This window comes from Lutra lutra, chromosome 3 (genome assembly GCF_902655055.1).
Source record: "Lutra lutra chromosome 3, mLutLut1.2, whole genome shotgun sequence".
NCBI lineage: Eukaryota > Metazoa > Chordata > Mammalia > Carnivora > Mustelidae > Lutra > Lutra lutra.
In genome coordinates, this window is record NC_062280.1 from 146,789,109 (window position 1) to 146,861,197 (window position 72,089).

General features: G+C 41.6%; 1 protein-coding gene and 1 long non-coding RNA gene across 2 annotated transcripts; one reads left to right on the top strand and one right to left on the bottom strand.

Annotated features, from left to right (window-relative positions):
• Nucleotides 1-15,650: 15,650 nt before the first annotated feature.
• On the top strand, nucleotides 15,651-18,673 carry LOC125094635 (uncharacterized). The gene is made up of 3 exons (XR_007125634.1): nucleotides 15,651-15,719; nucleotides 18,146-18,230; nucleotides 18,566-18,673. It is a non-coding gene; the product is annotated as an uncharacterized LOC125094635 (long non-coding RNA).
• On the bottom strand, nucleotides 18,672-51,638 carry TNFSF11 (TNF superfamily member 11). The gene is made up of 5 exons (XM_047720013.1): nucleotides 51,160-51,638; nucleotides 43,535-43,702; nucleotides 24,399-24,441; nucleotides 24,220-24,318; nucleotides 18,672-20,230 (listed from the first exon to the last, which is right to left on the bottom strand). The coding sequence occupies exons 1-5, from the start codon at nucleotides 51,388-51,390 to the stop codon at nucleotides 19,809-19,811; spliced, it is 963 nt and encodes a 320-aa protein (XP_047575969.1). The 5' UTR covers nucleotides 51,391-51,638; the 3' UTR covers nucleotides 18,672-19,808.
• Between the last annotated feature and the right edge of the window lie 20,451 nt (nucleotides 51,639-72,089).

The window sequence follows — 72,089 nt, forward strand, 5'->3', positions numbered from 1 at the left end:
ATGACCAGAGGGAAGGGCAGAGGGAGAGGGAGACACAGGCTCTCCACTGAGCAGGGATCCTGATGAGGGACTCTATCCCAGGATCCTGGGATCATGACCTGAGCCAAAGGCAGACGCTTAACTGACTGAGCCACCCAGGAACCCCTCACAGAGACCAGTTTTGCCAAATGTGCTGTGATTTGATAAAAGTCTCCAGCTTCTCATACGTTTCCTTGCTGCCTATCCCATGACTGTTAAAGGATCAGTTTTAAGCACAATTGATTTTAACACAATTGTTTAAAAATCACATACTTATTAAAGTGATAGAATTTACAATTTTGTTACCCCTGCAGGATACTACTTCTGATACCAAATTATGTTTTGTTATGATTCAGACTAAGCTACTATTACAAAAGACCCCAATATGTAGCATTACAAAACAGATTGAGAACATCTTTATTGAACAATTTTCATATACATCTCTGGATGATTTAATTAAGAGAGATATACTTAGAAATGGAAATGTTATATGTGAACACTTTAATGAACTAATTGCCTTCTAGAAAGATTGCAGGAGTTTGTAATTCCAGCTGCAGGATATAAATCTGCCTCCCCACATAACCTCCAATACCTAATATTTTTATATTTTAAAAATCTTCCCCAACTTAACATGTTCTTGCTTTCAGAAGAGATTTTTACTGCAAAAAATGAAATCCTGAACTACACATATTTACTGACCATCTATGTATAATACTTTCTCTGAAAGACCAAGCCAAATAGGGTGATTTTTTGAAGGGCTCTTCTTCTTCAAAGGAAATGTTTTGGGAGGAGAGAAGAGTCAGGTTGGAGAATCTTAAATAAATTTATGTTGTGTATGTCTGTGTGCAAACTTTTTCTCTGATTTAAAAAATAAATACAATCTCACTATGAGAAATTTAGGTGGAAAAAAAACCAGAAAAATATAAAGAACATGAGAAATCACTCCAAATTACACCACAATAGGAAAATCACCTTTTAATGGTTTATTGTCCAACTGTTCTTCTTCCTGAGTATTTATACTTACATTCATATTCATATTATTTACACACTTCTTTTCTTTCTTTTTTTTTTAAGATTTTATTTATTTATTTGACAGAGAAAGACACAGTGAGAAAGGGAGTACAAGCAAGGGGAGTGGGAAAGGGAGAAGCAGACTTCCTGCTGAGCAGGAAGCCCGATGTGGGGCTGGATCCCCGGACCCTGAGATCATCACCTCAGCGGAAGGTAGACACTTAACAACGGAGCCACCCAGGCACCCCCACACACTTATTTTCTCAATGCTTATATCGTTTTAGATCCTTTCTTTTTTACTTAAAAACTTTTAAACATTTTTTCATGATATTAGAAATCCTTCAAAAATCTTTCAATGACCACATCATACGGCTATAGATGATCAGAAGTTGTGTTTTTAAGTACTTAGGAGAGTAGCAGCAATTGAACCTAATGACTGAAAAACCTAATCATTTGAAAAATCAAATAAGGTCAGCAGTATTATAACCCTCAAAATGACAGACTTAATTACTGTACCCAACTCTTCATTCCTCCCTATAGAGTAGTGGTTCTCAACCAGGGACCAATTTTGCCCCCTAGGAAACATTTGGCAAAGTCTGGAGACATTTTCAGCTGTCACAGTTACGGATGAGTTGCTAACATCTAGGTTGTAGAGGCCAGGGATGCTCGCTGCTCAACATCTAACAATTCATAGGCCAGCCCCTCCTAAGAAAGAACTATCTAGTCCAAAAGGTCAGTAGTGCAAAGGTTGAGAATCCCTGCTATGGAATCCTAATCTTAACTGTGTGGTATTTTTTTTACATCTTGACTTGAGATTTGGTCAGTGTGATTTGCTTTAGACAAAAGAGTGAGGCGGAAATTACAGTGCAACCTTGTCTTACGAGTTCTCATGTTTCCCTCTTGGGACTCTTCTATCACCACATAAAGTACGCGCTTGTCTGTCCCACTAGGATAAGCAAGAAGAATGAGAGACTCCTGGAGCAGGGCCACCACTGGGCACACGGACCTGCAGGGAGGAGCAGAGGCACCCAGCCCAGTCCACCCCCACTCTGCTCTCCACAGGGCCAACCCCAGCCAACCTGCGCTCATGGGAGCTATGATAATTAATGAGTGCTGTTTTAAGCTACTGAGTTTTGGGGCAGTTTTTTATTTAGCAATAGCTAAATAATACATTCGATGAGAAAACTGATTACTCCAGGTCACAAAATTAGCAAGCCAGCCCCATTTCACACTCAGATCTAGTTGACTCCAAAGCCTATTCCTAACCTTGAGACTATATTGTTTTTCTAATACCATCATTTGTGTAATCATTCTTCTGTTGGATAACTAAGTTATTTTCTGTGTTTTGCAGTTGTAAATAACGATTCTTTTTTTTTTCTTTTCTTTTCTTTTTGTAAATAATGATTCTTTGGTAACCATCTTTTTTACATGTATGTTTGTCTTCCCTTTTGATTATTCCAGGCTAGAATTTCTCTGTCAAAGGATATTGACTTTTTAAAGAACTTTATGTATTTTGATGGAGTAATTTTTTTTATAATATTTTTAAAAAGATTTTATTTATTTTTATTTTAGAAAGAGACAGAGAGAGCATGAGCTGGTTGGGGGTGTGGGTGGGGGGAACACAGGGAGAGGGAGATAATATCCAGCAGACTCCATGCTGAGCACAGAACCCAAGGCAGGGCTACATCCCAGGATGCTGAGATCATGACCTGAGCCAAAACCAAGAGTTGGTCACTCAACTGACTGAGCCACCCAGGCACCCCTTGAATGTGTAATTTTTAAAACATATTTGAATTATCCAAGTAATTTTATTAATTAAAATAGTCTTAGTAATCAAATCACAATATGCATCTGTATGAAATCATCATATTGTGCACCTAAAGCTTACATATGTTCTATGTTAATAATATCAACAAAGAAAAAAATAAAATGAACCTCCCCAGTTCTATTAATTAAGAATTTAAATAATATAGCTCAGAGCCAACTTTGTAATTTTAGATAAAATATACAATGCATAAGAAATTACTCTTAGGCAATATTTACAGAATTTAAACTGTGGAAGCTCACAGTTCTATTAAAGGTAACCACGTAGTTTCATGCAAGATGCAATGTGTCTGTGCTTCTAAACTATATTATGTGTCATTTGCTGCACCTACAGTCAAACACAAGTTTCTTCTTATAACTGGAAAAATGCAACCCACTTCTATGGAAATTTATTTTGAGGAGCCATTTTTAACAATGAATCAGGACTAAAAATGTTTTTTTATTAAAAAATGGACCTGTCTAAACGAGGCACTCCCTGAAGGGGAAGTTACCAACAGCTGGATGGCAGCACGGAGTTAGAGCTGACTAGAGGCTAATGTTTTTCAGCAATCCTGTGTCTAATAAACTGCACATCAAACACAGTGGCACCTGAATAATGTTACTTTGCCACTGCAACCCTCGGTAGAAAAAACAGACAGATGTAAATGGCTCCCTAAAGCCAGCGTGTGACCCCAGTGCCTAAGGCAGGATTTATTAGTGTTGATTTTCATTTAGCATAATGCCTTCAGCCCTAGAACATCAGAGCCAAACACTTCCTCCCAAAAGGGTAGTGGTCAGCAAAAAGCAATGCATGGAAAGACTATCCAGGTCTCCCTACAAAGGGAGGGACAAGGAGGCTGAACAGAAGCTGGGAGGCTGGCAACCTAATCAACGTTGTTTGTACACTGAGACTTGGCTTGAATGTTGCTTTAGAACAGGTCGGGGGCTGCACCAAGCCCACTCCCAGCAGCCAAGCCAGCCTTGCAGGGCTCCCGAGAGCAGCATGGTCTTATGGGGCCCTGCCCCCAGCCTGCCTGGGCTTGGTGATCAAGGCTCTGCCGGCACAGACTGTAAAGTCTTAGTAATTGTATCTTTTAATTATTTTGTTTTACAGCTGACGGTTGATGGATCATCGGAGCCAGCGCTGGAGCCCGGAGTGTCCGCTGACCCAGGGTCCCACCTGGCTCTGCCTCCCCTCTCCTGTCGCTTCTGGCTGCCTCATCCTCTCCCGCTCTCCACTGGACACTGCTGCAACCCCCACCCTGAGGACCAGGTAGTGGAAGGAGGGGTGGATTGGGAGGGGAAGGGAAGCCCACTTTTGGACCTTGGCCTCCACCCCGAGTGAGCACCTGGAAGGGGAAGAACAGGTTAACTTGCCCCATTGTCATTTTGTCCTTGGCCCCTGTGTGGGAGGTTCTTGTGGCTCTCGCACCCTTCTCACATACAAGTCACTAAATTTCCTATTTTGGTATTGTCCATGGTCAGAGGGGTCTGGTCTGAATGTTGTCTTCCTCTGGTTGCTGCCACCTCTCTCGTCTGTCCCAGCAGTGACGGGCCCGTCTGCTCACTCACTCTCTATCCCTCCAACCCCACAGCCCTGAAGGTTAAGTCCGTCATTCAGTTAAAGTGCTAGGATCTTCATTTTAGAATGCAAAAACTGCACCTAGACGTTAAATGGTGTGTTGAGGCTCACGCAGAAGCAAAGATGGAGCCTAGACCTAAACCAGATCTTGTGAGTAATCCAAATTCAAACCCAGCCTCTTCCCACTGCAACATCTGCTGAGGCCCTCGATGTTGATAAATGATGCTGAAGCTTGGCTTCCACCCGACCTCTCCTGTCTAAACATAATGATTGCATTTTGCTCTCATTAACTTCTGCCATTGGCGTTTAGCCAGGATATGCACAGAAAATGGGAGACCGTGTACATCTGGCCATTGTGTTGTACATAAGAGTTTTGAGGAGTGGCCTCTGGCGTATAACCGCCTGGGTTTGAATTCAGGCTCTGCCACTTGCTGGGTGCCCTTGGCCAAGCTGCTGAACCTCTCCGGCCTCAGTTTTCCCATCTATAAGGTGAGGGTAATGATAGTAGATATTTTGAAGAAACGTTAGACTTGATGGCACTCAACAAATCTCTCAAACATGTTAATTATCACGGTATCATAATATGTAATTATCATTATAATACAATCTTCTGCTATTTTGCAGCTTGGCGGGGGTGGATGAGTTCCCATATGTCCTTACCACGTTTAAACACTGGCATTTCAGATGCTGAAATTTCACTTTGACGCAGTAACCTTCTGCTTGCTCTCCCCACACTCTTCCCCCCCCGCCCACCCTGGATCTCTGCTTAACATCTAAAGCGATACCATGTAAGAAGTGTAACGCCTTGGGATGGCCATACCATCAGGAAGCCTAGGCCATTTTGAGAAAGTATTTGAAGATGCTCTAGCCAACAGCCAGCGTCCATTGCCAGACACGAGTGAAGATATTTCTAAATGATTCCAGCCAAGGGGATGCTTTGTGCAACTACTTTTTTGGGGGGTGGGTTGTTATGCAGCAGTGATAACCAGAACAGCGGTGTCGATTTTGAAGTTATCAAACACAGATTAAGCAGTGTAAAAAGTAGATGATGGGGAGAGGAGAGGGGAGAAGTTCAGCCAAAAAACTAGAACTTATGAAAAGGAATCACATAAAAATTCTTGAACTAAAAAGTAAATCACTGAAATGTGTGTATTAAAGGGGTGAGCTACAGGTAGGATGCTGTGGGGGCTAGGATTAGCGAGCTAGGCAACAGGTCAGGAGGAAACATCCAGACTGACGTGTGGGACCAGAAAGGATGGGAAAGTACCGAAGAGCATGGGAGTGCCTTTGGGACCAGTAAAAAGGTCTAATAAACCTACAACTGGCATCTGAGAAAGGGCGGAGAGAGAGAGAACACTTGAAGAAGAAGACTTGGGAGGATAAACAAAAAGAACACTAACAAGGGGCTGATCATTTGACTTCTGTATTCAGGTTCAGCGTGGTGTGAAAATAGGGGCGTTCTCCAGACCTTGAGCAGTGACATCCGGAGTTCAGAAACAACTGAGAGCTAACAAGCAGAGGGAGTTAATGATGTGAGGAAAGAATCTGGCATCTGAGAGATTCAGAGGAGAAGACTGAGATAACTGAACTTGACGAGACTACCGAGGACTGGGTCTAGTTCATCTTTTAAAAATATCAGTGACCCTTGGCGCCTGAGAAGAGATTCTCAATAAAACAATTACTGAGTAAGAAGCCTCTGTTCCACAGAGAAGAGAAGGCTGTTGCTTGTCTTTAGGCTGGCTTTGGAAGAGCTGCCTGGGACAGCTAGATACCCTCCAGATGCTGCCTTTTGGGTTGTCTCATTACCTTTAGACTTTTTTTTTAAAGATTTTATTTATTTATTATTTTAGAGAGAGAAAGAGCATGAACAGGAGAAGGAGCAGAGGGAGAGGGAGAGAGAGAATCCTAAGCAGACTCCCTGGTGAGTGGGGAGCCCTATGAGGGGCTCAATCTCATGACCCTGAGATCATGACCTGAGCTGAAACCAAGACTCAGACCCTTAACCAACTGAGTCTCCCAGGGGACCCTCAGTACCTTTAGCCTTAATTTTTACTCTCTGCCAAAGATAAGACTTGAGAGGAAGATACAGAGTACTAGGATCTAGGAGAGCATGTTGACTTGACATGAATGAAGATTCCTTCATTCTCTTTCCCTTCCTCCCGTCCTCCTTCCTTCTTTTTCTTATTAAATATTTTTGGGGCAGCTCCTTATCGCTGGTCACTGTGCTGAGTCCCATGCCCACAATGGTGAATAAGACCCAACAGTCGCTATAGTCGTGAGGGGAACACACAGGTACATAAATAACTACAGTTCAGGCTTTGAGTCCCTGAAAGTCCCACAGGGGCCCAGGAAAGGGGCTGACGGATTGATGGCCATGAGAATAAAGAAAACTTCAGAGCTGTCGCCGTAAGGAGCAGATCTGAGACACGGATGGGGGAATGTCTGGCCAGAGCAGGGCACACACGCAGAGGTGTGGATGCCCATGCGTACTCCGCATAGTAACAGCTGCTGCTTTGGTGTGACTGGCACACAGTGTGGAGATGCCACAGGGCAGAGATTTCAGGAGGAAAACTATCAAAAAGAGGGTAATGCCAGTAGCTATTTTGCACTTAATCCGTTGGTGCAGAGAAGTGATGTAAGGCTTTGGGATGAGTGAATGATGTGACTGTAACTGTGTTTTAGAAAATTGTCCTGCCCAACACCATGGAGGAGGATTGGGAAAAGCACAGAGGTGGAGATTGCTTGGGAAGAACAGGCAAGGGCTTGGCCACATGAACCTGCTGACCCAAAATTGACTGTTGTCGCATTGAAATTGTTTCTTAGCCTATTAATGACCAATTTTTGCAGTCATTGGGGCCAGTCGTGCAGTTGATGCAAAGTGGTTAAGTCTTGTAGGAACACAGTGTGGCTGCCAATCTCATAAGTAGCCAAACAATTTGGAAGAACAAGTCCTCAATAGGGCTGGTGTTACGAGAATGGAAAGCTTTTATACTGGATCCTCAGTTTATTGGCTTGAGCAGAAAATTTAAAGAGGATTTCAGATTTCAGAAACGTGTGTGCATGTGAGAAGCCCAGCCCCAAAGTGGTACTTGTAAGGCAAGTCAGCAGAATGGCAAAGGTTCAGGTGAAGGTCACACAGCTGTGCGTGGATAGTGCCCAGTGGAGTTTGCTCAGAGAAATCTTCCAGTTTGAGTTCTGCACACAAAAGTGGCGTAAAAATCCTTAACAATATGGTTTTCCATAAGCTAAGCCTATAGCTCTCTCTGCTTTCGTCTGACTTCTGTCTAGAAGGTGGTTTGTGGGAATTGGAAAACTTACTTTCTGTGCCCTTGGGAGCCCCGCAAGGGCGCTGGCAGAGCCTGGGCCAATTATGCTTATTATTTCTTCCCTTAGCATTGTTTATTGGAATTTGACGCCTGGACCTGCTGTGACCGTTTTTGCTAATGCCAAGAGGATGAAGTCAACACACAAAGGAGACCAGATCAGAGGGAACCATAAGAAGCAGATTTGGAGCCTGATTCACTGCTGGATATCTTATTATGCAAGGAAACAAACTTCCTGATCTCCTGGTTGTTCAAGCCACTTTGAGTTAAGGTTATCTGTTCTTTATAGCTAAAAGCATCTGAAGTTATAACCATCAAATACACATAGGCACACACACACACAAAATATCTCCTCCCTAACCAACCCTCGCTGTCTGAAATGCTTCTCCTGACCCATTCTTTTCACTGGGGAGTTTTCTCTCTACAATATCCACATATCTCTGGAAGATCCTCTTTAAATATTTTCATTTTTCTAAAAATTGGTTTAAATGTTGCTTACTATTTTATTGAGTCTTTACGAAATGCTAGACCCTTGGGGCTGTGAGGATTTGAGGTTAAGGGAAGGGGCCAGTAGGTAGGGATGGTCTTTAAAGACTTGCTTTCAAAAAATGAAGGAGAATTATCTAGGCCACTGTCTTCTTGGACTCCTCTCACTTTCACCACTAGGCTCACCACAGGCTAATTGACTCCACCAAGAGGAGTGAAGAAAGCAGAGAAGTACCTAGTGGATTGGGAGAGCAAGGTGGGTTTAGCCCTGAGACTCTAATTCATTGCTACTTGCCTGCAAGAAAGAGAAAGTGATCCACTGTCACTGTGATTAAGGTGTACTTCTTTTTGCCTTCCTCCTTTCTCTTTCACTTTAGAAAAGGGAAAGGTTGGAAGAGATAAACTCAATCTCTAGAATGTGAAACCGGAGTTCAATAGGAGAAAAAAAATTGAAATATCAAATCCAAGTAGAATTAATTTAAAGACTAATGTGTCACCACTGAGAACAGGGAATGCACTGAGCCCATGACCGCTAAATTCTTGCCCAGACATGCTTGTTGGTGTGGGGGGTGGCACCGAAAGGGGTGTGCATAAGCTGGAGGAGGAAAGTAGTTTCAAGGAAGATACTAGATGCCAAACAGGTCAAATTGTGTAATTGGTCTGAGTAACCTCAAGAACAATGGTCCTATCCAATCCATATTACAGTTTATTCTTCCTGACATGTTTGCACATCTGTTTTACTTGAGATCTCAAGAACACAAAACAGGTGATGTGCTATGATTATTTGAATTTTGTGAATAAAGAGGTAGAGAAAGATTAAGTTATGGAACAATTGTTGAAGAGGCAAGTCTAGATCTCTATTCTCCCAACATCAAATTTGCTAACATTTCCACCCTGTCATACTTCCCTGCCTTGGGATTCTATATAAGGAAGGCACTACACCTGAGAAAATTCATCATGCACAAGGGGCTTTTTTGGCTCCATATCCCTTTCTACCTCTCACCCAATTTTATGTAGCACCAATGAGAATGGGGACAAAAATTCAAGGAGGTAAAAAATAAGATCTACATTACAAATACTGGGCTGTGGGTGCTCACACTTGACAGAAGACACAGGTAAATTCATTAGGCAAGTGTTCAATAAGCCTGTATTGAGTTCTTCTTTTCCCCCATCATCTGTTAGGCACCTTTGGGAATAGAATAGAGGCACACAGAACACACTATTCTTATACTGAAAGGCACACACTCCTCTTAGAAGGCAAGACAAAGACCTAGGAAGCAGTCTAAAGGTGATAAGAGATAAGAGAAATTGGGTCATAGATTCTGTGACTAAAATACAAGGAACAAAAGGAGCTCCCAAGGAAAAGCATTAAAGAGATTATATGTGGGGACAGCCTAGCATAATGCTCAATATATAGGAGGTTCTCAAACCTTCTGGCTAAACCTGAAGTGTTAAAAAGCTTGACTTGCTATGGCCCCATCTGTGATTTTTAATCATGAGATGAACGTTGGCATTGATTTTGTAAAAGAGAAGAAACAAATCTAGATATTTCTTAATCATCAATCCAGGTAAAGAAAAATGCATGAAAATGCATTAATAGACTATTGATAATCTTTGACAATTTGATGTAATACAGTCCATCATTATTAACTGTGGGAAGACTAAAGACTACAGTGCTGTGTTTTACAGAGCCAGATTGGGTAGGCTGGAGGGGCAGGTGCTGGAGAAATTTGAAATGTAAGAAGATAGAGATGGAAAGAATATATTTACTTCTCTGTATGCCAGGAAGGAACTCATTTTGGCCCCAATGGGCAGGTTCTTCTAACAAAAAGGAGACGATCAGGGGCACCTGGGTGGCTCAGTGGGTTAAAGCCTCTGCCTTCAGCTCAGGTCATGATCCCAGGGTCCTGGGATCGAGCCCCACATCGGGCTCTCTGCTCCGCAGGGAGCCTGCTTCCTCCTCCTCTCTCTCTCTCTGCCTGCCTCTCTGCCTACTTGTGATCTCTGCCTGTCAAATAAATAAATAAAATCTTTAAAAAAAAAAAAAAAAAGGAGACGATCAGCTATTTGGGAGGGATTGTGATGAACTTGAAGAATCCTGTTACTGAGTGTGATATGCAAGTTTGGGCCAGATCAGAATTGTTCAGGATGGCCCAGAGGAGGCTTAATGCTGCCACCAGCAGCCCCTCCTCTGCCCTGTCACATACGTCATTCTCCTCTCCTAAACAAAACTTGAACAGATGTTTTTAAATATTCATTTAAAGTGGGATAAATTTGTCTAACCCCTGTGGTGCGGGACATACAATCTAGTAAAACAAGGTTTTTTTTTTTAAAGATTTTATTTATTTATTTGACAGAGAGAAATCACAAGTAAGCAGAGAGGCAGGCAGAGAGAGAGGAGGAAGCAGGCTCCCCGCTGAGCAGAAAGCCCGATGTGGGGCTCGAACCCAGGACCTGGGATCATGACCTGAGCCGAAGGCAGCGGCTTAACCCACTGAGCCACCCAGGCGCCCCTAGTAAAACAAGGTTTTGAACGACTCATTCCTTGCAGGTGCACCAATGATCCCACAGATCTCTCTAAGTCCCCTATAAAAACAAGATTATGTCATATAGGACTTTTAAAAAATAATTTAAAGGCTATAGACATTAATATTAACAATGCACAACAAATTCTAAGGGATTTGATTGTAAAGTACAAATAAGAAATGTTTTCTAGCCATGTTTCCCTGTTTTCCTCCCTTTATCCATGGTGTTGGGCCAGAAGCCTACCCCTCTTTTCAGTCTAGGAGATGTTGTTGCCATTATAACTTGTATAAATGGATTTTTATGGGCCTCTGAGACTTAAATAAGAATTTCTAGGGGTGCCTGGGTGGCTCTGTCGGTTAAGTGTCTGACTCTTGATTTCAGCTCAGGTTATGATCTCAGAATCATGAGATTAAGCCCCGTGTCAGGCTCTCTGCTTAGCCAGGAGTCTGTTTGTCTCCCTGTCCCTCTGCCCCTCCCACTGCTCTTCCTCTCTCTTAAATAAATAAATATTTAGAAAAAAAGAATCCCTAGGATTCAAAACAATAGTTTTTATTCTAAAAGAAAGCCTTTATCACCAGCCCTTATATCACAAACAAAAACATTCAGCTCTGAGTTCCTTTTGACAGTGGAGGAAAAAAAAAAAAAAAACAAAAACACAAAACTTATTAAACATCCCTGTGGTTTATAAGGATATCATCTTTGCCCAAGCAGCTTGCATGCTAAGGGAACATTTCAATTAACCTGTCTCTGTCTGTCAAGTTTACTCCCCTGTTGAGGGCAGAAACCAAGGTGAACAAGTTGTCAAGTCATCTTTTAAAAAATTAGCTCTGAACCTCTGGGGTTTAAGGCATTCAGGAAAACATTTTCCTTCTTTGAAACTGTCCTGATTCCTCATCTTGTCTTCTGAAAACAGGAACTCACAGAGCCATCAGAGGCTAGAAAAGGCAAGGAAGGATTCTTGCTTAGAGCCCTGCTTGTGCCTAGATTTTAGATTTCTTTTTTTTTTTTAAGATTATTTATGTATTTATTTATTTGAGAGAGAGAGAGTGAAAGAGAGAGTACAAGCAGGAGGGGCATCAGGCAGAGAGAGGGGGAAGCAGGCTCCCCACTGGGCAAAGAGCCTAACACAGGGCTCAATCCCAGGACCCTGAGATCATGCCCTGAGCTGAAGGCAGATGCTTAACTGACTGAATCACCCAGCTGCCCCTAGATTTTAGATTTCTGATTCCAGAAATAAGTAAGAATAAGTTTTTGTTGTTTTAAGCCATCAAGTCTGTGGTAATTTGTTACAGCACCTACAGGACATCAGTTCAGTATATCGGCCTTTCATACTGTCAGGGACAGGACGATATGGCATGTCATGTCGTCCTGTCCCTGACAGGATGTTAGGGGAAGATGGCAGCTTCCCGACTCTTCCCCGCAAAGGGAGCCCATCTGCCTGTCAGATCCATGCTGCCTGGGAAACGTGGGCATTTGGGGCTTCTTTCCATCCTAGGGCTTCCCAGTGTCTTGGCACTGCCTACCTCCCCTTCCAGGCAGCTGGGATCTGACCCTCTTCTGGGGGTCCTGCCAGTTTTCTTTCAGAGCTGAATCCCTGCATAAGCCCCTGGTCACACACTAAAATCACATCCCTGAACTGACTTGGAGTCTGACCCCAGGGTGCATTACACTTTCATTCCCATGGGCCAGATACTCCTCACCCCTCATGCATCACTGGCCTGTGCCTGAACTTGGATGGGATTTGTCTTTTGGATCATGGGCCACTTGTGTTGACAATTTTGTAGGAGAGAAGGGAATGGAAGGTGTTACCTCTGTCCCCAGGGTATAGCTGATGCTCTATGGTTATCTCCTTTTTCGCTGTTAGAGATAATGTCTCTCTGAACTTGGGGGTTTAGGTAAACTCCTCTAGAGACCCCTCCCCTATTTCATGACTTATCCTCATTTAGGCATTTTTGTTAAGTCTCACTCATTATTTGTCCTTCCCCTAGAGTTATATGTAAGCTTGTCTTTCTTACCTATTAGGGTCTATGATGTTTTCCTTCTAAATTTGAACACACTACTTTTTCTTTTTTTTGAAGATTCCAAGTTATTTTTTATTTTTTTAGAGAGTGAGAGACACGGGGGTCGGGGGGTAGGGCAGAGGGAGAGATGGCGGGGGGGAGAATCTCAAGCAGACTCCCTATCCAGCACAGAGCCCAGCACGGGGCTCAAACTCACAACCCTGAGATCATGACCTGAGCCGAAATCAGGAGTCAGACACTTAACCAACTGAGGCATCCAGGTGCCCCCTAAGTTATTTATCTTTTATTTTTTTTAACAAATCTTTTCACATTTTTAAAAAAATATATTTGGCATACAATATCACAATGTTACCTTAGTTTCAGCTGTACAAGATAGTGCTTTGACCAATATATACCGTTCTGCTGTGCTCACCACAAGTGTAGCTCCCTCCTGTCGCTATACGGCACTATCGGCACTATCACAGTATCATTGACTATATTTCCTATGCTGTGCCTCTTATTCTAGTAACTTATTCATTCCAGAGCTGGAAGCCTGTGTCTCCCACTCCCTTTCATGCATTTTGCTCATCCCCTATCTGCCTCCCCTCTGGCAACCATCAGTTTGTTCTCTGCCTCTATAGATCTGAGCCTGTTTTTTGTTGAGCAATATACTACTTTAAACCTGACCTCTGTGTCCTCAGTGCAGGCTTCCCTGCCCAGAGAAGGCTTAAGGATGCCAGCTCCAAGTATCAGCACCTTCACCCTGAGATCGTGACTGAGGCCCCATGCCTACCTCTGCTCCTGCTTCTGCAGGCTCCTCCATTCTGTATCTCACTGTGTTTGGGCAGATGCTGCCTTTCCACTGGCTCCCAGCAGAAAGGCCATGAAAACAAACTCCTAAGGATGCTGGTCACTTGGGACGCCTGGGTGGCTCAGTGGGTTAAAGCCTCTGCCTTCGGCTTGGGTCATGATCCCAGGGTCCTGGGATCGAGTCCCGCATCGGGCTCCCTGCTCAGCGGGGAGCCTGCTTCCCTTCCTCTCTCTCTGCCTGCTTCTCTGCCTACATGTGATCTGTCTGTCAAATAAATAAATAAATAAATAAATAAAAGGATGTTGGTCACTTTAGCAAAGAATTCAGGGTCATGGATATGGTTCTGATCTCTCATCCCTGCTGCCCTTCCTGCCATCACCCATGTGACTGCCCACTGCACACACCTCCCACCCCCAGCATGCAGGCAGATCTCCTTACTAAACACCAGCCCTGCATGCTTCCCTGAGCAAGGCTCCATGAAGCTGGGCTGCCTCTCTCTGAGCTCTGAAACTCTGGGAAAATAACGTTTTCTCTATCTGGTTCCATGTTCCATTTAATTCCTAATCCCTGAACAAAACCGTATTTTCCATTGGAAGGAAGAAGTAAATGCAAACCCTGTTGTGGCTGTCAGCAGAGCCAGGATGCTCTGGTGCAGGGTGGGGAGCAGAGAGAGACAGACATCACAGGGAGGAGAGGTGTAAGAAGGCACATAGCACCCTGTTCTAATCCCAACATGGTCTCGTGAAAATCAACAGCCAACACAAACACTTTATACTTACTCGAATCCAAGTATGATTTCCTTCCTGTTTCAAAGAAACAACCCCTCACTGTGTTAGATACATTCAACACCACCATTGCTCATGCTTCTATTATGGCATTCATTTACTCCAGTTTAGCTATGGTTTGGTTTCCAGATATTATTTCATTCTTGAACTCTATGTCCCTCAATAATGTATGGGTTGAATACCTTTGCCTAAAATCTCATGTTCACCCAGAAACAGTGAATGTGACCTTATATGGAAATAGAGTATTTGCACATGTCGTCAAGGTAAGATGAGGTCACACTGTCTTAGGTTACCATCTGGATCCAATGACTGGTATCCTTATGAAGAGAGGATGATTTGGAGACACACAGACACGTGGGTAAGTAGGTTCATATGACAATAGAAGCAGATAATGCACCCACAAGTCAAGGAACAAGACTGCTGAACCCATCAGAATCCTTGGGAAGGAGTCTTCCCTAAAACCTTTGGGAAGAGCATGATCTTATCAACTCCTTGATTTCAGGTATCCAGCCTCCCAAACTGTGAGAGAACAAATTTCTATTGTTTAAAGCCACTCAGTCTGTGTAAGTGTTGCAAATCCAGCCCTAGGAAATTAATTTAATATCCATCCTAGTTCTCTTATAATATAAGAGTGTCTTGCTCAGTGTAATGTAATGTAAGTGCCTTGCTCAATATGACCGTGCATGGCAGATATAGACAAAAAGATAAAAATATGTGCTTGACTCTGGGGAGTTAGGGTGTAGCAAATGGGATGGGAAGATAATAATAGTGGCTCCAATTTGTCAAGCCCCTCCCATGTGCCATATTCACAACCTGTCAATGCAGGTAGATTGACTCTGCTTCACAAGGTAGGAAACCAAAATCCAAATAGGGGCCACCTGCCCAAGGTTACTAGGCAGCAGAGCTCAAACTCCAATCCTGGATCTAGCTGACACCCAGATTTGTAATCTGTCTTCCAAAAGATGTGTACATTTCATGAGGAGATTTCATCCCACCAACAGAAGTTTTTTTTTTTAAGTGAAGCCCAATGTGGGGCTTGAACTCACGACCCTGAGATCGAGACCTGAGCTAAGATCAGGAGTTGGCTGCTTAACCAACTGAGCCATCCAGGCATCCCCCACCTCCGCCGCCCCACCAACATAAGATGATTAAGATCAGATCTTTGAGAAAATGAAGCTTGTGCAGAATTCATAGAAAAAGGGAAAAAATGGGTTCTTCTCAAGATGGTGGCATATCATGATTTTAGGACCCTCATAAGAGAGCTTAAAATATGTTTGGTTTTTGTTTTTTTGTTTTTGTTTTTTAAAGAAGAAATTACTGTCTCTGAAGCCAGCCCTGATCTCTAGGTTCTTAGTTCTGGGTGCTACCAATGGAGTAAGTAACTTCTAGCTCATTCCTTTGCCAAAAGGAGGGGACACCTTCAAATTTTCAAAACAGAAGATTCTACAGGATTTCTCTATAATCATTGAAAGGCAGGAGCAATATAAATAATGAATAACTGGTCCACATTCGATAATATCAAAGAGATTGTCACCACAATGGCTGGAGTACTGGTCAAGAAGCTCCTGAAAAGAAAATAATCAGTCAGCAAAGGAGAGAGGAGGTGAGAGTAAATGATTAGGAAATAGAATTTTTCAATTACAAGAGTAGAAGAGTAGAGGTATCATAAAAGTGTTACTAATCAAAAGGATAGATTTCTGTTTTATAGCTAAAATCTAACACGCACTGTGTACAAATTTTTTATTGTAAAAAATGACACGAGCCTAAATCATCATAATGTGAATCAATAACTAATTAGCATTTATAAATGCAGCTTCTGGGAAACATATTTCAATTTCATAGCAAGGACGTTAGAGAATCGATTCACAAAGCCAAAAGTGAAGCTAGCACATGCTCGGCATGCCCTGAATGACTCCACGGGCTAAATGTGCAACCGCAAGCTGATTCGGAGGTGTGTCCCCAAAATGTACAGGTGGAACCCCATGCCACCGTTCCAAGCCAAATCAACAAGTAGACACAGAGAGACAGAATGGGATAAGAGGGGCTCCGGTTTCCACTAGAGTCACTGGGGAAATGGGTCATCTTCCCTGGGAACTTTTCTTTTTCTTTTCTTTTTTTTTTTTTTCCCTGGGTACTTTTCTACAATGGCCTGGTGTAAACAAAAGAGACAAAAGGAAGCAGGAGAGGGAGGGAAAAAACTCTACCGAGCAGGAATTGCTGCACATGTAGTGTTTTGGAAAGATGCCAGTGTGCATGAATCTGATGTATTTATAAAAGCTCAGGAAGACAGAGGACCTCAAATTTTGCATGCTTTCCTTCCTTTAGATTTGGCATGTGGTAGGAAGATGGAAAGGGGATGTTTACAAGGAGCAGACAATTCCATTTGCCAGAGCATCCAGTATGTGTTAGTTTCCTGACATGATCTAGTCACTCCTCCGCACATTCACTTAGTTGTTGCTGAGTGTTGACGTGATCTGGTTCTGTCTCAGATGCAGCAGCCTCCTTCTTCCTCAAAGGCCACCAGAGAAACAAAATGGTCCTCTTGAGACAAGGGCCGGGGATTCGGGGCGCGGGGGGTAGGGGGGAGGAAAAGAAAAAAGAAAAAGACTAAAACCCCTAAGAGTGGAAGTGGGAAAAGGGATGAATGAGAAGTAAAAGAAGTAGTGTGTGTGTAGTAATGTGTGAATGGGAAAGTCGGGTATTGAATCCTGCGTTTTCGATCCTTCTACTCAGATCCTGGAAAGCCTTGAGCATCACTAGAAAAGAAGCCTTTTCCATACCTCCATACTCTCGGCACATCCACTTGTCACAGTTGACTCCTTCAAGGCATAGCCCAGTTCATACCAACATTTCATTAAGTCAAAGAATTATTCCGGCAAAGCTCTAAAAATGCCTCACCTACCAGGTTGTTAACTTACGAAAATTCAGTCAGGCTGAATTTTCAAGGTTTTTTATGGAGGGTTGCCCTTAGCATGGCAGACCACCATGTTAACTCCCAGGTCTGGCTTGTGCCACCATATATTGTCTCACAAGATCCTAGGTTCTTTCCACCCCTAGACTTTGGATTTTAGCTCATCTTTGAGACATTGCAAGTTAGTTGCCTCTAAGTTGAAAAATAGTGATGGATATTCTACTCTATATCCACTTTGGGAGCCTTACACCCAACTCATATTCAGCCCAATTTAATTTCTAGAACTCTTGTGAGTCCCAAGGCTGGGTTCAATGACGCTCTCTCTGATGTCACAGCATACTCTATGTACCTTGGAGCTTACCTACCACACTCTTAGGATGCTCCTCCCCATGAGAATGGAAACTCTTCAAGGTCAGGAAGAGTGCCCTAGGATCCCCAGGGCCTGATACAGTGCCTAGCACATAGTTGGTGTTCAGTGAATAATGTGGAAAAAATGAATGAATATCATTCACCTGTGGAAATGACAGAGTCACATTATAGGAGCCAGGACAGCTAATAAGCTTCTTTATATAACAAGATTTCGTGTCACACACATGAGATCTTTTTTTTTTTTTAAGTTCTTTATGTAACAAGATTTCGTGTCAATGGAGAATGGAGAAATTCTGATTGCATATAAAAATTCATTTTTCCTTAAGCCAAGGCTCAGCAATTGGAACATGCAATCATATTTTGTGCCAATCTACTTCAGAGTTACTTATAGGTTTAAAACAATAGGTGTATTTTGGACAATGATTGAGTCCTACAATCATAGCTTTGCTGTTTAAAACATATAATTTCTTCTTTAACATTTGCTGTTTCTTTCCTCCTTCCATTCTTCACAACCATCAAGAAACATTTATCCACGAATGTGAAGTGCCTTAAATTATGGCTTCCTGTGTCTTTGCAAGTTGCTTGTTTTCTGCTTTCTCCCTCACGTGAGTAACCAGCATGGGTTGGGACAGCTCCCCCACATAAATTCCCATGAGGTTGAGCATCTAGTACATTGTTAATGCTTCCTCACCATGGTAAGCTCTCAAAAGTTCAAGGGCTCCCACAGTTCAATTGTCCCACAGGACATTAAGAACTAATGTACAACACCGAAAATTTCTCAAGAAAGATGCATAACATAAACTCTTCTTTTTGCAGTGAAGAAGCCTTTATTTCCTATCTGGCTCCATTCTTGCGTACATATCCTTTGTAAATTATTTTTCAAATTTGGAGGTTCATTAATTTAATTGAATCTCTTCCTAATTTTTAATTAAATCTGCAGTTCTCCAGTAACCTTTGGAAAGATGGAAGCCACAACAGCATATTGGAGAGAATGGGATCACAGAATAAGACAGACATGAAAGAGAAGCACAACATCACAAGGCAGGTCTTCTTATAAATTTATTTTTGTACCAAAAAAATTAACATTCAAAAGCAATGTTTTTACTGTACAGTATAAAATATCACCTACCACATTAAAAATGGGATTTTTTTTTTTTTTTTTTTTGCTGGTAAGCCACTGATAACTTTCCCATAAAAAAAAAAACCCAACACAAAATTTACAATTTGCAGCACTTGTAGAAAAAAACACCTGTTCAATAATTATATAAATACTCTTGACAGATTCCAGTAGCCCATTATGTATACTTTTTGGCAATGTCAGCTTTCTAAAGTCAATTAGCTTCTAAATTTGAAAGGCACCTGGTGGCCAACATCCTGCTTATTATTCAAGGCAGCCATTTTAATTTTTTTTGCACAGACTTGACAAATCTGAAAAATCTATTAAGTTAAAAAGAGTAAAGTAGTATAATACAGTTGATATTACCAAACAACATTTTTATTCCCCTTAGCTGCAAGTTCTCCCCAGGGGATTTACAAAGTGCACCAGTTAAATATGTATGTACATTTAAAACATTAAATATGTCAACAGCAAGACATTTTTAAATATTTTGAATCAAATACTATGGCACAAATATAATTTACAATACTTTGCACAGAAAACATTACATCTGAAATATAACTTTAGATATTATATAAAAATACATATATTTTCTCTCCTCGTTAGAAAAAGTATTTATTGAAGGTTCCAGCATGATGTAACCATTCAAAGGAACTTAACCCTTCAGATGGTCATCAGTTGGCAATTAGACGACCCCCTCCCCACATGAAGCACATAACCACAGGCTAGATCCAGAGAATTAACCCCCTCCCATAGCCCAAATGCAGTTTCATATAAAGGCAACCATAATTGTTCTAATCTGGTATAATTTTAGGAATTCATTACAAAATGTAAAAGCCATTATGTAAGAAAGCCTTTGGACTGTAACACACTTTACTCCAACGTCTCCCATTGGTGGTAGATACACATGCTCACAACAGAGTCAAAAGCATGGGAAGAGTCTCCTTGTACCATTGTGGGTCATACCCCTTAGTAGTCTCACATCTATATACATCTTTCTCGGCTTGTTTAGAACTTTTCCCCATACATCCTAAGAAATACAGAATAATGCTCCACAATATGGGACTCAATCTATATCTAGAACTTTAAAAGCCCCAAAGTATGTTGCATCTTGATCTGGATCCAATAGTGAAGGGTTGGATACCTCGATGCTTATTTCCTCACCAGATCGTAGCTTAAAAAATCCTCCAACATTTATGGAATAAAAATGGAATTCGGAGTTCCCTGACCAGTATTTGGTGCTACCTCCTTTCATCAGGGTATGAGAACTTGGGATTTTGATGCTGGTTTTAGTGACATACACCATCAACTGAAGATACTCTGTGGCGAGGTCTCCTGAAGTTTCATGATGTCGAAAGCAGATGTTGGCATACAGGAAATAGAAGCCATCTTGGTTGACTATTAGTTTTCCATTGCTGAAAGTCATGTTGGAGATCTTGGCCCAACCTCGGTCATGGTACCAGGAGGACAAACTCACTTTGTGGGAACCTGAGGACAGGAAAGGCACACAATTTAAAATCCACCCCCTTCAATGAGAAGGACATCCTCACAATTCCATGAGGCTGAAGAAAAGCATAACGGTTATTGTTCCAAAGAGAGAATACTTTCTCAGAATTTATTTTCTAAAAGGGCAGAAATACATTAAGATAGGCTTAGTGCTCTCTGCTAGGCACCTGAGAGAGTACAAAGACAAAAACTCAGTTTTCCTTCCCTAAAGGTGCCTACAGTACATGACAAATGGGTATGGTATGTGTTCAGTTAAGAAGAAAGGCATGAACCTTGAAAATAAAGGTGCAGATAATTGCTATGAGTATTCAAAGGAAAGAGAGTTCTTCCCAGAAGGATCAAGAATGACCTTGTTGGATTGTTACTGAGCCTGAGAACTTGAAATGGAAATAGATACAGGATTCAGCCAACAGAATCAGAAAGATCATTTAAGGTTGAAGACAGAGAATAAGCTGAAGGCAGTTGATACAGAAAAGCAAGAGACAACCATAGGAAGAGAACTTCCAGACTTTGCTTGATTCAATGTTCCCAAATCCTGTCCAAGGACGGTTTACTTCCTGAAGTCCAGAGGAGGTCACTAGAGCGAGCCTGAGAAGCCATTAAAGATACTGCGGCCTCCACGACCCACTTTTGCACACTTCTTTCTTTTTCACTGGAGGTCCCACCTCAGGTCATCCAGATGAAACCATCCAGAGTGTAAATATCCCCCCCAAATGTAAATATCATTCCAAATGTAAATATCATCTCAGGGTTTCAAGTGAATCAAGAGGGGACTGCAAAATTATTCATCACAGTCCCACAAACACTAGTGAAGTAATTCCTCCAGGCTGGTAAATAGCCACCTAATCCATTCACAGACCAAACAAAATTCAAGATGTTTCCCATCTAAAACTATCCCATGTTTCTCTTTTCTTACCTTCTTCCTGTATTCAGTCCTTCTCCCAACTCATGATTTGTCTTAGAGTTTATCTCCAATGATGACTCTTAACAGAGAGAAGCAGAATGACTAAGGTAAAGTCTGCCCTCTCAGTGGGTTGGATCTGTTAGTGTTAGACCAAGGGCTAATAGGTGCAGACTGGACAGGCCAGAAAAGAATAGGAAATGGGGAGAGGAGAAAAGACAGGAACCTTGACCACATACCACTTCCACTATTAGCTAGTCAATTGGAAGGAGTGTCCATATTCCCTACTAAACACATCTTTATTTTTATTCATCCACTCATCCATTCACCAATTCATTTAGTTGATCAGTCATTCAGTAAATATCTGTGTGGGGGTTTCTATGGGGATTCACTCCACCCATAATTAAGAATTTTATCAAGCAGTATACCCTCGAGGCACTTAGCACTAATAGTGGAGAAAATAAGAAATAGGCATATAAAATGGAAAACATAGTATCTTCATTGCTGCGTGTCCCACAGCACTTGGTTGAAGTTTAATTAGGCAACAGCTAAGTGAGCGTTGCAGAAATGAATGGAGACCAGGAGCACTGAGCCCAATGCGGGGACACAGGAGCCAGAGGATGGGGAGGACTTCAATTAAATGTGGATGAGCTGAGAAAAGGGAGAAAGGGTAGTGTCAGAGAGTGAAACTGTTGGAGCAAAGAATGTAATGCACACGGCATGCAGAAGGTAAAGGGAGGAAAGCTATCAGTGCGAATGAATGTGAAAACTCAAGAATAGAGAAGAGTGGGAGACAAGGAAAGAAAAATACACTGTGATCGAGTTGAGGGACCACATATGGCAAGGCTGCGTTTCCATGACTAACAAGGTATGCTGACAACCTTGTCCCCCAGCCCCTCATCCCCTATGATCAGTGTAATTAGGGGCTAGGGAAGAGGCATGTCCAAATTTTTAGCCTGAGCCGCCCCCTTAAGAAAGCCTTGTAGTCTGGCTTTGCAAAATACTTCCCAATGCATTTTATTCAGGAAGATTTGCAAATCCATAAGCTAACCGTCAATAGAAGGCAGGCTCTGATTTTTTTCTTATGTGTAAATAAATATAAAACAGAGGCCAAAAATGAACATGCAAAATTAAAGCCACCTTCCTCTGAAGAATGCAGTTCTGGCCAGAAACTGGGAGATACATGGACTCGAGGAGCTGTTGGCTCAGCCAGAGGAGCAAACGTTATTTTCTTAAACGGAGCATACATGACTTCATTTCACTCACAAACTCAATAACCGTCGGAAAATAACTGGGAGTTTTGCCTTGTTTTTTGGCAATGACTTGATGCTAGGTGCCTGAAGAGAGAGCTTTATAACTAAAACAAGCTTGCTATTGCCAAACAGACTTTGGCACACGGTGTAATGTAATATTTATCATATGCATTTAAAATGAACTGAAAAGATAAATGCAGAGTACGTTCATAGCACAAACAGCTGATCGGTATTAATTTGATTGCATTTGCTAATATGCAAAACAGTTTTCACTCAGAAAATTAGTGTCACTTCAATGGACGGTGCACATCCACATGTGCAGAGAGAAAAATCTGTTTATGAAGCAGATCTCTGGGGCAGGATAGAGGGTGGAGGCAAATGTGCTACCAACCGAGTCCCTGGCTTCTCAATTTCCACGTCTGCAGTCAGGGAATATGGCTCCGCGACCCACACTATGAGAGTGATGGCAAAATCACTATGAAAACTTGGGTCTTTTTTTTTTTTTTTTTAAACTCCAAGAAAACTAGCCTTAAATCGTTTTTGGAACAGAGTGGAACATGCATAACCATTTAATAAAACTCAAATAATAGTAACAAGTGGCATTCACGGAGTGCTTACTAGAGGCCAGCCTCCCCGTGCGCATGCTCCGACCTAGCCTCGTTGAATCTCCACGGCCACCCAGTGAATCTCCATCCCCGTCAAGAAACTGACACACAAATGGTACTTGGAATCTGTATGAGGTCACACAGCCAGTATGTGGTGCGATGGGGCCCCATACCCAGGCCGTCAGACTACAAGCCCCTTCTATTAAGACTGCAGGAATTTACTTCTTATGAGAAAATAAGAACATAAGGGCTCTGAATTTTTTTCCCTCTGACAAAGCCAGCTGGCTACAGGGTAGGAATATAGATGGCCTGTAGTGTAAAAACCATGGACTTGGGAATCAACTGGAGTGGAACTCAATTTCTAAACCTACCACCCCTGTGATCTTGAGCAGATAAATTATGTGGAACTCGGTTTCCTTGTCTACAAATCTGAATGATAATCACTTACCTTGCAGGGTTATGGTAAGAGCAGAGGTAAGGAATACAGTGAAATGCCTGGTACATATTTTATGTTGAACAAATGGCAGCATAATAATGATGTCCACTGACACTCTATTAAATAATGTTCTTTTAACCTTTTGGATGTTCACCTACCCCAAGGTAGAGAGCCCCAGTGGGGATTACATGGTGGGCTAGCTGGGACATTGGTTAGGACACAGCTGGACATCTGTAGGCACAGAGCTCTGGTGTTTCCTCATTTCTAAAAGATATTCAGCTCTCCAGTACATTGAGCTAAATTCTTATCCAGAGAAAGTAATAAGCCCTTGGGGAAGGAGTGTGTCTCCTTTTCTAGAGGGCTACTGCCTCTTAAACATTACTCTGTTAAGACCCTACCTGAAATTCTGCAGGACATAAATCATACACTTCATATGTTGGTGGTGGGGATGTACCAACTTTGGTTTGGGGAAATACAGATGAACATAACAAGGGATTGCCCTTCCCAGTTCTGCAATCTCAACCGGCAGTCATTAAAAATAAGCACCCATTTTGATGATCTGAAAATGAAAAGCGATGACGTCCTTTCTGGCAGAGTTGACAATAACTGTTTCCGCAGTAGAGATCATCAACTCAGTACCAAACGATCCTTCTTCTGGTCTACAAGTTAAGGGCTCTCAAAATTTTAGTAACCAGCTAATAATGGTTTTGAGTATTTACGTGGACTGATAAAGGACTCTTGAAATCTTTTTCAGGCTGGATGCAAATGGAACTTACCTGATGGGATGTCAGTGGCATTAATAGTGAGATGAGCAAAAGGCTGAGTATGAGGCTTGCCCCTCCTGGCCAGTTCTAACCATGAACCTTCCATCATAGCTGGAGAGGAGAGAAACCATATTAGCCCCAAGAACACTGACCCTATATGATTTCAAATATTCATGCAGAACCATGCTTACCTTTCTCTGCTCTGATGTGCTGTGATTTAATATGTTGTAACTCCTGAAATGAAAAGACAAAAATCTTTTTTATATATTCACTCTTCTAGTCAAGACCTAAGAATTTAGGACTGTTGGACGTAATGATAAATTCATCTTCTTTCCTTCAATGCCAGGCATGTGTAGGCAGTGAAATTCTTTGGTGTTCTAGGTAACTATCAAGAAAAATTCAACCTGGGGTGCCTGGGTGTCCAACTCTTGGTTTCGGCTCAGGTCACGGTCTCAGGGTGGTGAGAAGCCCTGTGTCAGGCTTCATGCTCAGTGGGGAGTCTGCTTGAGTTTATCGCCCTCTGCCCCTCCCCCCACTTGTAGGCTCTCTCTCTCTAAAATAAATTTTAAAATCTTAAAAAAGAGATGTTCATCCCAAAGAGTTATGTCCGTATGCTTTACACACATACCATCTAACAAAATACTTTGGACAATAAGAGGAAATAAAAGACAATGTACATTATAAAACCTAGAATAATTAAACATACTTAAGAATTTGTAGCAGATACATAAATGAAGATGAAGTTAACTAGGAAAATAACAATTACCACAAAATATATGACCCTCTTAAATCTTTAGGGAAGTTCTTTTTATGTCTATTTCATTAGTGAATTCCTGCTACCACAATGAAGTTCAGTTCACAGGAAAGTGAATAATACCTAGCTCCCAATGGTTAATTTTTTATTTAAAAAAAAAATCAGTGTATTTAAAGTACTACATGGGAGTCTAAGAGCTTTTACAGTATCAATAATTAAATCAAAATACTTCCACCAATAGAGGTTTAGAAACTCAAACCAGGATGGGGTGCCTGGGTGGCTCAATCTGTTAAGCGTCTGCCTTTGGCTCAGGTCATGGTCCCAGGGTGCTGGGATTGAGCCCGGCCTCGACTTCCTACTCAGCAGGAAGCCTGCTTCTCCCTCTCCCTCTGCTCCACTACTTGGCTCCTGCTCGCTCTCTCAAATAAATAAATAAAATCTGAAAGAAAGAAAGAAAGAAAGAAAGAAAAGAAAAATAGAAAAAAAAATAGAAAAATAGAAAGGAAGGAAGGAAGGAAGGAGGGAGGGAGGGAGAGAGGAAGGAAGAAAGGGAGGGAAAGAAACTCAAACCAGAAAAAGAAAGAGCCCAAGTTTGAAAAGAGCACAGGTGATTGCATATCTCTATTTGAGCCCTGAGAATGAAGGATCTGATAGGTAAGTAACTGCACACCCGTTTGAATCCTGACTCCACCTACCACTAACTATTAAGATGGAGTGGGTGAAATGTCAGATTTAACTTTAGTTCAAATCCCTTATCAGCCACCTACCTGTACTAAATATATTAATAGAACCTCTATCATAAGGCGGGAGGTTAAGATTAAATGCATGTAGGCACTTAGCAGAGTGTCTGGTACTTCAAATACCTAGATACTAGAAACACTCTTGAGAGATTCCTAATTTCTCTATTACTGGGGTGGCCATCCATACTAACCATTTCCCACCCTCCTGCCCCCAGCCCCATCCTGTGATGTTTAAAAGATTAGCCATATAACCCAAGTTCTTTGAGTATCTCAAGAGAAGGGCTTTGAGATAGATGATAGATAGATAGATAGATAATAGGTGGATAGATAGATGATGATAGATAGATAGAGGCAAACACAACTTCAACTGTTAACAGTTAGAAGGATTCTAAAAATACCATTGATTTTTCTCTCTGCCTTCAGGACTCCCAAGAGAGCTAAGAATCTATTCTATTTTTTTTTTATTTATTTTTATTTTTTTATAAACATATAGTGTATTATTAACCCCAGGGGTACAGGTCTGTGAATCACCAGGTTTACACACTCCACAGCACTCCCCATAGCACATACCCTCCCCAATGTTCATAACCCCACCACCCTCTCCCTACACCCCTCCCCCACGTCCCCCCAAATCTATTCTATTTTTAAAGACCCTTGGAGGAGATAGCACAACTGTTTTCTGTTACCTAAAGGAGTCACAGTGTGACTACCTTTTACCAAGAAACCTTAGGCGCTCATCCAGGGCTGCCTTCTGCCCTTGCCTTGGCCCAGGGTACTGCCCTGCAGAACGCTGGAGCATTGCTTGTAGGAAATTCTAGGCAAATTGTGGCAGCCCTTTTTGAGTGGTGCCATGCAATGGCCCTTTCCAGGCCTTATTCTTCCCTCTCCATCCAAGATTTATTTTTCTCCCCAGCTGATCTCCAATCTCCTAACTCTCTCCTTATGACTTCTAGATTCCCAGTGGTACTGTGATTTCTGGAATTTCCTAGTTTAGTCTCCCCTGTATTTATAAGAGAGATTTATAGATGCACAGTGTGTCTTTCTACGTTATGTGCATCCTTATATATTTGTATATACAGTATATCTTTATATACGTGTATATCTTTACAGCTTTAAATAAGTGTATATACATACACGTACAATGTATCTTTATTCATTATATATACATTTATAATAGAGATACAAATTGTATATATATTTATACATTTACAGTATGTCTTTTTTTTTTAAAGATTTTATTTATTTATTTCACAGAGAGAGAGAGATCACAAGCAGGCAGAGAGGCAGGCAGAGAGAGAGATAGAGGAGGAAGCAGGTTCTCCGCTGAGCAGAGAGCCCGATGCGGGACTCGATCCCAGGACCCTGAGATCATGACCTGAGCCGAAGGCAGAGGCTTAACCCACTGAGCCACCCAGGTGCCCCGTATGTCTTTTTTTTAAAGATTTTATTTATTTATTCGACAGAGAGAGACACAGTGAGAGAGGGAACAGAAACAGGGGGAGTGGAAGAGGGAGAAGCAGGCTACCCCATAGAGCAGGGAGCCCCATGCAGGGCTTGATCCCAGAACCCTGGGATCATGACCTGAGCCGAAGGCATACGCTTAACTACTGAGCCACCCAGGTGCACCTACAATATAATATGTCTTTATACATACTGACTCTCTTACATATACAATGTTTCTTTACCTGATTACTATCTCTTAAAATATTGAAATAGGATCCTTGATGACAGATTAATTCAGGAATATAAAGCTGCCCTTCATTTTTCCCTCTAGGCCTGATTTGTCTCATCAAAGGGGAGAGGGAGGAGGAGGAAAGAAACAAAGCTAAGTATGGTGTATGTCTCCAAATGTCTGCTTCGTGCTTTTCTATGGAGAAAAACACACCTTTTATTGAGAAAAACAATGGGAAAGCTTATGTGCCAGCTCAGTAGTCCTCAGACTCGCATGCATCACAGTCTACCAGAAGGTAGGTTGAAACCGAGTTGCTAACTCAGTAGGTCTTGGGTAGGGCCTGAGATTCTGCATTTCTAGCAGATGAGCTAGTGCTGGTGGCTTAGGGCCTCAATCTGAGAACTGCAAAGCCTCTGACATCCCAGAAGATTTCAGAGATGGGTCAATCTGACACTGTGTGAAGGTTGAGACCCAGGCAAAAGCAGCAGCAGACTAAAGTCACTGACTAAACGGGCAGGGAAAGTTTGTTCTTTCCCACCTGGTAATAAACTTCTCCTGCCCATTTAAGGAGTGGCTCCTAGGTCAGAACTGTCACAGAAACTTTTCATTACAAGAAAATTCAATAACCAGGACCATTCAGAAGCACTTTCAATGACTGCTAAAAAATAAAACAAAACAAACAAAACAAAACATAACAAACAACCCAAATACCAAAAAAACAAACCAACAAACAAAACAAAAGAAACCCTAATGTGTCCTGATCAGGACAAATTAGAACTCTAGCTGGAGACCCATCATGTAATGCTGCTTTCGTGTTATACCCATTCTTAGGTACCCCAAAGTTGCAATCCCTCTCAAACCCTATAGAGAAGTGTCCATGTGCAAAGGCAGTACATGGTATGTCTACGACCTGAGGCTACCAAAAAATGTACTCTTATTATCTGTTCCTGTATCCCTACCTCACCCCCAATTTTTTGAACTCGAAATGATAAGCGTAGATGTCAACCAAAAACAGAACATTTTTCTAGGACTACATCTTGGGTGCCCAGGCCCCAACTCCACTTAGTCCAATAGTGACTTGGTATTTTTTTTTTTAAAGGAATCTCTCCAGGTGGTTCTAATATAGGGCTGGCATTGACAAACATTATTACTAATTGAGTTCTCCCATGTATGGCTGTTTGGTGATGTCTGTATTTGGCCATAGATTTATTATATTCTCCCAACTTATATATATATTCCACATATTCATGCTGAAAATTAAATAATCCCTTACATGCGTAGCTAACAGAGTATTTTCCCTTATATTAGCATATTTGATTCTTATTAGAATCAGAGGCTGGGTAATTATCACTACGCTGATTTTTCAGACTGGGAAATAGAGGCTCAGAGAATAAGGGCTCTCCCCATAAAGCTGGGACTTCAAACTCTGCCCCTGACTCCTCTTTCAGAGCTGTACATCCCTGTCCCTTTACAAATGTCACCAAACACATGCCTGAAAGCTGACAGAAAAGTTTCAATGGTCCATCATGGAGCTCAGAACGTGCTACCCCAAAATATAAGGCCTCAACCGATTGAATACTTAAAGCTGAAGGAATTTGAGGAATGGCAGGTGCAGGAAGGACCCTCTGACTCATCTTTCTCCTTTGAAGCAGGTCATAAGACCTTCGCATGAGAGGCGCTCTCCTCCTAACTAGCGGAAATGAGCATCCTTAGCTCCAAGATGGAAGGACACTAAGAAGAACTGGGAGAAACAGGCCTTGTTAAGATTTCCCGAGTTTACTAACCATAGCTCAGACTCTTGTCCTGTCACATTTTTCCCTGCACCTCTCCGCTGTCCATCAAACCTAGTATAAAAACCAGTCAGACTAACCATTTCCTCAGGTGTTCATTTCTTTAGGAAACATACATTCAATACATGCATATGCTTTTCTTTCTTTTTTTTTTAAGATTTTATTTATTTATTTGACATAGAGATAGAGATTACAAGTAAGCAGACGGAGGGAGAGGGAGAAGCAGGCTCCTTGCTGAGCAAGGAGCCCGATGTGGGGCTTGATCCCAGGACCCTGAGACCATGACCTGAGCAGAGGCTTAACCCACTGAGCCACACAGGTGCCCCTATGCTTTTCTTTTATTCATCTTTCTCTTATCAGTCTAATTTATAAAGCTCCAACTGGAGAACCTAAGTGGGGAAAGGGGAAAAGATCTTTTTTCCCCCTGGATGGCACCTGGATGGCACCTGGATGGTTCAGTAGGTTAAGCATCTGCCTTTGGCTCAGGTCACGATCCCAGGGTTCTGGGATCAAGTCCCGCACTGATCCTGCTCAGGGGAAGAGTCTGCTTCTCCCTCTATCTTGCGCCCCTGGTTGTGATCTCTCTCATACTCTCTCTCTCTCTCAAAAAATTAATAAATAAAATCTTTAAAAAAAAAAAAAAAGATCTTTTTTTTTTCTTCCCCTATGCCTGCCAAGAAATCCTTAGAGGGTTTTTTTTCCTCCCTGAAGTAGAAATTCTGAAAGGAGGCTTATCTTCACTGGAGATCTGACTGCCAAGTCCCTGCAGGTTGTCTGGAAAATCTGACAAAAAAGAGCCTTGACATCAGGAAATATGGTCTCAGAATTTCCAGGGTCTTCAGAAAACAGGCTCAGAGCCCATGTTCAGGGCTTGGCTGCTGAAGTACGCAAACCAGGGGCCTGCAGACCCCACGACAGGCGTTTCGAACTCCAACTGTGACTCTGCCGAGTCCATACCACACGGCAGGAGTTACTCTGGTTTGTCATTTTCCTCAAAGAACTATGTATGTATATGCCAAGCATGGATCTTTCTTGAATGCCCCCCTAATATTTTTAATTTTCAAGATTATAGGAAAACCCTTCTAAAGGAGAATTGCAACTTCACCCCAATTGACAATCCCATTTATTTTCCAAGCAGCGCATTTGCATTTATTTTCATCCACTCTAGTCCTCCACTTCTGTCACACTAATTAGAGTGTCTTAAAATGTACGGTTCTTTATTCCCAGATCTTATCATTCAGACATTGCTTCTGGTTTCTTTGAATTCAAAAAGTTCTGATCATCTAATCTGGGGACAACACTACAAAGAATATCCCGACTTCTCTCCTCTGAATGAATTATTCAGATGAAAGAGATCTTTTTTAGAATATTATGTGTGTTTATCTTATTTTATTTTATTTATTTTTTTTTAAAGATTTTATTTATTTATTTGACAGAGAGAAATCACAAGTAAGCAGAGAGGCAGGCAGAGAGAGAGGAGGAAGCAGGCTCCCCGCTGAGCAGAAAGCCCGATGCGGGGCTCGAACCCAGGACCTGGGATCATGACCCGAGCCGAAGGCAGCGGCTTAACCCACTGAGCCACCCAGGCGCCCCTGTTTATCTTATTTTAAAACCAGGTGTAAGTTAAAAAAAAAGTTCATCCTGTGCATATGTGGTCTACCCGATCATAAGGAAGAACAGGTAGCTTTGCACACCTCCCAGCAAACAGCCTTTAGCAGGAGCCAGAAACAGTTCACAAGGTGAAAAGCTGGGCAGAGTCCTCCTTGAAATTTCCTCGAAGGTCTTCGCTGAGAGCCACAAAAGAGAACCTGATAGTTGCTCCTCAGGAAGACCAGCGATTTGTCTTCTCAGAATACAGCATGCTTAGCAACTGTTACATGCAGGAGACAAAAAGAATTGCGCCCCCCCTCGCCCCGCCGGTTTCTACAACCTACCCCTGACAACTAGGATCATTACCTAGAAGTTACTAAGAAAACTCACATGAATGAATGAATTCATTTTATGGCCACACTGTAACAAGTAGTCTTCTCAGCAAAATTATGCATTTTCAGATAAGCATAATTTGGGCCTCAATTATGATGGCTTCATTTAACCCTTCAAAACAAAAAGGAAAAGCTAACTACTGGTAGGCAGCCAAAGAAATTGCTGTCAACAAAATGGAAAAAGAAACCCTCTGACATACTGCCACCTAGTGGACACCGTCCAGCATTGACTAGCCTGGGATACCACAGCCCTCCTTTGCAGATTGGAAATTGCTATCGCCCCCACTCCAAAGTCTAAAAACAATAGAGCTGAGGAAATGTCACAACATTTTAAAAATCTTCTTATTGTGGTATTTTCCTATTTAAACTGCACTAACTTTTCATCTTTGCTGTCAGAATACATCTGAAGAGACAAGAAAACAACCGATATAATTTTGCTTTTTATTTCGACTTTTATTTCACCCATAGAAAAATGTTGCGATTTCACAATTTCTCCGCCAGGAAAGAAAGCACACAAAAGATCGATGTGATTGTGTAACTGTGGTCTCTAGGATTGCTTCTTTTCAACTTCTCCCGAACTCAACATCCAAGAAGCCCAATGCCCAGAGTGTGGTAGGGTGAATTTGAAGAGTGCAGACCGGGTCTTCAGTCTATCGGCACAGGCTCTTTCGAACATCTTCTAAAATGTTTTAGGGTCTTTCACCAAACATAGGGAGGTGGGAGACATCTCAGAACTGGCTCAATCTTGATAAATCAAAGGCACTTAGGAGAGATTGTACTCTATAAGAATAAATACAAACACCTATGAGTATTTTCAGCTCTTCTGGGGAATTATGAAAATTTTGCTCCAGGTAATTTCAACATTGACAGCAAATGTTAAGCCTGCTTTTGCAAATTCAGTTGGACCACTGCCCCAAACCAGACTTCAATAGCATCCCGATTCAAGAGCGAATGTTATTAAAATGGCCTTATTTGCTTGATTGCTGTGTTTTATAATCTTACGAAATGACAGGAGTGGATTGAAGCTCCCACTGAGGACATTCCTGGTTGTAAAGATTCCCCGAAAAGGTCAAGTTGCTGGAGGTTGAGCTTCTGAGACTGAAAATCCCACCTAGGTGTGGTGACGTGAATTGTGTGATCCAGGTGGTGCCTGTTAGTCGGAACCTGTCAGTCGGAGCCTAGAAGAAGCAATTTGTACAGCCAGATGCTTCGGAAACCACTGGCACCCGCTCATGGCTGAGGTCTCAGGTGTCTGCCTCCCTCTGCAGTACCCACGGCAGCTGCAGGGACATCTGGCTGTTTGAACAAGGATTTAACACCCCGTTTGCCGGATATAATACAGGGTTCATACACTTGTTAACATATGTAATGCATTCGTTTTAACATCTTAATGATACCCTTCATGTAATTCTTCTCCAACGAAGTTACAAGAATAGTGTATTCATCAGCCGAGTTAGCACATGAATGCCTCACATGGGTTGTTGCTGAAAATGAATAGCCAGTTTCGCATTCTTGCAGAGAAGTCCTGCAGACTTCCAGCACGTAAGCAGTGGTGCAGAGAGCCCTCCCCTCCTCTCCACCAAGTGCAACTGCCTTCCTTTCTCATTAGGATCATGATAATAGCCTCCTCCCTCTTCTCCCAGTCTCTTGCTGGCCTCAAACAGACCCATTGCTGCTGGGGCACACGGAGGACATGGTCCTTCTCTGCAAATTCTGCAGATGCTGCTCACAGGCCTCAGGAGCAAGTCCACATTCCTCCCCTGGGCTTCGAAGGCCCTGCAAGGTGTCTTGGTTTCTGCTTCAGGCTCCCTTGTATCCCTTTCTGAGCCCCCAAACCCGACTCCTGAGGCCATTGTGGGACACCCCATGTGCTGGCCACCCAGAGCTACTTATAGTCAGTCCCCACTGCAAGTATCCTGCCCTCCTCTTCATACCGACATGGTCTCCAAGTGCTCTCTCAGAGACACATCTTACTGTCTTATCGGTAGCTCGTCTTTATTTGTAAAGTTTTTTATTTGCCTGGTATTCTTGGTTTGCAAGGGACAGAAAGCCTACCCACTCACAGAAAGGATACCCAGGTGTTTTCCAGCAATTAAAGGGACAGCATTAATATAGATGTCTCGGCCCCTTACTTTTCTCCCTCCTTCTAATCCACAGGATATGGGGGAACAGTTTATAGGGAACTGGATAAAGAGGGGACCCCGTAGTTCCTCATGAACTGTCCTTGGTAACGGTTTAAAATAACCTCAAGGCGAAGAACTTCAAGAAGGGGATCCACTGAGCATGCTGTCAGCTGAACACAGGTCAGGAAGGGTAGAGCAGAGCCTGAAACACTGTCCTCCAGGGCACCAGGATAGGAGAGGAGCAGTGGTGAGATGGGGCGGCTCCTGAATGTCACCTACCCACCCCGGGGTGGGAGGGCGGGGAGAGATGAGAGGCAAGGGGAGGAGGACTGGCTCCAGGGGCCCAGCTAGCAGCAGGGGTTGGAGCCCATGGATAGGGCATTGGGTCCACTAATCCTGAAAGGAAGAGCCATCTCTGATTCATTTGCAACTCTACATTTTGATCCCTAAAATTCTTTATTTCTTAATATAAACTACTGATTCACAGAATTCACCCAGACCCAAAGTTTTCTCTACACAGATTCTATCCACAGCCCATACCCCCAGCACCCCACCTCTTAACCTCTTAATTTGTTTTCCTCCTTAACTAAATCAGCCACCACCAACCCATGACCACTTCTGGAAATTTCTCAGTGAAGAACTTGACCAAGACATGCATTTGTCTCCTTCCACCCAAGCACAGTCAGCATGGGCTCGTTTCTCCCCAAAAAAGTCCACTGATTGGAAAAGACACACTTTTGCAAACAGAGAATGTACTCTCCCCTCCAAAGGGCTGAAAAAGAGCATGCCCTTGTTTTCCTAGAACCGAGTGATGCTTTCCTGGCAGTGTGCTGGCTATGCTGGGAAGAGAAAATTAGTTTTTATTATTTAACCTTCATGGTTTAAAAGAGAAACCTTCTGCCACAGTTAAGGGTCTCCTAGAGTTTTCGTAAAGTAGCCTTATGACAGCAATATTAGTCTTCATAAAGAGCCCAATCTTAGAATGTCTTGCACTACAGTACTCGGTTACAGAGTTTTAATCTAAGGGCCCGGCGGAGTGACTGCGGCATGCGTCTTGCGTGAGGTGCGCCATTTACCCTGTCTCTGATTTCTTCTGCCACTTGAAACAGTAATGCCCCCTTACACTGGCAGAGCTCTGACATTCACAGAGCCTTGGAGGCTCTGAAGAAGGCTCACAAACCCTCACAAACCCTCCCCAAAGTATTGAACTGCTGGGAATACGATGCTAAGGGGAACAGAGGTACCAGGCCAGCCATTGTGGACAAATGAGGCCAGGGAAGAAGGGGCAGGGTGGCCAGTTAGGGTCCTCTAACCTCAAGATCCTTTAATGTGTTCATGCCCCAAAGGCAGAAACTCACCCCTCCAAGAAGCAGGACAAGCATCGCACTTGGGAGTGACCCCTCCAGCCCTCTGGGAATCTTTCTGGTAGTAGCAGACAGAGAGCCATCTGATGACACCAAGAGCAGGCATGAGCAGAGCTCACTACCCATTAAACCGGTTCTTGAAACTTGCACTGAGCACCTACTGCGTGCCTGTCACTGGAGAGAAAAACTAAACATCACCCAGTCCTGGAAGGCTCACATTTGAGTGCATCAGCCCCACACCAAGCTCCTGCCATGGATGCCCTGCATGACAGGACTGAATAAAGCAGCCCTGAGCACACACAGGAGAAGCTTTTAACCCAAAGGTAGGCAGGCAGGCAGGTATCAGTGGGGGGGGGTGTCTCCTTTAAGAAGTAATGCCTGAGCTGAATTTTGAAAGACAGAGAATCAATGATATGGGAAAGGCCTGGAATAACATATAAAGGACCGCACACGAATGCCCATCTTTCTTTCACCCATTCATCCCTTCCACAAAGTTTACTGATGGCTGCTGGGCAGGGGAGGGCAGGCATCCTACAGGGGTGCTAAAGATGCTCTGTTTCCAGGAGAGATATCATCTTTGCCCTCACTGTGCTTTGGGTCCCAGCAGGGAAGCAGAGTGGGGAAGGGATAGACCGGTTAGAGAACTTCTAGCATTTTACCATGGTAGGGCCACTGGGCACAAGCTTGGTGTGTGATGGAATGGCACACAAGGTAATGAGCCTGGAGAGGCAGAGAGGCTGGAATGAGGGCTTCCAGAGCACGAAAGACTCTGCATTATATGTTCAGCAGCTCAGACTTTATCCTGTTGGTTACCGGGGTCTACCGAAGGATTATTTTTAAGCAGGAAAGTAAGGGACATGTTCAGATTTGCATCTTAGAAGTCACTCAGCTGTGCAGAGAATGGACTAGAGGCAGTGAGACCATAGATGGGGTGGCCACCTGTAGTGACCCAGGCAACAAATGGTGCTAGCGACTCCTGCATTAAGGTGACAATAGTAGGGACTAGGTAGCAGTAGCTGGAGGTTCTGTGAGGAGGCAGAGTTCACAGGATGGGAGCCAAGTCAAGAGTTAATGATGGAGAGTGTGAGATGATCTTCTGGCTTCTGGTTGGGGTGATGGAGATGATGGTATGGTCCTTCACCATGAAAGGGTTCAAGCAGATAAGAAGCAGGCAGAGGCACGGGGAAAAAGAGGTTCCGAGCTCACCAAAACTTTGGATGAATAAGAGTCCCCTGATGTATAGTCATCATTATCACATTTACCACCACCGCCACCAACACCACCACCACCTAGTGTCCTCGAAGGGCAAAGACTGGGGATTAGGGCAGCAGCATTGTGATGAGGAAGCGACGTGAGATCAGAACTCTCTCAGATCCTGAATCTCAAAAGGTTCAAACAAACATCCGTCTCATCATCTGAGCTGTAGACAGCTCTCTGCAACTTTCAAAACCCACTTTTCCATACCACAGCCTTGCTCCTACTCTTCCCATCCACCATTAAATTCACCAAAGGCTTCCCTGTACCCTGCTGGCTCTCACGTCTTCTTAGGATGCTTCTTAGGATGCTTCGTACACCTCCTTGGCCCCAGGGGCTCTCTCCTTCCCACCCTGAAGCCTTCCTTAAAGACAGACCAGTCCTTCTCGGAGAGGGTTTCTGAAATCACAAAGTCTACTCCTGAATTACCAAAACTTTTGTGACCAATCTGGTTTATTTGCTTATTTTTTAAAGCTAGGTCCCCAAGGGATTCTTAAGATCAAGCAGGTTTGGGAAACACCATGCTAGGGAACATCACTCTCCAGTTCCACACGTTCTGTCTCCCCTAAGATGAGCCACTCTGTGGGGAGCAATCCAATCTCACCTTTGCTACCTTCCCTTCCAGCCAAGGACCCCGAGTTTTATCCACTCCTAAAACTGTAGGTCAGGATCCCCAACCACACAATTAGATGCTCTCTTCCAGGTACGTCTTTCCTTATCTCTGTCTCTTTAAGAATGTTGATCCAAAATATCTTTCCTTCCATCCTGGGATGCTTCTAGCACACGGATAAACCCACCTCTGATGATGCCACTCACTGTTACTTCCCTCTTGCAAACCCTCCTACCTTTTGCCCTGGGTCTTCCTAAGATTGAGCATATCACAGCCAACAGCCTATTGTTGGGCCAAAGGCAGTAGTAGATGGCCTTGGTTTTGTAGGAAAATTCTGTGGGTCTTACTTCAGCTTTCCCATAAAGACAGTTTTCATAAATGCTAAATATGATTGGGGTTGATTGAATTGCAGTTTCCAAAACTGTTATGGCGCAGAAGAAATCCCATTGGAAAACCACTACATGACTAACATCTTGATTTGGGAACACCAGTGCCCCCAAACCCCAAGTTTCCTTGTGGGTTTACAAGAAACTTGCTTGGGCTACATATGCATATACAAAGGAAAAGTGATAATGAATGGGGTTTAATTTTTCCCCTTGTGTTTGTTATGTGTATATTTAACTAAAAAGCAAGTGAGAGATAATGGTATATAACAACTCTAGAGAAATGACGCTAATGATTACAATTCCATAAGCAGTTAAGATCTACTCAAGTTTTAGTTGATTTCTTACGTACTTCAGTTTTTAAAATGGGAATAGTCTCCTTGTAATAACTGACATGAGAATTCTAAAGGATCAGCTCTGTGTATGGAGGACACAACCACTTCTTCGGATAAACTTTTTGGCTTTAAATTAATGTTCTTGAATCCATAAAACCTACTAAAAACTGGGTAGGTGACAATCAAGGTTCATTCAGAAGTCCCATATGCGAATCTAAAAAACCCTTGAAAGCTCCTTCAGAAAATGCATGCCGTTAAATCCACTTTTAAACTTCTCTCTCTCTCCTGGAATCCAAATAATCCTGAAGCACTTTAACCCTTAGAAAACAAAATCTTAGCCAGCCCAATTATTCATAGACTTATGTATTCATGGAGTTAACTCTGCTCGTATAGTGAGCCTGCTTTCCTGCCTAAACAGGGTTTAGTGAGTATTGGAGACTGGCCATTGACCTCCAGAATGCAGCCTCTCCTCCTCCCAGTGAGTGATGGGCAACCCCCTTCCTCAAGCCTTGGTGCAAATGGCTCCTCAGCCTAGAGATAACATTTTGCTGCCTCCCTTACAGCCAGGTGTGGTCTTATGAGTAACTTCTAGCCAAGAGGATGCTACTAGTGGTATCTCAGCACCCAGGTACCCCTCTTGGCCTTTTCTATCCCTTGTCTCTGTCTGGAAACGGCAACAAATGGAAAAGCCAACTTGGGCCAACAGATGGAAGGTAGGAAGATACCAGCTGGCAATGGAGGAGCCTCCCTGCTAGCCCTGGCCGGCTCACCCCCAGATTCTTGCCCAGGAGAGGAAAAAACTCTGCCTAACTTAGTTCATGAATCAGGGTTCTCTTGTTACAGCAGGTAGACTGTGACTAATTCCTAAGGGATCAAAGCATTGAATATCTTTCAAAGATATTCATTGAATATCTTTCAAAGATATTCATTGAATATCTATCAAAGATATTCATTGAATATCTATCAAAGATATTCATTGAATATCTTTGGGCACACCATTCTTCATAGAAGGAGAGAGTTCTAATTTATACTGTCAATCCTGTAGGAGATGGGACCAAATATTTACTGGTCCCCAGGGATTAAAATGAGAATCCAGGTAAGAATTAATTGTTCAATAATGATGGCTCTGGTTTTACTCCCCATTTTCCAGGAAGCCTTTGGAGGTTCAGAGGCTTCCTGAGTCCAGGAAATGATGAGTCAAGAATATGCCAACAAAAGATAGTTATTCGCAGTCATTATTATCTTTGGCTTTTCATATTCTGTAGTGAAACTGCAAAGACCAGAGGAAAACATGCCTAAAGGGAGAAGTCTGGATGGAGAAAACTTTCAACAAAAATCATCTGTACTTTTATATCTATACTGAGACCTAAGTGCTTCACATTACAATATTAATAATTATCAATCATAACATTGGTGGAGACATCAGATGAATGAGAACCAGGCTACTAATACTCAGGCTCTACAAGTTGGTGATTGACCCAGTCTTCTTTAAAAATAGTAGTTCACAGAGCTTCATAAGTCATCAATCATTTATTTGTTCTTTTCCTTCATTCTTGAGACTACATTACATGTGACATATTCAAGTGTGAGCGCAATAGCTGTAGTTCTTGTCCTGATAGGAGTTTAAAGATTCATTCTGTGACCTCTGTGATTGTATGGTTCTTTCAGGAAAAAGTTGTAATGCTCCCAAGCATAACATTTATTAACTGAAGTATTAAATAAGATATTCCTGTATATTAAGTACATTATAGAAGAGTCACAAAAATATTTTAAAAGCTAATATTAAAAAATCCACACACATGTAAATCTTTATGCTGCCTTCCCACATCCTGGGGGGTAATCTTGAGTATCCCTCACTAATCTCTCTCCTCCACATCATTCTTCGAAATACTTTTCATAGTAAGTTTCAGGGTTTTTCACCAACAGGTACTCCATGTGCAATCAACAAAAGGGCATCGTAAAATCATGCCGAGTCACAGCACGGAGTGCTCAGAATGTATATTTAGTGCCTAAACACATGGTTTTTCACTGAGACTGGCTGAGAGATCTAAGGGTCAAGTGCCCCTAGCTTGGGCCTGAGCTCACCACTCCACTCCTCAGGCTAGCAGAGGCCAGAGAGGCTGCCAAAGCTGGAAACAAGAATTGCTTTATAAATTGGACACCATATTTGTGCTAGTGTTTTCTTTATTGTCATAGACTGTTATGATAGACTTTGTAAATTGTGGTTGGTAGGGCTGGATCACTAAGAGGCTTTCAGAGTTCTGTGCTAAAGGGGAAAAAAAAACAAGAAAGCCTAGCCACAAACAAAAAAGGGGGAAAAACAGCATTACTTGTCTGACCAAAGACAGGCTGGGTAAACAGCACTTTTGCACACATATAATGTAGTATTGTGCTTATGTCTAGCATTTGTTACCACTAGATGGGTTTGATCCTTCAATAATGATTGCGACCTCACATGTAATTTTGTTTTACGGGTTCACTCGATATCTATATTAGAACTAAAACTAAGATACAGACCTACTTATGAATGCCAGATACGTCCATTCTATTTTCAGCATTGGCAAGAGAAATGTGAAATCTGATTATTTTGGCAAGATGTAGAGAATGTCATATTAACCGATAATTCTCATCAAAGGACAACACAGCTGACAAATCACTATTAGGCGAGAGTAAGAGAAGAGTAAGTCCTTGGATATAGGAGAAGTTATGGCAACAGGCCTAGCACAGTAAGTGCGCCTAATAAACACGGCTTGATTCTAATGATAAGGTATGGGTAACGTTCGTCTCCTTCCTAAAGATCCTCTTGTCTGGGGAAAGAAATGACATCTTCTACCTCCAAAGACACATGGGTATATCATGACAGCTCCTTACTCCTGGAAAAGGATTGCCTGTATGTAATGTTATTACCAATGAATAATGGGTAAAATCTTACAGCTCAACAACAAAACAATGTGCTATTAGCAAAATAAAGTTCTCCTCATCCTATGAGTCATACTAATCTGCAAATAAATAATACTAATTATTATTAATAAATAATACTAATCTGTAATTAAAACTGTGTGCCTTTGGGGCACCTGGGTGGCTCAGTGAGTTAAAGCCTTTGCCTTTGGCTCAGGTCATGATCCCAGGGTCCTGGGATTGAGCCCCACATCAGGCTCTCTGCTCAGCAGGGAGTCTGTTTTCCTCTCTCTCTGCCTGCCTCTGTGCCTACTTGTGATTTCTGCCTATCAAATAAATAAATAAAAATTTAAAACAAAAACTGTGTGACCTTAATGAGAAGAGTTGATTATTCTTGTCTGCCCACAGATCTTTCTCCTTTGGCTGGCCAGGTACTGAATCTCTGATAAAGGTGTTGCTTATTTGGAATGAGGCACCAAGTCTACAACATGCTCCTAAAATAGTGAAAATTCTGCCGTTATTGCTCATTTTAAAGACAAACTGGTCTGTCATCCTATCTAGACAGTCACTTAGAAAGTGCAAAGGAAATGGGACAAAGACCTGGTGTTAAGTTCTGATCAGGCAGGTAGGGGCAGAAACTGAGGCAAGAGAAGTGGCCCCCAATACTCTCTCTAGCTGGGCTTTGTCTTCACTTAGGACATGAGATATGTCTGTTACTTCTTAAAAATAGTAAACAAATCCTCCCAGTGCCATATTTGAATCATTCAGACTATGCCCACTGATTTAACATAAAGTTATACTGTACTAAATTACATGCACACACACATTCACACCCATCCCATAAAATCTACTCTATGGTGTTTGGTCTCCCACAGATCAGGGCTTTGCATAGGTACGTCTTTACCTTGTAAATGCCTCTGTAGAGTTTTCTAGTATTATCTCCATAAGTTTTTGCCTGTGCCTTGTTCAGTTTATTTTTAGGGCTGTTTAAAAAATATGAATGGAATTTTTCATTTGTTTTCTACTTGTTTGGAATGGGGACAGCTAGTGATTATTACTTACTAATTTTTATAAATGGATTGATGTTGCTTCCAGTCTTTTAGTTCTTTCAAGTTTACCCCAGTATACAATGCAATCTTTGTATGCAAATCTTGCCTTCTCCATATGTGTGTATGTATATGTACACATATTTTCTTATTTTATTTCCTTGTGTGATTACATTAGCTAGTATATTCTGAACAATGTTAATGTGAAGGACACTAGGCATCTTTGTTGTGTCCCCGACTTTAAGAAAATGTTTCTGTTTTTCATCATTAGCTAACTTTTTGTTTGGGATGTTTAGAAAAGCATCAAGAATACATCCGGTTCTGTTTTTCTAATGGATTTTAAACATCAGAAATAAATATGAAATCTTGTCATTCTCTTCTTTGGTATCTACGAGATGCTAATGTTTTTCTCTCTTGACCTGTTCGAAGGAATCACTTTTGCACTCCCCTAAATAAATGTTAATGATATCTATTTTTCTTACTTTTTTTTATTTTCAAATTATTTTGGCTGATACTGCTCATCCAGAAGAAAACCCGGAGGACAATTTTTAAGAACGAGGACACCGGTGAAATTAACAACTTAGCTCTTCATTGTAAGGAGGTACAATGTGGGACACAGAAAATTAGGAGACGGTCATTTACTTAACCAGAATTACCTGAATTAGGGGTTCAGTTTCTAAATAATAGATTATCTCTAGTATATGTAAATCATTGTTTATAGATAGATTACCCAGTATTTGGGAGATGGGATAAGAGCGCAGACCAATGAAAATGAAACATAAAAGAATAAAAATGAATAGATTAGCAGAGTTGCTGTTTTTATAGCTCAAAAATTAAATAAATATATTAAATAAATAAAAAGATCAAATTAAGCCCACACTTTAAAATATGTATTTGCTGCATAAAGCTCAGCACCTATATACTAAATTATAACAAAAATGTAATATTTATAACCAGTATGCTCTTATAGATATTAGAGCAATATATATTTCATTGATTCTCTGATGCATTTTTTTATATTTCTGTAACTCTGAAATTAAGATGCAAACAGAATCTATGATGATCATGTTTAATATATTTTTTAAGATTTTATTTATTTATTCATTAGAGACAGAGAGACAGGCAGAGGGAGAGGGAGAAACAAACTCCCCGCTAAGCAGGGAGCTCAATGAGGGACTCGATCCCAGGACCCCAGGATCGTGACCTGAGGCGAAGGCAGTTGCTTAACCAACTAAGTCCCCAGGAGCCCCTGTGTTTAATATTTTTGTTAACATTTCTTTCTTTTTTTGTGATGCATGAAATACTAATGTAAGTTGAAAATTGGTGGTATCTTAGATTTGACAAAATACAGCAAATATCAACTTCATATACAAAACAGCTTCATCTCCCAACCTCTACCTCTGGCACATACCCTTTTTAAAAAAAAAAAAAAAAACAAAAACGCTATTATTATCTGTGGATTTTTAAAAAATAAACTGAATTAAAATGCAATTTAGATTTAAGGAGTTTGACAACTTTAGGATTTACCCTAAGATGATCAGAGATAGCCCAGGGAGTTGCAAACTAGGGGCTGGGATAAAAGGGTCGATACAAGAATTCACACACAATGTGTGTGAGCAGACATGCACTGGAGTCACTGGGTTCTACCCAGCTTTTGGTGGAGTCAGTAAGGAAAATAATTCCACAGCTGCCAAATTCTCAAGTGATGTTATTCAGAAAAGCAGAACACACGGTTATTAATTGCAGTGTTTCTCACTTGGAGTTGTTGGTGTAAGAGAAGTCACCAGTGTCCCCCATCCCCATCTCCTCCCTTCTCACTCAGCTCCCATGGAAAATGAGAAGATGGACACAGAATCTCCACCTTGCCCACCACATCACTTCCTGCTCTGCTTGCTTACCTCCTCACCACGGGCGATAACAACGGACCAGTTACAATTATTCTTAACAGGGTCCTGGACCAACACATGTGGAATAGGAGATCCCACCTTTACAAAACCAAATATCAAGGAAATAGCTGTGAGTCCTATAAACTGAGGGAATGGTTTCTAGGACAGGCAATTCACACCAGCAAACTGACCCAGTGAATACCACAAACTATCTTTGTCCTCCTTCACTGTATGAATTTAAAGGACTCCTCTTAACAAAAAAGAAAAAGAAAAAAATCTTCTGCCAAGAATATGTGCATGAAAGTCCCTGGTCCCCCTAATAAGCCACTACCAACTTCAAAAGAATTCTACTAATCTCTTACAAAAATTCTCTGTAGCTCTCTTACAAATTATTAAAATGAAAAAGAACAGAGTCAACAACACTCAGTATTAATTTTTGGTATTAGCAGGGTCACTGTGGCCCTTGACTTATATCCCTATGTGGACTCACCTTTTGTACAGCTGCTCGGAAGGCCTGTTTAATGCTCTTACACGAATCAGGTATTAATTTTGTGTCTTGACTCTCCAGAGTTGTGTCTTGCAAATCTGGGTTTTCGTGGAGTTTGAAAATTCTATTAATGCAGTGAGTGTCATCTTCGGATATTCTGTTAGGATCCATCTGAGGAAAAAAAAAAAGTCAGAACGTAGAGTAATTATCATTGATTATTCTGCTATTTAATAAAGTGTGACTGACTTAAGGACAAAAAAATTCATTCTTGCAAGAATCTTTATGTCTTCAACAATTAATAGTGAGTACAATTACCCTCACGTTGGTGAAACATTGACTTCTAATTCATTTTGATGAATAGCGATGATTCATAACACAAGTGTATACGTGTGAATTGTGAGGAGATGATCAAAATTGTCTGCCAATGTGTACTTCTCATGGGGGGAGGAGGGTTGAGGATAATCACATGGGGCCAGTGCAGGTAGAGAAAGCTTTTTCTCTTTAAGTCATACCCAGCATGCTAGATAGGGTGATGAAACTCACGTGGATACTCAAAGCATGAAGCCTACAAAACCAGGTGAAATAAACACCATTGTTAGCCACCATGTTTGTCTGGCCTTTTTTTTTTTTTTCCCCAATATTTTATTTATTTATTTGACAGAAAGAGAAATCACAAGTAAGCAGAGAAGCAGGCAGAGAGAGAGGAGAAGCAGGCTCCCCACTGAGCAGCGACCCCCCGATGTGGGGCTCGATCCCAGGACCCTGAGACCATGACCTGAGCTGAAGGCAAAGGCTTAACCCACTGAGCCACCCAGGCGCCCCTGGCGTTTTTTTCTTAATCAATGTATATTTTAATTAGCCAAAGAAGGGAGCCCCAAAAACCTAAATTCCCTTTTTGTTGAAACTCTCATCCGTGTTTCTTAACCTGGTGTGGGACATCTATCGGGGGTGATAGTTAGTGTTACACGGGATGAAGAGGGCTGCATGGGGTGAGCAGGCTGTATGGACAGATACTGGTGGGGGGGGGGTGTGAAAATTCCTCTAATGTCAGGGATTGTTCCACCCAAAATATCCCCATTGAGTTGTTAGCTAGTTGTCTGCATATGCATCTTTTTTTTTTTTTTAAGATTTTATTTATTTATTTGACAGACAGAGATCACAAGTAGGCAGAAAGGTAGGCAGAGAGAGAGAGGAGGAAGCAGGCTCCCTGCTGAGCAGAGAGCCTGATGCGGGGCTCCATCCCAAGACCCTGGGATCATGACCTGAGCCGAAGGCAGAGGCTTATTAACCCAATGAGCCACCCAGGCGCCCGTGCATACACATCTTTTTAAGTATTACTCTTGAAATTGTCTTCCCCCTCCTCCCGCGGTTCTGACAAACCCCTGTAGCAGTTTCAACTGCCAAGTAAAGGATAGAGATAATTAACTATCAATTGTCTTAATAATAATTGTTTAACTGATTGTCATCTTCTTTCAAAAATTCAAGGTACTTCATGTGTGTTTGCTCATTACTAGGTACAAACCAGATGAAGAAAGGAACAATTGTAGAAGTTTATAAGTTCAGTGAATTAATACCAGCTCTCTCAGTGCCTGGTTTATCTTAGTAAAAGTAATCAAAAAGATGCACAGGTTTATTAACCAACCATCAGAAATAAACTTGTAAGTACTCTATCCATATCTGAGATTCTCGAAATGAATGATAACCTTTCAACAAATGTGCGCCCACTAATACAGATTCTCTTATTTCAGTCTTGCATATGGGAGAGGTGTCCTTCACAAAGCAAAACTATTTGCAATCTGTATTTATTTTTCATGTTTTCTTTAAAATAATCAGCATAAATCAGAACATGTGAGTTTTTATATTAAGAAAGATTTTTTAATCACACTTTTTTTTGTTTAAAGCTCACTTAAGCCACTAACTTTCCCACAAAATCAGAGCAGCTTGGGCAGCTGATATGAAGGGTCACTGGGTTCAGACCTCAAGAAGGAAGAATCATGCCAAGGCCTCAGTTGGCTCACCACCAGAAATTTCTGAGCTACAGGAACAATGCGGAGATTGGAGGGAAATGCCTGGGGACCCTGAAATTGGTTGAACTCCAGGCCTGCTGACAGACTAAGGGCCATTAACCAGAAGCAGTGTTGTCCACCATGTTGTCGCTACTCGAAGTACAGTCTGAGTACTTGTAGCTTCACAGGCTCACCTGGAGCTCCTTGGAAATGCAGACTCTGCACTAGAGTCTTGGAAAGGCAGGTCCCTGGCATGCTGCTTGGGAATCTGCATCCTAACTATATCCCTGGTCCTCTCTATGTACATGAAAGTTTGAGAAGAAATGCCTTCAAATATCAAAGGTACAAATAGAGATTTTCTGCTAGTAAAATGTCTTGAAATTTCCTTGAAAAACAATTTTAATTTTTTTTCATAAGCAATAGCAGTTAGTACAAAAATCTTGTGACAATCATGATGACTAATGATCTGATGCAAAGAAATGTAACACAAAGATTTTGTCCCCTGCCTCTTTAAAAAGTCTCCATACCCAGATGCCACCTCCGACCAACAGAACCGACATCCCTGAAGGCAGGCGCCAACAAAATCTCTCTAGCCAAGGGCTTCAAATGAGAACCATTGTTTAGGAAGGTAACATGAGAACTAAAACATATATAAAAATCATCAATTGTTTTCCCAAAAGAAATCATGAAAGCATGGCATCGTTAATTTCAATAAAGTAATTTATTTTGTTTACTTAAAAGCCATTTGTTAGAAATGTCTTGTTAACCTGCAACCAAACATCTTTCTTGCTCCAGTGTCTTGTAGCTCCCCCTTCCCAAAAATGGAGACCAGGAGAAAAGAGAGGAGTTGAGGAGTGGAAACCAGCAGACCACACACAGTGGAGGGGTGGGGGGACTCTGCTCTGGTCATCCTCATGCTGGGAAGACCCCAGGGCAAGATGTGCGGCATTCCATAGTGCTGGTCCAGTGGCTGAACCAAGGGCTCTCCTGTCCCACACCCTCTCTCCAGACACCAGAGCCCGGAAAGGGAGTTTGCACGACTGAAAAATATGCTACTTTTTAGTCTAGTTTAGCTACTAATTAGATAACTTCCACATTGCAAATTTCTAGTGTTGTAAATCATTTGAAAAGTTTCTTCAGTAAATTGAACATGCCAGGCCCTGGGCTTGATGCTGCCAATGATACAGTGAGCAAAACAGGCAATTCTTCCATCCTTGAACTTACTGTACTCAACAGAGAAACGAAGAAGCTCATCAAAAAAAAAAAAAAAATCACTGTAAACTTAGTTACAAATTAATTCATTGTACCTAGAAATGTCTGAACATCTATAAACCTTGAAAATCTGATTTAAAAGACTTTAAAAAGGCATTTATCAGATGATGCAGTTCATACTAAATGAAAGTCTTTAAAACAAAAAAACTTCCTTGAAATGTAATCATGTGTAGGGTTAAATGAGACAGGATGCTTGACATTTGTGCTACTTGGTTATCTGTTTTCTCAAACAGGCAGCCTGCACATCAGAGTCGAAGTAGTGACTGCTCTCTGGTTTGGGGAACAAACAGCCAGGGAGGTTGGTGTGCATACTCGGGGTTTAGGGGAAGGAGTTCAAAGGGCAACAGAGATTGAGTTTTCTGAAAACCTTATCATGTAGCTAAACTCCAAACTTTGAATATGGTTATATGGATGTTAAAAAGAAAAGAGAGAACACACACGCATACATTTTACAAGCAACTTTTTGGAAGGTTTTTTTCCTTCTTCTTTGCAAACCAAAGTATGAATACTATGTGGTAAATATATAGCACAGACCGCATGCTATTTTTTTCTTTGGCAAGGTTGGTGGAGGAAAAGCCAATCTACTTTAGATCTAGTACTTTTTTTTCTTTTCAATCTGGGCACAGGCGATCTGCAAACATTCAGGAGGCTGATTCATTTTTAACTACTCAAACAGGAGTTGAGAAGGGGAAACTTTTTTTTTTAATATTTTATTTATTTATTTGACAGAGAGAGAGATCACAAGTAGGCAGAGAGGCAGGCAGAGAGAGAGAAGGGAAGCAGACACCCTGCTGAGCAGAGAGCCTGATGCGGGGCTCGATCCCAGGACCCTGAGATCATGACCTGAGCCAAAGGTAGAGGCTTAACCCTCTGAGCCACCCAGGTGCCCCAGGGAAATATTTTTTAAAGTCACTGCAATTTTTACACTATCCTGGACATTCTTCTAAATGCATATAAAACCAAATAAACTGGTTTTTTTTTTCTTGAAGAATTACATAGCAATGCCCCCCCAAACAAAAACAATAAAACAGCCTCCTTTTTCTCGTTTGTTTACTATAAACTGCAAACATATTACTTGATCTTAAATGATTTTACTCTAATTTAGATGCATTCAGAAACCCCAAGTAGTCGATACAACTTTAGTGGAACTAAAAAAAAAAAAAAAAAATCTCTTATTTGGTACCAAGTTCTTTTTTTTTTTTTTTTAAGATTTTATTTATTTATTTGACAGAGAGAGATCACAAGTAGACAGAGAGGCAGGCAGAGAGAGAGAGAGGGAAGCAGGCTCCCTGCTGAGCAGAGAGCCCGACGCAGGTCTTCATCCCAGGACCCTGAGATCATGACCTGAGCCGAAGGCAGCGGCTTAACCCACTGAGCCACCCAGGCGCCCTTGGTACCAAGTTCTAATCTAAAGGAGTTGATATGAGTAAAAATGTTACATTAGTGATGGCTCAAAATGAGTGTATTCTCTTAGGCAGAAGAACTTTGAAAGGCATACATAAAACTAGAAAGAACTGTAGAATGAACTCCCACAAACCTATCACCAAGCTTCAACAATTATCAACCCATGGCCAATCCTGTTTCATCTATAAGCAAGCACTTCCCTACCCCAAACCCTCCCCACCTATTATTTTGAAACAAATTCCAGACATCATAGCATTTCACTTGTACCTATTTCAGAAGTTATCTGTAAATGATTAGGACTCCTTTAAGTATCAAAGGTAGATACTATATACTCAGTAAAATGCAGCCTCATTATGTGTCTTCCAATGAGCACACTGCCCCCGATATTACTTTTTCCCTAAAGAAGACACCCCTTTTAAAATTCAGCACAAAAACGGGTTTCAGCAAGATGGAATTGGGAGGGAGACAAACCATAAATGACTCTTAATCTCACAAAACAAACTGAGGGTTGATGGGGGGAGGGGGGTTGGGAGGGGGGGTGGGGTTATGGACATTGGGGAGGGTATGTGCTATGGTGAGTGCTGTGAAGTGTGTAAACCTGGCGATTCACAGACCTGTACCCCTGGGGATAAAAATATATGTTTATAAAAAATAAAATTTAAAAAAAAAAAACGGGTTTCAGGAGTCATGGCTAATATATTTGGCATAAGCCTTAGAGAAACCCATGACTGTATCTGTAAAATCTGATGACATTAACTCTGTAAATGGGGGCGCCTGGGTGTCTCAGTGGGTTAAAGCCTCTGACTTTGCTCAGGTCATGATCGCAGAGTCCTGGGATGGAGCCCTGCAGTGAGCTCTCTGCTCAGCAGGGAGCCTGCTTCCCTTCCTCTCTCTCTGCCTGCCTCTCTGCCTACTTGTGATTTCTGTCAAATAAATAAATCAATAATTTTTTTAAAATTCTGTAAATGAGAATTTTCCAGGTAGGCTTACTAATTGGCCCGTTTAGTTTGGAAAGAAGTGTGGAGCACTTCACTACTACTCATGTAATGTCAAGATGGCTAAATTATGGTAAGTGATCATCAGACAGGCCCCTCGAGCCCACCAGACCATGAATAATGCCCTGGAGGAGCAGAACATCTGTCCTAAGAGCCCAGCACACCACTCTTTTTCTATATGGCCACACCCGTTTCCATGGTTCCCACCAATCTAAGCTGTTTATCTTCCCTAGAGCTCATTCATTCCCCCACTGCTCTTTCGCTGCCGAACACTTACTTTACTATCACTGCTACGAAATGTCATATCCCTAAGGTGTTAGAAAAGAAAAAAAGGAGTAGAGAACACTTATATCTTCTGTCCTTTTTTTGAATGCTGCTCTCCTGTTTGACTAAGAATTTTACGTCTTTTGTTATAGGTCCCTCCGTTACCTAGCACTGTGCAATGCACATAATAGGTAGACATTGTATGTTGAGTTCATGATCCTTAACTCACATCCCATAGCACTTAATATTCTCATCTGCAGTGTAGACCCTCAGTATATACAGACTGTACATGGGAGGAGAAAACTTGGTGGGAACATGGGTGAACCACTCATTCCTGACGGCAGCATCCTCTGATGAAAGAAAAACATTTCATCACTTTCATATAGATGTGTGTAGTCTTTGTTACAAAAGTTGTTTTTTTTTTAAAGAAAAAAACCTCAGTAAATAGAGATTATTTTAATTAAGATGCGAATACAAGTGTCCTAAAGTATTGCTCATAGTATTTCTACCTTTTTAAGAAGTAGGTAATCAGATTTGCTCTATAAAACACAAAACAGTGGATAATGAATATTTAACAAAAAGCTTATGATTACAAGTAATGGAGTTCAAGACTCTGGCACATGTCAAAAACCTATACAATCCAAGCAATGCTATGTTTTGATGCATCCAATTTGGTTTAGTAATCACCTTTGAATCTGAAAACCAATGGAGTCCAAACCCAACTCTCTTTTCCCATAAAAAAAAAATTTTTTTTTTTTTTGCACAGTCAGCCCTCCACTTCCTCTGAGAAAGAGTTCACAGCACCAGACAAGAACATTTGAATGAATCCAACCAACTGCACTGCAATTTCCAAGAAAACACAAGAGCATAAACCACCAGAAAGCATAATATTACAGATTTACCCCTTCCTTTCTACTATCTTTCCCTGCAGTTTCCCAGCCCTCTTTCTCATCTTTTAGCAGTTTACTTACTTGCTAGATGGCAGCGAGGCTGTGTCAGAGGTGAGAACTTCACCACCATCACACACACCTTGCTTTCTTCTTCCGCCCACCTCAGTGGGACCGCACAGGGTCCTTCCCTCTTCTTTCCCTGACCCACAACCAGGCTGCTCCGGCCACGCTGTGTCACTCAGCCCATCTGGCGCCCTGGGCATCACCACCGGTTGCTTCAGGGGCTGCCTTCCCTCCAGCGCCGCAGCCTGGAGCCCCCCGCCTGCGCCACCACCACCACACACACCCCTGCAAAGCTGCCAGCCCCAGGACCAAACCCTCTCCAGGCGGTGGGCCGGGAGGGAAAGGGTCGCCGCCTAAGCTCTCGATTTTTTCCTTAAGTGGATGTTCATTTCATTCTTAGCTACAAATTAGAAATGGAAGCGTCTGTAGGGGGAGCGTGCAATCATCCATTAGAGGTGAGCGGCCAATGCTGCGTCGCGGGGGAAATTCAAACGCAACAGGCCAGGCGAGCCCAGCCTCCCGCTCCGCTGCGGGGCAGGGGCGGGAGCGGACAGCAGAGGCGAGCGCGCCGGGGCCCGCGCCGGGCTGTCCCCAAGTCGGACGCACCCTCTTTGGAGTCACTTTCCCCTCGGGCATATGCAAGATCGGGGGAGCCGAGCCCGGCGTCCAGACTCAGTCTCCCACAGGCGCGGGAGGGATGAGGTGGGCGGACCTCCGGGGAGGCGGGCACTCACCTGAGCTCTGAAGTAGAGGAACAGGGCGACGCTGCAGACCACCTGGCCCAGCCCCAGTCCCAGGAAGGCCACGAACATGGAGCGGGAGGCGGCGGCGGGCTGGTGCGGCGCGGGCGGCGCGGGCGGCGGGGGCGCGTGCAGGGGGCCCTCGTGCGGGGCGCCCGAGCCGCCGCTGCCCATCTCCTCCGAGCCGCGCAGGTACTTGGTGTAGTCTCGGCTGGCGCGGCGCATGGCGCTTGGCCGGCTGGCTGCGGCGCTCGCCTCCCTGGCTGGCGCCCTCCCTTGCCTCTGCCCGCCACCAACTCCAAAGACGGCGCGGAGCCGGCGCGGGGCCAGGCGGGCCTCGACGTGGGGCGCTCGGAGCCGGGCGCAGCTCTGGGGCGCGCGGGCGAGCGGGCAGGGCGCCCGGCTACCCCAACTCTTATAAACCGCGGGCGAGGGCTGGCCTCGGGAGCCAATCAGCCCCGGGCGAGGCTGCCTCTTCCACTCCCACCTCTGGCTCCCCTTCCTTCCTTTCTCCTCCCTCGCGTTCTTACTCTCACTGAATGGCCTCCTCCCCACCAGCGCTCTCAGAGGAGAGGGCCGTGGGTTGTTCTAGCGGAGCCAGACGCCACTAGCTCATCCTGAGCTGCCAAGAGATGGGCCGGGGGGAGATGCAGAGGGGCCTCGGTATAAGGATAAAAGTTATCCTTATCCTTATCCTAAGGATTAGGATACAGGCATTGCGCCGGGCAGTCAGCCTCCTCCCAGAGCTTCAGTTTCTCCTATAGAATTAAGAAAGCTGGACTTGGTGATCTCTTGGGGATCTCTTCCTCCTTTCCATCACCCCGAAAGAAATTCAGCCAGGAATATCCTTGGGTATCCTGAGGGTGCAGCCTCTATCATGACTCTAAATATAGGTTCCAAATTATCTTGGCAACCTTAGAAAACCAGAACTCCTGCACCAAATCCCCTTTTCTGCACCCTCAAAGTGGCTTTGAGTAGGGCAGTTTTGAATGTGGGAGCAGAGAACCTGTAGGCGCCAACTCTGAGCTAGGAAAAGGAAGCAGTACAGAGAGCAGGGTAGGCTCCAGTAGCTTCGTATATAGGACCATCTATTACATTCCGACAGGGTTCGTCACATGCCATTCCAACTGTCTAACGGTTGTTTTCCTTCAGTATCCTAAAGATAAGAGGGGTGTACACCAAGATGTAGGGAGCCCCAGGAGAGCTCATAACTGTGAATGGAGAAAGAGGAATGTTCCACAAGTTTGAAAGTGTAAGTGACATGTTAGTTCATCCCTAAAGAAAACTTTCACGGGTTTTTAGAAACCCTCTTTTCTCTTTCTGCATCCATCTCTAGTGGGCCCTTCTCCAGGCAAGATTTCTCACAAGTGACACAACCCTGGGTTAGTAAAGCTCGTGCACTCAGGTGAACACTTAGAACACAGCACATGTTGAAGAAGAGAAACTGGGTTGGAATTTAAAAAGCATCTGTACAAATGAAATGGTTTCTTCAAAATTTTTTAAAAATGCTTTTAGCATTTATATGTGTATGTATAACAAGTTTGGTAGGAAAAGAAGGGAAAAAAATTTTCAAACTCCAGTGTAAATAATTAACATTATTCTTCTACTCCATGCAGACCTGGGCCTCTTCCCTGCTTTTTGTTTGTTAACTTTGAGGATAAGATGTTATTTTCCTCCTCTTTTTCCTTTTTATTCTTCTTTTGAAAAATAATTCTGTATTTCAACTTTTTGGTGAATCTTTATTAGGATCAGTGAAATTTAAAGTGCATTAAAAGGGGCTTATGGGTGGCTCCTTAATTTCAGCTCAGGTCATGATCTCAGGGACCTGAGACCTAGCCTTGTGTCGGGCTCTGCATTCAGAGTGGAGCCTGCTTGGGATTCTCTCCCTCTCCCTCTCTCTCTGCTCCTCCTCCTTCCTCGGGCAAGTGCATGCGCACACGCTCTCTCTCAAATAATAGTAATAGTAATAATAATAACAACAACGACAACTAAAGCCACACGACCTCTCTGTAATCCCTTTGATTTTTTTCCAGTGTTTTACACGTTTTTATTCCTTGCCATCATGATCCTCAGATTACAAGAGGGACCCTCAATCTCTGAATCATGTTCGGGTATGTTTGACACAGCAGCTTTATATATTAGACACATGTTATATTTGTACAGAATTCTTCATGTGATATTCTTACTGCTTGGGACTTACATTCCTTTAGTACCCTAAAGATTCCATCTCATTGTATTCTGGCATGCATAGGCTGGTTTGGAAATTAATGACATTCCCCTTGTTGCTTCTTTGAAGGTAATGAACCTTTCCAGCCTCTTTATTTGCTTGTTTATTCGTCAGCATTCCACATCTTAGTCAATACATAAACCCCACATGCTCAAGAACTATATCTGTACTATTCATCTCTATATCCCCATGTCCTAGAATGTTGCCTGGTATATAGTAGGTGCACAGTAAATATGCGTCAAGTAAAAATATGATTGATGGAGACTCTGCCACCACCCCAGTCTAAGCCACATTGTTCTGTTTTGTTTTCCTAATTAATCATGTTACCTAACTGGTCCTACTTTCTCCAGACTTGCTCGCCTCTCAGCATATCTGCACACACTGAATGGGATTCCCTTTTAAAGCAAAAATACATATAATTTCCCTACTTCCAACCCTCTAATGGCTTCCAAGTGTCATTGGTATAAAGCCTAAACTCTTGAGATACACACTTCCAATGGTCCTTCACAATCTGGCTCAAGACTCCTGTTCTATATCAGCTTTGAATATTACCCTTGACTGTGGTGTGTCTCCCTTCTCTCCACAGCTGGGTGATTCTCCTACTCATCCTCCCTCTTTCTGCTCCAGTATCATTGCTCCAGGAGTCCTCTCCATGCCCCTGACCTGGGTGGGCTCCTTCTGTTTTATGCCCCCACAGCACCCTTAACTCCTCCTGTCATGACACTCATACACTCACTCACAGATACATTCCTGGAAACCCATCATACACCTAATGACACAGTGATCAAGATAAGCAGGCAGCTTACAGTCTGGTGGGAAGGAAACATATCAAACAAATCATCAAATAATTAACTAAAACTATGATGAGGGTTCCAAAGCCAAAGTGCAAGAATGATGAAAACATTTTAGTTATGGCGGGGGGGGGGGGTGCCAACTTATTATCGAGAGTCAGAACAGACTTCCTAGGCAAAGATAATGATTAAAACTATCTTAGGTCTATCTTAGGCAGAGAATCATTATGCTATTATAATTCTTCGTTTAATACATCTTCCCAATTGAACATATCTGTCTTACTTACTGTGAATTCATATATAGATTTATTATTACCTTAATACATCAATTAAGTAGTTACTTTGTTATTAAGTTACAAAATAATTAAGTCAGAGCCCTAGTGAACTAAGGTATTAAGAGATGTCAAGACCAAAAACACTATTGAAGATTTAAGTTTATGACGATACTCGGCTACATTCAACACAACTAGATCAACATTTTTCATGCTGCATTTCCTGGTACCCTGGTGTATTAAGATGAAAATCCTTTGGAGTCAAGGGATGATTTATTGGTGCATGTAGTTGAAAAATGTAGCATTAGTTCTAGATTCAGGCATGGTTGGACACAGACCTTCATCAGATGCCTTTCCCTTGAGCCAAGGGATTGAGTTAACCCAATTGGAAACTATGGGCTGAGAGGAGAGGAGAAATAACTCCCAAAGGAAAATTAAATTGCAGAGATCAAATACAAAGAATTGATGCTGTGTTACTGGGCAAGCAAAAATACCAGTTACTCACGACCAGTGACTCTGCCAGGTCAGTGGTGTTCACACTCTTTGGTTTCAGGACTGCTTTCTATTCTTAAAAGTTAATGAGGATCCCAAAGGACTTTTGTTCATGTGAGTTGCATCTGTGAATATTTGGCATAGTAGAAATCTGAACTGAGTGGTTTTTTAAAAATCTATTAACATGTTAACACAGTTGAGTTTTACTTTAAAAAGTCATTTATAGGGCACCTGGGTTGGTAGTGGGTTAAACCTCTGCCTTTGTTCAGGTCATGATCTCATTGGGCTCTCTGCTCAGCAGGTAGTCTGCTTCCCCCTCCCTCTCTCTGCCTGCCTCTCTGCCTACTTGTGATTTCTCTCTCTGTTAAATAAATAAATAATAACCTTTTTAAAAAGTCATTTATATTTTTTTAAGTAGGGAGAAAAGTGGCACTGTTTTACATTTTTAAAAATTCCATTATTATCCGGCTTATCCATTTCTGTATTTAATCTGTTTTAATACTGGACATCCAATGAATCACAGAACACTACATCAAAAGCTAATGATGTACTACTGTATGGTGACTGACATAACATTAAAAAAAAATACTGAACATCATAGAGCCTCTAGAAAACGCCACTGTACCTTCTTGGCAGAATGAAAAGGAAAAAGGACCATAATGCTGTAGTATTATTAGGAAATACTTGTCTTTTAAAAAAGATTTTATTTATTTATTTGTGAGAGAGAGAGAGCATGAGCAAGGGGGGAGAAGGAGAAGCAGACTCCCCGCTGAGAGGGAGCCCAACATGGGGCTCCATCCTGGACCCTGGGACCATGACCTGAGCCAAAGGCAGACACTTAACCAATGAAGCCACCCAGACATCCCACTAGGAAATACTTCTAACTTCACAGAACCCCTAAGAGAATCTCAGAAACTCTTGGGCATTCCCCAACAACACTCTGAAAATGACTGCTCTAGATGTTACTTGACATTCACTTAAATGAAGGAGATGGTCCCGTGGTCAGATTAGCTTGGAAATAAAATCGGTTGGCTTTTGTTTAATGCAGATCTTATCAGTGGCAGTAATGTACAAAAGCATATTGCAAATCTCCAGAAAAGGGATTTGACACTGATTTTCTAATTTTCTAGTTTTTAGGGAGAGGAGGATGGGATGGAACTTCATATATCAAGGGTTTAATGAACAAGATGTGGTAAAAACTTGATGAGATACACCTGTAGGACCCAAGTGGTCAGTACAACACAAATGGCCTAAGTGCCAGCACAATGGCCAGCAGGCAGGGGGACATCCAAAGACTGATGGAACAGGATAAGGAGAGAGAAGACACAAGACCATAAAGGACGCAGAAGACTGGCAAATTGGAGAATAGCATTCCTATCCATTTTAAGGCAGCATGCTTCCCATAAAAAGCATTCCCACAGACTTGCGGCTTTCAGTCCTTGCTAGGGCTTCGTGGAAGCCTAGCTTCCCCTTAAAGTCCACTGGCTGATCAGATAATGCTCAAGCTCCTTCCCGTGTACCTAGCAATTTCTGTTCCTCCTTCCCTCATTTCTTTTCACCCTTATGCCCCAACAATACAGAATTGCTTGCACCCTCCCATTTCTTACTTCTCTACTTTGGGTCATTCAGTCTTTTCTGTGAGGATTGACCTTCCCTGAATTTTTCATCTGATTACTGGCATATCTTCAAACACACAGCCAAGCCCCTTTGTCTTTATGAAGCTTTTCTTACTACTTTTCCAGAGGCCGGGCACCACTTCTCTATGATTCTTTGTTACACTATGGGTATATGTCGTCATACCTCTGAAACTTTTTTATAATCCTTAATTTACTTCTCTGTCTAACCTACTAGGCCGTTAGCTCCTGAGGGAAGTTATCTTTGTTTTCCTACTGTCTTAACACAGTGCCTAAAGAATGTTTATAAAATGAATGAAGAAATAAAGAAAAGAATATGCAGGACAAATATCATATGATTTCACTCATATGTGGAAATTAAGAAACAAAACAAGTGAATAAGATGAAAAAGAGACAAACAAACAAAAAACCAGACTCTTAACTATAGAGAGCAAACAGGTGGTTGCCTGAGAGGTGAGTGGAGGCATGGGGGAAATAGGTAAAGGGGATGATAGGCCCTGAGTAATGTATAGAATTGTTGAATCACTATATTGTACACCTGGAACTAATATAACTCTATATGTTAATTATACTGAAATTTTAAAATCATAATTAAAAAAATAAAATAAATTTAAAAAGAGGAAAAGAATATGCAAATGATTCGGGCATTCTAATAACAGGGCTGCACTGGGGAGAAGACTGAGTGTTAAAGAGGAAAGTCCCCAAATAATGTCACTCTCTCAATCTCTCTAAATATTTTGATGACCTAATCAGATTAGGAAAATCTACACAGCAAACTTACAGGTATAACATGCCGGCACAATAATGAAGAGTGCATTTTTTACTGCTAATTTTGTAAAATCTTTATATCAAGCTTATAGGACATAATGAAACTTGAACTTGAGTGACTTTCAGATTTTATGTAATTATATAGCAGCCGTTCTCAAACATTTTAGTGTCAGAAACTTTTTACTCTCTTAAAAACCAGAGACCACCCCCAAAAGCTAAATTTATTTATTTTTTTAAGAGAGAAAATGCATGCGTGATGGGAAGGAGACAGAGGGAAGGGGAGAGAGAGGATCTTAAGCAGGCTCCACACTCAGTGTTCAACATTGAGCCCCACAAGGGGCTCAGTCTCCCAACTCTGAGATCATGACCTGAGCTGCAATCAAGAGTCAGATGCTTAACCAAATAGGCCCCCCAGGTGCCCCCAAAGAGCTGAATATTTTAATGTGGGTTATAGTTATTAGTATTTACCATATTAGATATTTAAACAGAGACTTTTTTTTACTCTTTGTGGTAACATGTAACATATTTTATGAAAAATGATTATCATTTTAAGAATAAAAGTATTGGCGAATAGAGTTGCATTGTTTATGTTTACAAATTTTTTTTAAAGATTTTATTTATTTATTTAACAGAGAGAGAGATCGCAAGTAGGCAGAGAGGTAGGCAGAGAGAGGTGGGGAAGCAGGCTCCCTGCTGAGCATAAAGCCCCAATGCGGGGCTCTATCCCAGGACCCTGAGATCATGACTTAAGCTGAAGGGAGAGGCTTAACCCACTGAGCCACCCAGGCACCCTACAAATTTCTTTAATGGAAGACAACCTTATTCTGTATGCTCCTGCATTCATTCTGATGTGATACATTGTTTTTTTTGAAGTGTATGAAGAAAATATAGCCTCGTGCAAACATATAATTAGAAAAGGGAGGAATATTTTTATTGCCTTTCCTGATAATTGCAGAGTTCTCCTTTTCTACTATACTAAAATTCAACAAGTGGTCATTTTTTAGCCAATATTTGCACTGTGGCATCTAAAATCTTCAGTGAAGTTTTCTTCCTCCATTACAATAATATCCATTGGTCTATCTTTTTCTTTGAATGCATCTCTTCCCCAGGGATGACTTTGTAATATCAGGCATGGTCATTTGGAAAACATTCATTCACTGAATTCCACAGATCTTCCCAATGTTTACATATTTCATTATATAATACCCCAAACTCACATTCAACTAATATCACCACTGATGTCATCAGGACATGTTTTATTATTGGGAAGCCATTAAGTTCACAGTGCCATTAGGACTTTTTCAAAATATTGCTGGAGAGAGAGATTTAGAATAAGCACAAAGCAAATATAGCCTTCAAGATATTTGAAACAAAAGCTGCACTGAAACTAAAGCTACAACCCAGTTTGACTTTTGATTGGATGGAATTCCTCTTCACCTTAGCTGCCTGTTAATATCTACATTAGTTCTTTTATATGTAATGCCTATTATGCAATTTTAAAAATTACATGACATGATAGAAAGCTGGACTGTGGGTTCATAATCACGAAGGATGGAAAGCATCCAACAGAAGTGGACCAAGAGATGACCCAAGTATTGGAAATAGTAGGCAAGGATTTTTAAATAACTATAATAATTATGGTAAAGAAAAAGAGGGAAAGAGTAAAGAAAATACATAAAAAGATATAAAATTTCAGCAGAGAAATGGAATGGTTTAAAAATAATCAAGTGAATTTCTATAAAATAAAAATAAGACATCTGAAATTAAGAATTTGTTGGGTGAGCTTAATAATAGCACACTAGATACAAAAAGGGAAAAAAGGGTTCATGAATTCAAAGGCTGTTCAACAGAAGATTTCCAAAATGAGGCATATAAAGGAACAATAATTAGAAAATAAAACAATATATCATTAGAAATATGTGGAACTTCATCAAATGGTCTAACATATGTGTAATTGGAGTTCAGGAAGAAAAGGAAAGAATAGGGAAGAAGCATCTTATGAGGAGATTATGTTGAGAAATTTCCAAACTGAATAAAGACCGCAACTCATGGATTGAAAAAGTCGGAAAATCCCAAACAGGATATACACAAAGAAATCCACATTTAGGCACACAACATTCAAACTGCTAAAACCAAAATATAAAGCCAGCCAGTAATCTGTATTTTTCTTTTCCTTTTCCCTGGAAGTCTCATGTGAGTCTCATAATTTCCTTGTTAACATTTATGTAATAAAAAAAATTCTCTGGTTACAGGTCTTCAGAACACACTCAGTTTGCTAATTAAATGAAGGAATTGGTCTACTAATAAAATTTTTGATACCACTTAAAGTTGAATCTTCTTCCCTCCCTCTGCTTAGAACTACCAGTGTGGAAAAATGTCCATGGGCTAAAGGAGCTGTTGTGTGGGTGGGGTGGAGTGGGGAGTGGCAAAGGACAGGAAAGGTCTTATTTAGTACAGTTATAACCTAGGCTGGCGCTCTTTAGGCATGGTGAATAAATATTCAGAGCTAATTATTTCACGGCACACTTTGATGCTTTCTTGAAAAAATTCTCACCAAAATCATCTAACCTAAGTTCCCTCTCCCTTAGATAACTATCCCCTCAGTTTCTGCAGCTAATAGTATATCCCCTTTTCTTTCTTCTGGCCACAGCCTGTGTCCAGCTAGAAGCCCTCTTGGATAAAGTCTCTTTAAGTATTATCCTCAGACTGTCTCCTCCTTGGCTGCCCACATCTTGTCCCCAGTACACACTCCTGCCTTGTTGTCAATGAAAACATATTTTGCTCCCAGGACAGCTTCATCTTAGCTCTGCCAACAGACAGGCAGCTCCAACCACAACCATTTACTTTTAGTCTTCTTAGACATCGGAGAAATCCCAGTCTCTGTCATCTCATACTTCAGAACAAATATCAAACTCTCCAACTGGTTCCTCTCAAAGCCTTTCTCATAAAATCTCTAAACAAACAAAAAAACATAATAATAAAAAAATAAAAAAATAAATCTCTTGATTACTTCATCCTCAATCATTTCTATCCTTAGTCTAGTTTCCAGGTTCCTTCTCTACAAGTATCTTCTCTCAACTAGTCTTGTCACCAAGTATTTTGGTCCCACTTTAACACTGTTCCTCAAGGAAACAGCCACTTAACCATAGAGGGTAATTAGTAAAATGTGCTCTGGGAGCGCAGAAGAGAAGTTCTTAACCTAGACTAGGGAGTTCAGGAAAGACTTTTTTTGGAGAAGCCATATTTAAGATGAGACTTGTGGGATGAGTAATAGTTATCCAAAACTAGTGAAAACACACATATAAAGGCCCAGAAACAAAACAGGATGCATTCAAGGAACTACAAGAACTTCAGTATAGCTCGATCAGAGTGTGGGGAAGGGATGGGTAAGGATGAGACTAGAAAAATAAGCAGAGATTGAATCACCAAGCTTTTGCCAGTCATGATAAAATTTTAAATTTTATTCTAAGAGCAAGGGAGAGCCATTGCACATTTTTTTCCCCTTCAGAGAAATGGCATATTCTGATCTGCAATTTAGATGCCTTGGCTGCAATGTGGAGAATGAGTTTAGAGGTGGGTAGTGGAAAGAGACGGACAGAGCTGGCCCGGAGGCAGGGAGCTGGCTAAGAGACCATTGCCAAATATAGGCAAGAAGAAACCACGGTGGTGGCAGAAGAGGTGGGGGGATCTGATGGGTCCCAGAAGCATTTAGGAAGTGGAGTGCATTGAGTGTGGTGGCTGGCTGGCTGTGGACGGTGAGGAAGAGGAAGGACTCTATGATGCCTCACAGGTTTTCATTTTCTGCAGAGGGATGCCCTTCACTGAAGGGAGAAATCCTGGAGGAGGAGCAGGTTGGATGAGTCCCATGTCACACCATAGATCTGAGTGCACCTGTGAAGTTTTCTCTGTCACTTCTGTTTGCTCTGTTGACTCTTATTCAACCATCAAGTCTCAGTCCAGGTAATATCGCCTCCTGGCTTTTCCCACATCCCTGGATTTTTCTAAGAGCCCTTCCTTTCATATTCCTCACTCACCTTTAGCCTGTCACCTTCTTCATTACTTCATTACTTCATTTCTTTAGTGATTTCATCTGTTTACAAATGACTGTCCTCCCGGTAGACCGTGGGAGCCTTGAGGACATTATTGTATTCATTATTGCGTACTTATCACCTAGCAAAATGCCTGGCAAATATTAGGCACTTAATCAGTGTTATTGAATAAAGTGGTCCTTTTAATCTTAAAACATTGAAACAGCAGCACAGATGCAAAAATACATCTGATGAGATGTTTCTGGGTGAATACATTTCAGAAATGACCAGTATGGCAGACCATCTTTATCACCACCATGTTGAAGGTTCATTGCATACTCACATGCAAATCGGGCACTGCTAGCCTTCTAGGAAAGGTGGAACAAAAGGACTAAAAACTAAAGATACTCAAATGGGACTTTGTTCAAACTAGAATGTATTGGATGCCTGAACAAATGTCATATCCATTCTGAGTGTAGACCTTATGTTCTTTGTTATACCAAACTGACTCTCATGAAACAGTCATGGGTTTTGTCAAAGGTCCACCATGCAAAATGATAGAAATAAGTGGTTATTTAACATGCATGCATCCATGCTGTATTATAGAGTGAAAACTTTAAAACTCTGTCCTAAAATGAAATGGTTAAAAAGAGAGACTCTGGGGCCATATGTCTTGTGATTAAATCCAGGCTTTTCCATTTACTGCTGGGACCAAAGTATCTTATGCCTTCATTAGGCCATTGAAAAAATAAAGAAATGTTTACCTTATGGGTTGTTGTGAATACAGTTTGAGTCATTGTATACAAATCCTTAGAATGGTGCATAATGTATGCATGTTACATTCTTTTCATTCTTCTTTTTGTCCTTGTTATGACTATGACTGTTGCCCAGCATCACTTATCAGCCATTCAGATTGTTATCAAAATATATGCACTCTACTTAATAGTAATTAGAAATCTTAGAAGAATACTCATTTCAGATTCTTGTCTTTAAACAAATCCAGTACGTATGAAAAGAAACAGAAGATGGGTGCCTGGGGGGCTCAGTGGGTTAAGCATCTGACTTCAGCTCAGATCATGGTCCCAGGGCCCTGGGGTGGAGCCCTGCATTGGGCTCCCTGCTCAGTGGGGAGTCTGCTTCTCCCTCTGCCTCTGCCGGTTGCTCTCCCTGCTTGTGCTCTCTCCCTCTGTCTCTGTCAAATAAATAAATAAAATCTTGAAAGAAAGAAAGGAAGGGAAGAAAGAAAGAAAGAAAGAAAGAAAGAAAGAAAGAAAGAAAGAAGGAAAGAAGGAAAGAAAGAAAGAAGAGAAGAGAAGAATCAGAGCAGTAAAGAATATCATCCAGTAAAGATTATCCAACTGCAGGTAGAGGTGCTCAGCGAGAGCAATCAAAACAATGATCAAACAAGGAAGGCAGGCACAGTAGAGTGACAATAGGGTCACACATTAGGGCAGCTGCAGAGTCACACAGCCCGTGCATCTCAGTGGTGTAATGACCTGGCTCAGTACCATGGTGCTGGCAAGGCCAAGACCTTGAGAAAATGTTGGAGTACATCAGTATGCCTGCTTACTCAAGTGGAGATACTCCACGAAAGTATTTCTGTCATGATTGATTATAATTCTTGACCAGTGGGTGTTATAAAAGGTAAACCTAATTATTTATCTGGAAAATTTGCTCATTTTTCAATGGCTGAAGTATTTTGGAGAAAGAAAATCACTGAGAAACGTTTAAGATAACGTTCAGGAAAGAAGTCATCTATATGGCTGTGTTAATTCATCCAGACTTAATTTTTAAAATATTGTAGCACACTGCAGGACAAATGGGCAGATGACACCAGAGCTTCATTTTATTTTTGACATTTGCATTTACATTTGACAATTACTCTTTCTATACATAACCCCAATGGAAATTGTGTGACTCTTCTGCAAAGGCATTTGTAAGAATATGGAATTTCTTAATATTTTCAAAGAGCCTTGTACTAAATTTTACCAACCATTTTGGACTAGGGGGAATTCACTGAGAACATCCACTGCCTTCAAAGGCAAATGTCTGTGTTGACATTTTCAAGCCCAACATAGACAGAGGCTTGGTGGAGATGTCGTAGAGTGGACTAATTATCAGACAGGTGGTTAATCTGGATAATCTTCAGGGTTGTTTCCAGTCCTGAGATACACATTAGCAACCTTAACAGGTCTTTCCGGATGCTGTATGTTGAATTTTATAAAATGCTTTCAAATGAAAAATATCCCACATGAAACCATATGCATTTGTTCATTATCTACATCAGCACTGTCCAAGAGAACATTCTGCCATGATGAGAATGTTCTATACTGGTGTTGTGCAATATGGTAGCCACCAGGCATGGACAGCTATGGAACATTTGAAATATGAGTAATGCAAATAGAGGACTGAATTTCCTCAGTTCCTCATCAGTCACTGAGGCTGGTGGCTGCCATATTGGAAAGCACAGATCTATACCTACTTTTCTTTATTCCTGATTTATATCTGCTTATTAGTAGTTTGCATTTAAAACATTGTTTCAGAGAAACAGAATCAGTGTTGCCCACTGAGAAAGCCTCAGCGAGTAGAGCTCTTGATAGAGCTGAGGAGAAAATTCAGTTTCACTCCAATCCCAGAGCCTAGCACAGAGCCTGGCACAGAGTAGTGGTCAACAAATATTGTGAAAATTTATTTGAATTCCTTGCATCTCTTAATTTGAAATCAAACATTCACTTCATTCAATCTCATAGGCTTCTTTTCAAAACAGTACCCGTTTCTTATTTCATGTTCACTGTGCCAAAAGTCCAAGGATAATAAAAGTTCAAGAACTTCATGAACCAGCTCAGCACATGAACTCAGAGATTAGTCAACAGCTTAAACAAACAAGGCTGACCAGCTGGTCCCTGCTCTATTTTACCACAGTCTGGGGCAGGACAAAAGACAATTAGGAGAGGGCTTGCGAGTGTTTCTCTTGCCTCATCACCCATCCCCCTCATTCCCAACCCATCACTTTAATCTGTACAACATTTGGTTAATGATAAATGAGATGGCTGCTGCTCCTGGGGACCCACAGCTATACTCAGGATAATCTCTCTCTATGGGACCCAGGTGAACCCATATCATGCAGGGCCTCTCCCAGGGAGACACAGCACATGTGCCTCCCTGTGCTGCCCCCCATAGACCTGAGCCACAGGGGAGATGACTAGACTGGCATGGGCTCTCACTTTTTTGTTGTTTAATGTCCAAGGGGTACCGCTCTGCAATACCAAGAAGAGTTTAGACAAATAAACACGATCAGGACACACTATAATTAATGGGCTCCACCACACAGCCAAACTGCCCAGCTTCATAGTTTTGGATTATTTTGGATTCACCATACAATTTTGCTTTTTCGGCAACTGCTCCATTTAGAAAGAGAACAAGGTCCAGTCTGGGCTGGGATTGAAGAGGTGGCTCACCCAATACCTTCTGGAAGAGTGGAGTCTTGTATGCAATGTTTGCTGGTTGATTATCTCTACCCCTCTCTCCGGTGTAAAGAGTTGGGGGACTCCAGACCTATAGGCAGGGAAGATTGGAGAATACATCTATTCCAGAGTATTCCATGATCAGAAATAAACAGGCTTCATTATGATTGAATTGTGCACCCCTCCAAATTTGTATTTTTTTTGAAGTCCCAACCCCCAGAATCTCAGAAGGTGACTGTATTTGGAGATAAAGTCGTTACAGAAATAATTAAGTTAGAATGAGGTCTGATATGACTGGGGTTCATATAAGGGAAATTTGGATACCAACACATATAAAGAAAAGACAATGTGAAGACACAGGGGGAAGGCCACCTTCTATAAGACAAGGGAAGAAGCCTGGAAAAGATACTTCCCTCAGGGCCTCCAGAAGGAACAAACCTTCCCAACATTCTGATCTTAGACTCTGAGCCTCTAAAACTGTAAAAACAAACAAACAAGTTGCCATTTTTTAACCTAGTTTATTGTACTTTGTTATGGCATTCCTAAGCAAACTAATACAGGCTTTTTTCAGCTCCTTCTCTGTAGGGCCACAAACTTCTTAGGAGAGGTATGATCTCTTCGCCTGTTAAGTTCTTTTACTATCTTGAACATAGAGTGGGAAGAAACATCAGGGCACTCCTCTGTCCCTGATTGGAGTCATTTTTCCTCCCCTAGATACTTTTATACAAGATACAACAAGTAAGTTACAGCAATTCATTGATATCGCTCTCTCTCTCTCTCTCTCTCTCTCTGGTCCCTCTTTTCCCATTGTCCAGAATGAATTGGTCTTTAGAGCCCCAGAAACCATTTCCAGGATCTAGCCTATCCCCAGGGAGGACAGGGAAGCTCAGAGGGGTTCCCAAAGTACACAAAGCTGGCTTAGGAAAACCCAGCTGCCATGGAAAGTAGCTCTGATCCAAATAGTATTTTGTCAAGATCCATAGGAATAAAATATGTTCTGTACAAATGCACTGTTCTGCGTACTGCACCCAAATAGCCAAAATTATTAGTGAAATGAACAGTATTACTTTTAATTTTACTCAGAAGATGAGATGTCTTTATTTTCTTTCCCATCACATGTATGAGATCCCTTTTGCTATCCACTATTGTCATATTATTACCACTGTATTAGAGTTTGCCATATATTAAGAGCCCTAAAGGCCACTACAGACCATTCTTGCCCTTTTCTGAGGCCTATCCTAGTCTGAATTTATACCCCTGAGAGAGCTGGACCTCATGGATTGAGACTAGGGGTCAGAGTCAAGTGCAAGGTAAGAAAACACTCATTTGGGTTATTTCCAGCTTTGTTATCTAAGTATGTCATTGGAACTACCAGCACCTAGCTAAACACTGGGAGACCCAAGCACCAGGGTCTGCACAATGTGTAGGAGGAGGCCATAGGAGGAGTAGATCAACGACAGCCTTCAGGGATTCCTCTGGCTGTAGTGGGGGTCCATTCTGAAAAGGGACTTGAACGGGGAAAGGGTGTGAAAATAGGGAATTATTAAGAGAGGTGGGCCATTGGGACAGGTGTTCAAGCACCTCCTTGGTAAAGCACTTGCCAGAAAAACCATGGCAGTTTCTTGCAGCAGCATTTAACTGTCCTTGCTCCATCTTCATAATTTAACAGATATTTAGAAGACAAAAGGTGGCCCATGGTCCAGATAACCCATTCATCAGATTCACTAACCCTTCCAGGAGAAAGGGGAGCACCTTTCCACATCACTGTCAGGGAGGAAGCAGCCATACATTTTACATGAGGAGCTCTTTTTGAGTATTTAAAAACAGTTTTCATCAATCAGTTCTTCTTATTGTGTATGGTGACAAGTGTTCACTAGACTTACTGTGGTGCTCATTTTGCAATATATAAATATATACAAATATCAAATCATGGGGCGCCTGGGTGGCTCAGTGGGTTAAGCCGCTGCTTTCGGCTCAGGTCATGATCCCAGGTCCTGGGTTCAAGCCCCGCATCGGGCTTTCTGCTCAGCGGGGGGCCTGCTTCCTCCTCTCTCTCTGCCTGCCTCTCTGCCTGCTTGTGATTTCTCTCTGTCAAATAAATAAAAATCTTTAAAAAAAAAAAATAAAATCATGAGCAATATACTTGAAACTAATATAATGTTATATGTCAATTACACTTCAATTAAAAAAAACTGTCAAGGTCATCAAAACCAAGGAAAGTCTGAGAAACGGTTACAGCAAAGAGTATCCTAAAGAGATAGGACAATAAATGTAGTGTGGTATCCTGGATAGGATCCCCAAACATGAAAAGGACATTAGGTAAAAACCAAGGCAATCTGAATAAACCATGGGCTTTAATGAATACTATTATATCGGTGATGATTCATTAATTGTAACAGATGTGCCATGCTAATGTAAGATGTTAATAATAGCGGAAATTGAGTGAAGGGCATATGGGAACTCCCTACTATCTTCTCAATTTTTCTGCAAATTTAGAACTTTTCTAAAAATGAAGTCTATTTCCAAAGAAGACATCCAGATGGCTAACAGACACATGAAAAGATGCTCAACATCACTCATCATCAGGGAAATACAAATCAAAACCATGGTGAGATACCACTTCACACCTGTCAGAATGGCTAAAATCAACAACACAAGAAACAACAGGTATTGATGAGGATGAGGAGAAAGAGGAACCCTCGGACACTGTTGGTGGGAATGCAAACTGGTGTAGCCACTCTGGAGAACAGAATGGAGTTTCCGTAAAAAGTTAAAAACAGAACTACCCTACCATCCAGTAATTGCATTACTAGATATTGACCCAAAGGATACAAAAATACTGATTCAAAGGGGTACATGCGCCCCACTGTTTATAGCAGCATTATCACCACTAGCTAACTTATGGAAAGAACCCAAATGTCTTTTGACTGAAGAATGCATAAAGAAGACGTAGCATACATATACAATAGGATATTACTCAGCCATCAGAAAGAATGAAATCCTGCCATTTGCAGCAATGTGAATGGAGCTAGAGTATTATGCTAAGCAAGATAAGTCAGTCAGAGAAAGACAAACACCAAATGATTTCACTCGTATACAGAATTTAAGAAATAAAACAGATGAAAATAGGGGGAAAAAGGGAAAATGAGGGGCAAACTAGAAAACAGACTCTTAACAATAGAGAACAATCCGAGGGTTGCTAGATAAGAAGTGGGTGGGGGATGAGCCAAATGGGTGATGGGTATTAAGGAGGACACTTGTGATGAGCACTGGGTATTGTATATAAGTGAAGAGTCACTAAATTCTATTCCTGAAACCAATATTACACTGTATGTTAACTGACTAGAACTTAAATAAAAACTTGAAATACACAAAATAAAAACAAAAACAAAATAAATATATATATATAGATACATCACATTGTAATTTTAATTACTTTTCAATATTTTTATTATAAAATTTTAATTCGATATAAAAGCAATATACACCTATATAAAATTATTAAAATATAAATACTAAATTGTATATATTAAAATAGTATTATATGATAAAAATCAATGTAAATAATTTAGCACAAAAATTATATACATAGATACATAAATTATATGTATTTATTTATATAAATATGCTTATATTATTTAGATCACACTGTACATGCACATTTCTGTCCTTTTTTACTTGATATCATTCTAATATTCCTTTTCATCAATAAATACTCTTTATAAATATCATCCTTATAAGTAAAGGTTTGACCCTATTATTTTAGTTGTCATGTTTATTTTAACACACACAACTATTTGGTGATACTAAAAAGAAACAATTAAGCTTTGATTTTAAATTATTTGCTTATGCAAATTGTTTGCATCAGATTATTATGCAAATTATTTATGCATCAGATAACTTTATCCTACCCTTAAAACCCAGCCAGTTGCTAAAGTTCCTGGGGTGAGAGTCAAAGATAGGAAGAAGTAGGGTTCCAGGGATAATGCATGTGTTACATACATCACTTTTTTCTTTAACTTACGAATTCAGTGGTTTGTTCTTTAGGGCCATTAAGTATCTACAGTATCAAAGCAGCCACAACAAGGTGCCCTACTTTCCACTTTAATGAAAGTACCCCATAATCTACTTAGCCATTGCCCATTGCTGGACATTAATATTGTTTTCAACTTTTGGTTCTCAAATGCAATAATATGGTGAATTTTACTGGCTATGGATCTTTTGCCGATTTCTGCGTTATGTCTTTTGGCTATATTCCTAGAAGAATTACTAGATGAAAAGGTAAAATTTTAGGCTCTTTATTTATATATTAAGCTATAATTTATACTCCTTCAGCCAACATCATCTTCAAAGAGCATAACCTTTCATAATCTTAAAGTGTGCCATTCAACTTCCTCCTCAGCAAATCCAGTAACTTCACTTTCTTTAAACTTTAAGCTTTTCTCAAAGGAGTGATAAAATCCTGTACTCCCAAGGAATGTATCATCTATCTTCGATGGAGAAGCTTACATACTATAAGCCTCTTCAAATATGATGGAAGAGTCTTTGGAGTCTATTCTCCAAGGAAATCACACACAGCCTTCATAGACTGATCTCAAATATATTCTCTCTCCAGACCTTGAAAGGTTGCTCTCCGTATTTTAACAAGAAGGAAGGAAAGAGAGAAAGAGGGAAAGAAAGAAAGAAATAGATAAAGAGAGAGAAAAAGAAGAGGAGGGAGGGAAGGAAGGAAGGAAGAAAAAAGGGAGGAAAGAAAAACATAAAGTAACCATAGACTAAACAAAAAACTGGCATGATATGAATACAATGGGACTAGATATTTTAAATCCAGACCATATGAACTCCTATATATTTGCATCTATTAGTAAACATTTATTTCATTTATTCATTATTCAACAAATATGCACTAAGAGTCTGATATGTGCCAGGCACTGTGGTAGATGTGGGGCATACAGTGGCAAACAGCATAGACACAGCTTTTAGCCACATGGAGTTTAGTTTACGTGGATAAGTATGTGTAAGAGGCACCATGATGAAGTCAGACGGGGAAGCCTGTGGAGAGTGCAGTGCAACCTGACCTTCCCATTGCCAGCCCAACCAGCCTCACTCCCAAGCCCTCCCACACTCTCAGGAGAGAAGTCTTTGGGAGTTTATCTTACTTTTCTGTGCTTTGCACGGTGCAGAGAAAAATCAGAGAGGAAAAGCCCTGGATTTAACTGCGACACCAAATCTGGAAAGAGGAGCAGAGATGGCCCTCTGTAGCCCCTTTCAGTCCCACATTCAATGCTTCCCTGAAGGTAGACAGTAAACAGGTAAACAGGAAAACTCATCACCACCCAATCTCTTATCTGCAAGGCCAGACTGGCAGGTTTCCTGTGCACATAAAGCCTCCTTGCTGTGTGTCTCAGGCAGGTTCTCTTTGCGGAGCAACTGACCAAATCCTGGGGCTCTGGTACAAGCCCAGATCTTCATGGACCCCGGTGATCTTGAGCGTGTCTGCTCATAGTGCTCATCTGTCCAGGGGTGTTCTCTGTACGTTTCTTTGCTTGTCTGGATATCTGTTCGTTTGTCTTCACTCCAAATCTTTAGCAATTCAACAATAAACATCAGAAACCTAACTCCACTCAAAACATTCACAAATGCATTGCAACCATGCTAATGGCATTGAAGTGAAGTAAGTGGGGCGGGGGGAAGCAGGGTGTTGGTGGGTGTTCCCAGTTCCTATGGTCACAGTCGTAGCCACAGCCTTAAAACAGACGGTATCGGGTTCTCTGCTAGCCCCCTTGGTGGGAAGAGCTGGGAGTTTCTGACCTCCTTTGGGGTTAAGGCTGCTGGTCTCAGTCTGTGCGTAAGCGAGTGGTCACAGTCCTTAATTGCAAAGGGGAAGTGGTCAGAAAACACACTCTGTCCTGGCGAGATTGATAACTTGTAAGATATCTTGGAAAGGCGCCAGGAAGTAACAATGAGGTTGTATGTGAAACTAAATATACATGTATCACTTGCATGTTTGCTTATAATTTCCAACACAGTCTGAAAAGAAAAAAACAGCAGAAGAAAAGGAGTTTGAGATGGAGCCCATAACAGAAGCCAGTAACGTTCTCTGCAGTTTCCTTTCTTTGGTGAAGAGAACACTTCAATATAGTAACAGTTAACATTAAATCCAGCCCTGACTATGTCCTGGTTACTGGACAATGCACTTTCTATGTATTGACTCAGTTAATTTATCATAACAGTCCTCCAGAATACCCCTTTGTCCCCATTTTACAGACAAAGAAACTGAGGCCCAGAAAGTTAAGTCACATCCCAAATCCCTAACACCTAAAAAGGCGCAAGGATTTGTCCCCAGCCAGATGGTTCCAGGTTCCATGCACTTAACAATTACAACCTGTTGCCATTTAGAGATGAATAATTTCCATCACATTCAAAGAGAATTTATCCCAGGGAAAAGGATGTAAATTTTGGATCATGCTGCTGATGAAGTTGTTGCTGTCATGACCAAGGTACAGGGATCAGGACTGGTGTTACACTGGACAGTCACCCTCAGTGAGACCCATGAACTGGGAAGCATATTTCATTTGTGCTGCCTTCACATGTCTTAAGAAGAAAGCAATTTAGAGAAAAGAGATAGACTTTGACCATCTGCAGCTTCCAATCTGAGATCGCGCATTCCTTCCGTTTGGGCCCTCCATGTGACCTAAGCTGCCATTTTGTCTCCTGACATAAGGTGGAGGACTTGTTGCTGTATGTAGAAGAATATGCTGTATTATCAACTCCTAGAGTTCAAAGTGGTTCAGTCTAGAAACAGAATAAAACCTTAAAAGTGAGTAGACAATGAAATTGAGACCACAAAGCACACTTAGCTATCATAAGCCCACGCTTTGTCTTCCAGGAAAAACATAAAAAAAGGGTTTCTCTGCCCTTATGAGCTGGCTCTGTTTAAAATGAAAGCCAAGGACAAGGCTCCTGTTCTTTGCTTCTTATCCCTGAAGGTTAGTGGGGGTTTTTTGGAGCCTGTTTGGAAGGCTTCAGTGAGGTATCCTGGAGACTGCATTAGAATCTAGCAAAAACTTAGTGAATACCAACTATATAAAGAAGATCATTCTAGATATTGTTGGAGGACACATAGAAATTGAAAAGACAAAAGCAGCATCTCCCAAGAGCTCATGGGGATAACAATCATAATTATCTCCATTTGAAGGCAGGCTGGGAAATAGGCCTTGGGACTTTGAGTGAGAGGAAAAATAATTC

Bases quoted from the DNA above. Each gene is read 5' to 3' on its own strand.
- TNFSF11 (XM_047720013.1), bottom strand. From the start codon at position 51,390: ATGCGCCGCGCCAGCCGAGACTACACCAAGTACCTGCGCGGCTCGGAG. The intron at 24,442-43,534 runs GTGAGTCCACAT...TTTTCATTTCAG, and splicing joins TCCGAGCAGCTGTACAAAAG to GAGTTACAACATATTAAATC. The intron at 20,231-24,219 runs GTAAGTTCCATT...TCCTGTCCTCAG, and splicing joins TGCCACTGACATCCCATCAG to GTTCCCACAAAGTGAGTTTG.